Genomic DNA, 66,136 nt, shown 5'->3' with positions numbered 1-66,136 from the left:
AAGTCCGAGATGCAATTCAGTACTCCAGCGACCAGTGTCACAGGACCTTCATCCAAGCATCTGGCGTTCTTCATCATTGGGAAGACCCAGTAAGCCTCGACTGGCCTTTTGAGATGTTAGAGAGAAGTTTAGAAAAGGTGCGGCCACAAGACTTACGTGCAAAGGAATACAGCGAGAATAACGAATGTAACGCCAATTGCAATGTTGTACGTGAAAGCTGCCCAGAGGACGTACTTGAAGATACTGTACCCGGTGTCTTTCATGAGGCGGAAGTAGAAACAGATGAGCGAAGCACGCGCGAAAGAGCCGGCGAGTGTGAACAGTAGCTTCGAGGCGAGTGCTACAATAGATGCGGATTGGAACATTGTGAATTCGACATCCCACAGATGGCGGTTCCATTGATAGCGGACATTGGCGAGGATAACGACAATGCCGAGGGCCATACCAAAAACCTGCGTCTATGTGTCAGCCAGTTTCCAAGAACGTTAGACTGGATCAGCGATACATATGCGATTGCCATGTTGAAGTCGTCCCAGCCCAATCGTCCTTTGTTTGTGTATCGCCCGTAGAGACGTAGTGGCACGGCCAGGCTTATAAGTGCCATGAAGATGACATTGACGATGACAAGAGGTAGCCCTTGAGTTGGAGGGTTTTCATAGTTCGGGGTTGGCCAGTTAGCCAACACTCTAGCTGGCGGCAACTGCATATTTGCGTCTCGCGAGACTACACTTCTCGGATGTCTGTTATAGCTTCTCGGCGGCGTAAGGAAGAGAGCAGGGAAAGAAAAATCAAAATCGAAGAACAGGATACAACAAGAGACAGAAATCTACAGGATGAGGCGGCCTTACATCTTAAAGCTGGGAACTACGACAACGTCCAGTGGAAGGTCAATGCCGTGCTGAGGTTTTTGGTTAAGGTTATCGCACAGGCCTGTAACACCGGCTAGGGACGATCCCACCGTGGGGGTCGAGATGAGAACGGCTATATGCAAGGTCATAGCACACAAACTTCGCTTGTCTGAGTAAATGATTGGTGTTTGAGTAAGTAGCGCGAATACTCAGCAGTCCGACATGACCGGGCCCTATGAGGCAAGGGCGTGCTGAGTGGCGCCTCTGGGGGATCTGCTCGTTACACCAGGTATTGGTTTACCAACTGCAGAGCATGGCGCGGGACTGGAGAACGCTCCAGCCAGGGGTGACGCCCAAAAAAGAAGTTCCGACGTCCCTTGTAGTCAATTAAGAGTAAACAAGGTTTGGAAGCAAGCAATTTTTCACGAGAGTTCGTACGTTGAAGAGCTTGGTAAGAGTCAGTTTGCCGTTCTTGACGAACGTTGTTGGCCATGCTAACGGTGCACGTACATGGTCGTCGAGTCCTGCGACAGCAGTCATGGCTGGTGTGCTGCCAGCCTTGATGCTGCAAGCCGTCAGCACGTCCCAGCGGTGATCGGCATTGTCGACAGTCGCATGAACAGTGGCCTTGGTTGTTTCACAGAGCATGGCTCCATACTTCGATGTGATATGTCGATTGTGACATGAAGCGCAAGCAGTGGCACGTCGTTTTTGAAGTGGAGAAGATCAGATCTCTTCCCAATTGCTGGGACAGTGCCGAAGTCAAGATAAATTGAAGCCATGTGGCTGGAACTTCAAAAGAGGGGCCGGTTGCACCTGCTCATTCTACGGCGAAATCGTACAAGGCAAATTCTATACGTTTTCCACTGACAGCTTGAATAAGAGGCGTTCGTCTTCAATTTTGTCAACTGTCGCTGTTGTGAGTCAGAAAATGGTTCTCTTGTTGAGTGTTGGTAGGGACTTTTTCAGGGCCGAAGGGATCATGGCTGAGAACATAAGAATTGGGCGAATGATTCGTCAAGATTGGCTATGGTCCGCGGGACTGCCGGCGGTGGATAATCGACGCGGATCAAAGCGAGTCATGTCACAACCATCCATGAACCTTGGCCGCCATGTGATAACATCAACAACTACTGCATCTCGTATACCACATGATTTTTACGTTATCTTGAGCTAGAAGTTCAAGCGCATTGTGACTATGGAATCTGGCAGCGCTGCTGAGCTTGCATTCCGCTTCGCTCCGGCTGCAAAACATCGACTGGCATTTTCAAGCCGGCTTAGAGCGGACGAGCCCTGAGATACTCCTATGTGCCGCGCGTGGTTCAGCTCATCAATAGTCAGACTGGTACATTGAGAAGCTGATATCTTCTGGCTCTAGTGCAGTTGGTGCGATGTCTGGTGGATTGTTACAATGAATCGCGTGAAATGAAGCGGAGTTGAGACTTTGAAGCCACTGATTCAGCTCTGTAACCAGCATACGGCGCTTCGTAAGACGTACAATGGTCAGATGCCCTATGTTACATCCTAGCTGTATACAAGTGGTATGCGATGGGTCTCGAACTTCTCATGGTGCGAACCACTCCAATGTGACACCTCGACAGCTCCGTGGACAATTGTTTGAGACGTCGGCTTTACGAACTCGCGTGCGACAGGACATGTCGTGTAAGGGTCCACGAACTGAAGTGCCTTGATGGCACGCCCCATGTGGAATCGGGGATGATTCTGGGTAGGAGAACCAAGAGACCATCATCTTGCCCCTTTGCCACAATCTTACCATACGCTGAGAAGCCGTGAGCTGTGCACAGAGCTTCGGTAAGCATAGATTACCTTTCTTGCAAAAGATAGTTAGAACGCACTGCCAATATTGACCCGGCTTTCGCACTGGTTGATTCTCACCCTCACATCCATATGTCCGAAATGCTTCGCTGATCTGTCTAATATTAAGTGAACGCAGTCGATTTTGGCCTGAGAGCGCAAGGCAACAGGTCTTGTCGGTCCGCATTTGTCTGTATGTCATCCTGCATTGGGAAAGCAAACCAAATTCCAGGCACGATGCTTGCCAATAGGGAGTTGTCCAGTAGATCATCTGCAAGCTAGTGAGTTTTGACCTTCTATGGGAGTCTTCCTTCTGGGCATTCCCCTGATATATGGCTTTCAGCTCAATCTCATCCTCGCTAAAGACTCTAGAGAAGAGTCATAAGGATGCTTGCCATGTGCGGCACTGATTTTCATGGTGTTTCGAGAAACGATTCTTTGAGAATCTAGATGCTCCTTTCGTCAGTTGGTCAATCACGCCGAGACCAGCGTCCAACTCAATCGCAATTCAACATTCTAAAAATTGATGCAAAGTTAAGTCTCGAAACGCGTTTGATCAACGTGTTTCATGTGCTTGAAGTGGATATGGTCCATGCACTGAGCGTGCCAAGAACTTCGGCTTGGCTTTCCCTCTCTAAGGTAGACTTCATCTCTTATTCGCACCTTCCCTATACCAACCTCTGTCACGCTTTTGCAAGACTCAACTGTGGATGCAGATACAGTAGAATCTCGATGATACTGTCTGTCATAAAATGTGTATGACGCGTAAAGGCGCCAAAATCGCAACACCAGGTCCGAAGTCAGCTGTGTAGTGAATCAGTCTTATGATTACACGCTCGATGATGCCACAACTTCATTATTGTTCGGAGCAGGAGACGACATTGAAGTCGATTGCGAACTACGCCTTTGTGATCATTGTGGCTCGACGTGTGTGTACTTTGCAGCATAGTGAATCGCTCACAGTGAATAACATCACTTCTTGTCTTGCAGCAAAACCCGCTGACTGCTAGTCGAGTTGCATCGTCGTTTCCTCTTTTTCCCTCGACATGATGAAAAACCATTGTCACATATCTTTCACCTCACTACGATTTGCCTCTCACTCTCACAAGCAGTTTGACAATACTTCCAACATTCTTCTGTTACTAAACTCAATCCTCCCATTTCTATTCCCTTGTTCTCCCTTCTCTCTATTACACTAATCATACGTCAACAACATACATCGAGGTTACACGTCAACAACACACATCGAATACACATACAACATCACAAGTCGAATGCACTTCAACACACACGTCAACAACAGATCACGCTAAAAAAGAAATGATACTTCAACTCCCCAACGAACTTCTCTCGCGCATCGCCGACTTCTCGCAAGACGAAGATCTTCTATCATTGCGCGTCACCTGCAAACTTCTAGAGCAAAACACCCGCAGACGCTTCATATCTGCATTCATCACGGAGACTACCTTCCATGCCTCTCTCTTGGGCATTCGACGCCTCAAAATATTGCTCGTGAACCCAAAGTTCGGCCCGTATGTCGAGAGGTGCATGGCTCTGATTGATCGAGGTCCGTTCTTTGATAAAGACAAATGCGAGGCGCTCTTGACCGAGATCTTCTTACAACTATCACGCGATGGCCATGGCTTCAAATTCGGCATTGTCTACCGCCCTCATGCCGATGATTTAGATTTCGCCTCGTGCGAGCAACTTCTCAATCGAAGTCGAGATTTTGCGCGTCTGATGGTTGACGCTTACCCTTCCGAGTCACCTGTGCAAGACTTCATAGTCGACCAGCGAAACCTATCCTTCAACCATCGCTACACTGGAGTATATCTGAGGAGCTTGGCAAGGACATTGTCGCCGCCTTGCAATGGTCTTGCATTCAAGTACAGAGACGTGGAGGTGCGCATGAGAGATCGTGATGAGAACTTCAAAGGTTCTTCTATGTTTCGCCTCTCATTCTCGCAGAAGGCAAGCTGTGTCAAGTTAGATGGTGTGGAACGCACAAACTGCTTGCACCTCAACGTGATGGACACGACCCATATTAAGGAGGCTCATATCGTCAACTGCAAGATCTCGACACTTGCTCTGCGGAAATTGTTCTGCAGTATCTATAGCCCATCCTGGCGACTGGAGATCAAGAACTGCCAGTTCACATATCGTCACGGATGGACTGCGGACAACTCTCGCCGCTTCAGAAATGTCCTCTGTGCCAAAGCCAGCAAGCTCAGCTCTTGCTCGTTAAGCAATCTCACAAACTCAACATCGGGGCCGATCTTCACAGGAGACTTTGAGGCTACCGGCTCCTCTCAAATCCGCTACCGCATCAACGCGTTGAAATTCATTGAGCAAACCCCCGATAGAGCCGGCTCAGATGATTCAGACTAGGGAGACAGCGTGGACGTTCGTGATACTGAGGAATTGGAGAAAGGTGGAAATCAAACACTATACTCAAAGAAGCAGTCACCTTATAGTAAAAATTTGTGCTTAGGTCATAAGGGTTTTTCATTCGGAAAATGTGCTTCAGACGAGCATACAGAAACCCCCGAGTGTAAAAAAGAAAAACAGACATACAACAAAGACTCGATGCAAACATGATCCTTGAGCCAGTCAGACCATAAATTCTTGTTTCGGGGCTAACGAGCGCCGTTGCACTCGACCAGACGAAGTGGATGAAAACTGAACGATCTGACTTGAGTCCTTCGTGGTTGACCAGACCTTAAAATAACTCAACTCCAACAACATCACGCAATCTCATATGCACAGTAAGAATCAAACACAATCAAACAGTCCTGCTAGCACACACTTGGAATCAGAACGAATTCCAAAAAGATGAGACAAAACGTACAGCAGCAGGGATTCCCACGTGGTCACCCACCGTAGTACTAATCTGCCGTTCAACTGCTTATGTATGGCAGAGCGGACGGGATGCCCAGTTTTCAGCTGACTGTGGCCGTACGTGCATGAATTGCTTTCTCGAAAGTATATAACTCACAAACGCAAATCGATTGTTTCGCCGAGACGGACGACTAGCAATCTGATAAAAGCCCATGAGAGATTGAGGTGAGATCATCAGATGCTATCGCTCTACAGTCCAGTAAGTGCGAGTCTTGATCTGCGATCGGTGGTCATGTAATACCGGAACCGCAGCACAAAGAATGACCCATTGAGAATCAGATCTCAACTGCCACTAGATAATAGTACCTAGGATTCTCTGATAGCCTTCCAATGCCAGTGTTGTCACTGTTGGAGAGCATAACTTCTAGACATCTTAGGCATGGACTGAGCTTCCTGAGCTTCGAGCGAGCAATGTCTCAGGCTATGTGAGTTGGGACTGTCTGCCATATGTCTCGCCAAGTTTGTCTCTCCCAGTGTCTTTGCTATTCTCGGGGTCTGTCGCAGGCATCAAAATGTCCAGCATACAGATTCACAAGCAGTATCAGCATATATCACTCATAGAATGTAACAGCAATTGTCTGCATCATCTCAACAAGCAAAAGTCCATAACTCATTCGACGAAAGAATCATGAGTGTCACGCAACAGCAAGTCCCAGCATCTCGTACGCAAGCAGCGAAGAACGACGGCGATGTTCTTTCCTCAGCCACGAACTCGAGTCTCGTCAGCGACAACAATCCATCTCTTTCCTCGCGATGCATGACTTTCCAAACTCGTATCGACTCGGTAAGGATTTCCACTCTATACACTACATCCTTGGAAACTCTAACCTGACTGTTGTTTTGCAGTACACCATCGAACTTGACCGTCTGGAAGCAATGAATAAAGCCATCCACAAGAAATACGACAAGCGCAAGCAAGAGCAACAACGCGACCGTCTAATCGACAGCGCATCTCCAGAGCCAGATCGAGGAAGTGCGACTGTGCGCAAAGACAAACACAAGATGGTCTTGAAGAAGTTGAGACAAAGAAGAAGACGACTGACTCGAGGTCTTGCGGTGATGAAAGAGAAGATGGAGAAGTTGAAGACAGAGATCGAGAGTGTTTCTCAGGAAATGAATGTCGGTGATCTGTGAGGAGCCTGTTGCTTTGACACAAGAGAATGGGTGGGGATGGACAGGGGACTGAAGAAAGGCAAACAGAGGTTGAACGATCAAGTCGACAAGAGAAAGGAGGGAACACTCAATGATGAGACGATCGACAGATGAGATAAACAAGCAGAAGAACGAAAGGCTCAGGCGAGGCTTTATGGTGCAGGCAGACTTACAAATCCGGAACACAGCAGATAGTTGCAACCATGTCTTTACTTTAATCCGTTTGTTGGCGCTGTGGCGGTTATGAGGGAAGCAACGATGAACATCAGGGGAAGATCCAGATCGGACATGTCCAATAGGACGTTGTTCTTGAGAGACGTCGGGAGTGAGTTGAAACGAGTGTTTTCCGAAAAAGGTTGTTGTTCAGATCGTAGGGTTTGGATGTGAGCTCCAGTATGCGGAAGTGTGTTGTCAACGTGCCTGAGCAAAAACAAGTGCACAAGCAAGGAGTTGTCAGCTAGAACTGCGAGTGATCAGTAGCAGAGGTCACTGAAGACGGAATGCATCGAAGAGACGAAGTCATGAACGAAGCGGGACCAATTTTCTCATTTTCATTTCGAGAAGATAGTCTTTCTTTTTTTTTCCTTCATCCACCCTAGCAACGTGCAGCGTGCGGGTCAAAGCCGTCATGAATTTCTTGCAGTGTCTCCTTCGCTTGCAGGGTATTCGGAAAAAAAGGAACATGGTGTTGCCCATTGCACATAGCATTGCGTGCCCGTAAAAAAGTAAGAACTAACTCCTCATTTTGACTTTACAACCAGCGTTCACCCAGGTTGATAAGCTTAGTGACCAGCGCGACGGGACTCGGCGATGTAGTTGGTCATCTCGTCGACCTTTCTCTTGGCGCGGCCGAAGGTACCGAGCTGCGGTTTGCGTTAGCGAGGATGTTTCCAGGAGGAGGCTGTTTAGTCATGGCGTACTCTTCTCTTTGCGAGCTTGCGGGCACGCTTGTCCTTGGAGTTGCGGAGAAGTTCAACAACGCGGCGCTCGTAGGGGGCGAGACTTTGAGTATGTTAGTTTGATGTCGCTGAGGTCAGGTAGGACGAGGTCGAAGAGGTCTTCGAGCTCAATGGACGAGAAACGTACCCGGCAACCTCCTTGACAACGTCACGGACGAAAGCGGTGCGCTTGCTGAGGTGACCCTTGGTGCGCGAAACGCGGGCAGCGGGCTGGCGGGGGGTGACCTTCTGTAGAAAGGAAAGACATGTCAGTCAAGTGATTCTGCGGGACTGCTCATGTATCGAGGTAGGGTGTGCGTAAGTCTCTGATGCGAATGCGGTGTCGAATGCGTGTGGTTGCCCATCCCGTTCAGATTCTCCCAGCTCTTGTCGAGTGTGTCGTGCTTGTCGGTGCAGAAAATTCATCGTCCTCCTCTTGATCGCATTTCGCATCATCGACGGCGGCGGTGGGTGCAGTGTCTCCGGGACATGGTGGGTATAGGAATCAACGTACGTGGCCGGCGTTGATGCCGCGAGCGAGACCGCTCTTCTGCTTGACTTCCTTGGGCATTTTTGCTGTGGTGTTAGTCGACGACGTCCGCTGCAGGAAAGAGTGTCAAAATCGAGCCAAAGCGGCAGGCAAGCTTGCGAATTTCGAAAGTGCGGCAATCCCCGTGTGCGTGCCTTGGCGAAGAACTCGCTTTGCAAGCCCGCGCCTCGATTCTGGAACATCTGATCACAGCACGAAGCTCACATCACGGCTTGCTTTGCGACTGCCACTTTTGGCTCTTGCTGTTGTTGTTGCTCGTCGCTCTCTCAAAAGTGAAACTGTTGCTGCCGCTGACGTTCCTGTCGTCGGTCAAAACTTGATTGACTATACGCTTTCAAGTGAGAATGTCAAACGATGGCACGCTTTTCACATGCGTTTGTGCCTCTACATCCCAATGTTAATATGCTCGCATGACCTGCCTGACCAGTGACCACTCGAATCAATCCACCTCAGGCTCGTTTGGCTTCTTCTTCGTTCCTGTGCCTTGACAGCCACAACCGCCTCGCATTCAGCCTTCCGACGAACTACATCTCTACTGCTTCCTTAGACTGAAAACTCACATACAAATGCTTTTGTAGCATACGATCTTGACAGAATGTATCATCTCAACGTGCCGCTCTTCAGGCCGTGACTATTAGATCGCAATTTCCCCCCATGCGGACGACGGTTGATCTCTGAGCCGTGCTCCGAGGGAAGGCGGTACGCGCCTATGACGTTTTTACTGCTTTTCCAGTGTGGCTTTGCGACCTCTGACGCTGCCTTTTGCCCTTTTTCTACATCATCCAAGATCAGCCCTCTCATTTAACTTGAATCGTGCCCTCTCATCGCTACCGCTGACCTAGACGACGACTTTCTCCCTGTCACGACGACTGTCTCGCCATCCGCTTCCTATAGCACTTTCTGCTGTCAACTGTCACCTGTGCATCAATTTCACCGCACAACGGTCCCAGCCACGAACGAGCATTTCTTCATTAAACTTCGCGCGACAACTTCCAAACTTCTACGACCATACACCTACTTCAACCTGATTGAATAAAGATATAGAGACTCACAATCATGTTCAAAATCTTCTCATATTGGATGCTGCCAATCATCGCAGCATGTTGCTGGCTAGGTATGCTGGACGCCGCATCAGCTATTCGCAATCTCAGAGTCTGACTGGTCATTATAGGAACTCTCCTCGGCATGCTGGGTTGGTGGCTCGCAAGCGGTTCCCCTCATCTGCAGGGCATGGAGACTGGTCAGACAATCGCATACATCTCTGACATTGGCGCAACACACCTCCAGCCTCTCTTCATCGCTGGTTCTGCCGTTACTGTTATCGTCTTTGATGTGTGCTTCATCTCAGAACGCTATCTGCGCCACAAAGGTCGTCTTGCCCACAACACGTCGCTGACTCAGAAGGTCCTGTCGGTCCTGTCTTCCGTCTTCGCTATCATCGGTGCTATCGGTCTGATCCTCCTCACTTGTTTGAAGGATACAAAGTTTGGTACTGCCCACGACACCTGTCTTGTCATCTTCATGTAAGTTGGTTCAGTGCCTCATTGTCATCATTTCTGACAAGATCTTCAGTGTTGGCTATATCATCTCTGCCATTTTTGCATGCGCTGAATACCAACGTCTTGGAATTCACTTCCGCCAGTACCGCATCTTGCGTGCCTCATTCTGGATCAAACTGTTCTTCATCTTGACTGAGATTGCTCTTGCCATCGGTGAGTAGTCTGGACTTTCTTTGCGCGATACCTATGCTAATCCAATCTTAGCTTTTGCTGTTCTGGGTCGCCACAACAACACACGCAACACTGCTGCCGTCCTTGAATGGACTATCTCACTCATTTACATCATCTACGTTGGTCATTACTTCATGGATTTCCTGCCCGCTGTCCACAGCAAGGATCATCTCTTCCCTACTGTCGAAGAGATGATGGAGAACGGCAACGGTCCATCCTACTCCGGCGGTCCTACCTTCTCCGAGAGCGCATCGTATGCCAGCGAGAACCCTATGCGCGCCAACGGCCAGACCGTCGAGCCCAGCAGAAACTTCTAAGCTGTCTCCAAACGCAGAGACAACACAAATCACTACTACTAATAAACTAACCTTCATGTATTTTTATTGATATGACGACGACAACGATTTTTATAATGTCAAGGGAGAGGATTGCAGGGGGAGGATCCCAGGGATATGAATTGGTAAAAAGAGGGCAGAAACCAAGGATCATGGAGTTTCTTTCTCAGGCGTGGCTAGCGTTGCCATACGCATGTTTGCCCATATGCACTGTACTTTTATCAGCAACAAGGGTTGAATCAATAGATACGAGACAATCAGATGATATCCTGGTATGCAAAACAGCACGAAGATTTAATCCTTTTTTCGTCCCAAACTGCTCCCTATTGTGTACATTGACGCCGGTGTCTCTTGAGCTCTTACGGTCTGCTCAGCTCAGCAAAGGGGATTTTTTCATGACGGAAATCCAGCCTGTCAAGTTTCTTCCGCATTTCCGAAGATGCTCTTTTTGGGTTCTGATTTCTTTTCTTTTGTTTTTCTCCCTTTCCTTCACGAATACCTCAAGGCGAAGATTGAGCGCTTCTATTCCTTCCTTCTGACATCGAGAGAAAAACACCAAAAGTGACGTTTGCATAGGATATAAGTGTTCCAAAACGTTGAAGTGTGGCTATTGTCATTCGTCTCGTCATAATAAATAAAGGAAAAAAGAAAGAGCTTTGACTATAATAAAAACTCTTTGAGCAAACATCGAATCTCTCCTTTTTTTTTGGATTCCTCCCAGTTCCTGCAAAATGTACATTCCCTTTCTATATGCCAGTCGGTTGGTTTGTGTGTGTTGAGACGCGATCAAGCGGGAGCGTGGCCGATGTTCTATTTCTTTTTGTTTTCTGTTCTGCGGAGGTGTAGATCTCCTCTAGTGGTGGAACAGACGGATGTGCTGCTCGACAAAGGTGATGTTCAACTTCTCGGCGGTGGTGAAGACAGCCTGGTCGTTCTGGCTGCCGGTGGGGGCAGCAATGTACTTGACACCAGAGCGAGCAGCGCGGAAGACGTTGTCGATGAAGGGGAAGAAGGCGTCGGAGCTAACGGCGACCTCGGAGAGCTTGCTCAACCATGCCTGACGCTCCTCGGCGGAGAAGGGAGTGGGTACCTCCTCGAACATCTTCTCGTACTCGTGCTCCTCCTCGTCCGAGGCGGGCAGAACGCCACTGCAGAGCATGTCAATGGCATTGCTTTTGTCGGGACGCTTGGTGCCCTTCTTCCACTTGATGTTGAGAGCACGCTCGTGGAAGCGCATGAACCAGTTGTCGGCCTTGTCACCAGCAAGACGTGTGCAGTGAATGCGGCTCTGCTGACCAGCACCAAGACCAATGACCTGGCCGTTAAGAGCGTAGCAGACAGAGTTGGACTGGGTGTACTTGAGTGCGATAGTAGCAACAGTCAGATCGCGAAGAGCAGACTCGGGGAGGGCGGCAGAGTCCTTGGGGGTGATGACGGTACCGAAGCTCTCGGAGGGGGTGATGTGAGCGTCGTTGCGACCTTGGGTAAGGTTGATGCCGTAGACGGTACGGTACTCTTGGGCAGCGGGCTCGAACTCGGGGTCCATCTGGAGGACGAGGTAGCGACCGGCCTTCTTCTTGCTAAGGATCTCAAGAGCCTCCTTGGTGTATGAAGGAGCAATGACACCGTCAGAGACCTCACGCGAGATGATCTTAGCGGTAGGGATATCGACTTCGTGCGACAAGGCGATCATGTCACCGAAAGAGGACATGCGGTCAGCACCACGGGCTCTGGCGTAAGCCTGGGCAAGGCCGGAGCTTTCGATACCCTCAATGTCGTCAACCATGTAGACCTTGCGCTCGACCTCGTTGAGAGGAACACCAATGGCAGCACCAGCGGGCGAGACGTGCTTGAAGCTGGCGGCAGCGGGGAACTTGAGAGCAGCGCTGAGCTCCTTAACCAAAGGCCATGCGTTCAGGGCATCGAGCAAGTTGACGTAGCCGGGAGCGCCGCACAGAACCTTGAAGGGGAGCTTCTGGTCCTTCATGAAGGCAGCGGCAGACTTCTGGTGGGGGTTGGTACCGTAGCGGAGCGAGACGTGCTGGTTGCCGTTGCCAGCATACTTCTTGCGGAAGAACTCGGAGATGGCAGTGTCGTAGTCGGCAGTGTGCTCGAAGGCCTTGAGGGCGAACATCTGGCGGGTGGCGTCGGTGACATCGCCCTTCTCGAGCTCGGAGAGGAAGTCGTGGTAGTCGTTGGGGTCTGAGAGGATGGTGACACGCGAGTGGTTCTTTGCGGCGGCACGGATCAAGGTAACACCACCAATGTCAATCTCCTCGACGGCCTCGGGGATGGTGACATTGATCTTGGCGACAGTGTCCTTGAAGGGGTACAGGTTGCAGATGACATAGTCAACCTTGTTGATGTTCTGCTCGGCCAAGTCCTTCTCGTCCGAGGCGAGGTCGCGGGCAAGGATACCGGCGTGGACTGAAGGGTGAAGGGTCTTGACACGGCCACCGAGCATCTCGGGAGCCTTTGTGATGGCCGAAACATCTCTGCGCCTCGGTCAGTTCTGACGACTTGGATCGCTGGTCGCAGAAGACTCACTCGACGGGGAAGTTGGCCTCACGGATCATCTTGGCGGTACCGCCAGATGCGAGCAGACGGACATTGTTCTTGACGAGGCCCTTGGCCAGGTCGAGCAGGCCGGTCTTGTCGTAGACGGACAAGATGGCTGAGCATTGCGTGAGCGCGTGCCTCGCGGCCAGAGGGGTAGCTATCAATCCTGCTTCTTACCAATCTTTTGCGAGTTGTTGGCGGCCATTGTGAAGATGGGTAGACCAGAAATCTGTCTTGGACAAAGAACTGGCTGAGGAAAGAGCGCAGATGATGTGCGACGGGATTTTTCTTGTATCCATTGCGCTGCCCGCAATCGGCGGGGCAGCTCGCATCTCCCATCACCCTCCGTCATGCTCATTGGCTAGCGTCGCGGGGAATCTTTACTATGTTTGTCGTGACTTTTGGTCACCTCGCCGCTGGGTGCTGATATAAATGACTCGATGCTCTCAACCAATTGATCTCAGTTCTTGTATGCCCTCGAAGCCTGTCCTCGATGCTGAAACATCTGCTCTGTTGTTGACAAGTCAAATATCGAGTCGCTCTTGTATGCGGGACCAAAGCAGGCTAGGCACTGGAGCTCTGTCTGCTTTCCATATGTCGTTCCAATACAAAATGCACAATGTCTTTGCTACATGCCAGAGCATTGGTGGTTACCTCCACCATGGTTCGCTGGAAGAATAGCTGTAGTCCACAGGTAGTTGTGTACGAGTGGTTCTGTGTCTAGGTTACAATAACGTTGCATGGCTGCCGTGGCATCGACTGAACCGGACCTCAACGTGGGGAAGTCGCGGTTGAACAACCAGGTTCTTTAAACCTCGAAATCCTTGGATCGAACCCAGTGACTAGCCCCTACTCTGTATACTGTCCTCGTCAGACTTCTCACAGCACAGAGGTGTTTCTCAAGTCCACAGCGACCCGAGAAAACATATTCCAGTCAAGATCATCGAGTTGTCGATTTCCAAAACTTTGCTTGTGGAGCGACCCTGGTGGAACCAAGGGCAGAAACGGGTATGATTGTGGCACAGTATGCCCTGACCGATCCTAGTGAATACACGAGGCATGGTCGTAGCAGGCAGTCAATGGATCGCCTCAAGAGCGGTCTCTCTCTACTTGGTCAAAGTCATGCCATGTTCAATGCTGGTATGGAGCAGGAGAAAAGCGACAAAGTTCAGACGTCAGGGTCCCGGCAAACAGGACGAGGGTCGGGGCGGAGCGGTCCTCAGACCCTTCAACGGTCCTGGCGTTAATTTATCCAGGTTGGAGTCTGGCGGTCACCAGCCTCTTCTGCAATGACGAAGGGAAGAAGATGTTTGGTGTAATATTACATGTCAGGCACAGGTGCATGGATTGCGCTGGCGCGTCTAGAGTGACAAGGCCGCTTTGTTAGCCGCCGCAATTCTGCCCAACTCCAGTCTTGTCCCACAGGGTGGAGAGAGCTCATCAGGGTAGCTGCTGCCGCAATTCACACTCGCATCGCCCCTGCCTCTTGAGCTGCTGCAATTCAGCATGCCTTCCTCTCGCGAAGAAGAGCCTCGCCGGCGCAAAAAATCTTACGACCGCGACTCTCCCAAACCATCAACCAGAGATAAAGATACCAAGGAACGACATAGATCATCGGCCAGAAAGACAACCACTCGCCGACGCAGTGACGCAAGCAGGGAATATAGCCCTTCACGACCCGATAGATCCACCTTGTCAGAACGCTCGTCAAAGAAAGTCACCATGTCGATACCGGAGATGGAGCGTCGTTCGTCAATCGGCGACAAGCGGCCGCAGTCGTATCCGAACTTCTCCAAAGCACACAGCAGAGAAGCTGTCGCCCCAGGCTCGGAACCCGCCATCGATAGTCAACGACCTCGCACTCCAGCAGATATGCCACACAGCCCGAGCCCTCCCCTTGCCGCTGACGACGCAGACCTTCGACGAGCAAAAAGTGGGAACAATATGAGGAGTCACGCGGACAGAGTCAAGTCCGAGGCTGGTCTTAATTCTAGAAGAAGTATGGACAATGGCCTGCGTGTGAACATGACAGGCTCTGCAGCGAGTAGTCGCCGTCCTTCTCCCTCGAGCGTCTCCGAGACATCTGCGCCAAGCACTGGTTCGACCAAGTACAACAAGGCCCCTTCTCAGCCCACCTCAACTGTCAGCCAGACTACTATAGACTCCCAGGCAACATCCATTGCTCCTGAACGCAAACCACCAGCCAGACCTCCGCCGGTCTCTGTTGCACAACACTGTTCTCCTCAATCACGACCCGACTCATCACCACGTACCCCAACCCCACAAGATCCTGCTTTCCCTTCTTACGGTCAACAACCGAAGTCCACTCCCGGCATCGATGTCTTCCCTGGTGGCTACTCTCCTCGGTCCACTCATCCAGACTCCGTCGCTATGCCTCCCCCACCACCACCTCCGCCAATGGTCTTTTCTCAAGATAGCCCTCGTGTCGACTATTTGCTGCAAAATGGGGGATTGCCGTACCTCATCTCAAAATCTATCGTTCCACCTGCTCATGATCAACCTGTTCAATCCTACGCTCAGTATCAATCACCTCGCATACCTTCCGCAATCGATGCCCAGCACATCTTTGCTCCCGTGAGCGGACGACTCGAAGATATTGGCAAGGTTCTGTCAAAAAGTGGGTCACTGGCTGTTGCAACAGGGTATCGCTCAGTCGCTAGGAGACTGCTGGACCGTCTCGAGGCAGTATTTGCTCGCAGCATCTCGCACGAGCGGTGTAGATGCGTTTTGTGCCTGAGAACTGCTCAAACAACTCTGTCCGACGACGAGGATACTGGAATCAGTTGGGGCGAGATTTTGGAGTATGTTGCTGGCCGTAGAGAGCTTCCTCAGTGGCCCCCTTTCTCTCTGTCCCCTGACACGCCGGGGTTCAGCCTTTCGGGTGTCGAACCAATGCAAAAACTCGATCCCGATGTACCGGAAGAATATCGTGCTCACTACATCAAGCAAAATGCAAAGACTAAGCGATCTGTTCAAGACTGGCTTGGTCGACAACCAGATGCTCCATCTAGCCCTCCACAGGAGGTTGACGACGAGACTCTGACTTTTGCTATGCTCACACACATTGAACCTGAACGGAGACCGCTTTTCACAGCTCTTATGAAGGGTCTCTCGACTGTGCCTTCTTCCAGAGCGCCGACACCCGCTAATGAGCCCAAAAATGAAGTTTTGGCCAAGACTGCTACCGCTCTACAACGTCTATATCGTCTACCACACCTACCACGAGATCCAGAGTGCACCATTTACTTACTCAACAATCTTCATTTGCATAGTATGCTTGCCACGCTGGCCGCAGTGAGTGCTGGCGAGTGGGATATTCTGGTGTCTGGTCGATTCGATGGTTTCTTATGGAGCGGAGCAGAGACAGTACCACCTTCTGTGGCTTATGGGTCGACGATGGCGCCCATGTCTAGAACAACGACCCCTTTTAGCGGAGGCTTGCCATCTCGCAACACAACTCCCTTCTCACCACTGCGAAATGTCATGTCTCCGGACCACACAGCAAACATGTTTCCTTCTCGTGGCACGACGCCCGCTCCTGGTATGCCTGGCGGTGCTCCAGCGCCTGTTCAGATGGATGAAGAGACCGAGATTGCCGTTTTGGCCCAGATGGAGCGCGAGATCTACCGCGGCATGGAAGCATTGGAAGATCAATTTGAAGTTCTGCACAGGCAAGCCGAGACTGTCAGACAAAGACTACGCGAGCGGAGTGCTGGACTTGCAATGGCCGCCAAAGCACGCAGAGGCTCCATGGCGTCCGACATTGGTGTGAGAATTGGCACGCCTGGCGGGCCATGGGATGACGAGCAGCAGTCTATCTTTGATGACGGAAGATCGGAGTTAGCACCTGACGACTCTGCCAGCAACATTGACTTTGGAAGGAAGAGAAGGTCAAAGCGTCACGACCGTCGGACACCTGCTGTACCAGAGGAGAACGAGGACGTCGAGCGCGACTCTGGCAAGAGACGAAGATGAGATATGGGCACCTCGCTACCAGGGAAGGAATACGTGCACACACTCTTCACTGAGGCAAACCGCCAACCTTGACACAACAAAACGAACAACCTACAAGATGAGAACACCAAACGAATAGATATACCCACACCTGACGACCACTTGTATTTTTCGACGCGCGACACTGAAGAAGAGTCCAATAGCAAATCATCAGATACCGCCATGACATTCTTCACTGCAACCCGCGACTTTTGAATCGGAACGATTATTTTACATATTTTTCTCATATGCATAGCGGCAGTTGGAGCAAAAGGAGAGCATTTGTGATTTGGATATTGACATCTACCGTTCTAAGACTAGGTATCGCAGCAACTACAAGTTCTTGACGAAATTTGGATTCTCCTTGTTTACCAGATTCACACAATCCAGTGAATATTGTTTCTTCATGATCCCTCTAATGCTTCAAATCAGTTCTAGCTAGAAGGAAGATTATTGTTCGCCCATACAGAAACAAGATCATGCGGCGGTCGATTGTCTAGTAGTCTGAAGGAAACACCAGTCAACAAACAGGAGAGACCACAGTATAGCAAGACCTGAAAGGTCTAGTATCACACGTTCGACTTTTGGGTCAGGTTGGCATTAAAGGTCATTAATAGGCCTGTGGATTGGCGATTGTTCAGCGTTGAAGATTGTCTTTGATCCTTAACTAGCTTTTGTATAACAGAATTTTGTGCAGCAACATAAGCAACTGTTGGTTTTGCCGTTCATCTCGGTCTTGAATGTTCGATCATCTTTGCGATCCCACCGTACTCAACTCAACGGTATCATGCAGGGAATCTGTTGCTCCTCTCTTTATATCTTGCTGAATGCTTCAGTCAGTTCCTTGACTAGCGCATCCTTCATCTTGCGGATGAAGAAGTCAGATATGATCTTTCTGGCACGGATCTCAAACTCCTGGATGAAGTTAGGGTCTGCGCTCATGGCCTCATTGACAACAGAAAGAATGCCGTCGTCATATGGATCCCAGCTGTCGATGAAATCTGCAATGCGAGTGGAAGTTTCGTTCTTTTGAGCATCGAGCTGGTCGATCATGTGTGATGCGACGACACGGATACCGGAACGAAGAAGAAAGGGGTCTGTCTCTGGAGCAGGTCTGTCAGAATCGAGAACAGAGCCGGAGTCGGAAGACTCGGGAGTGATTCTGAAAAGTGAATCCGTCAGTTCATGCTAGCACAACCCCTAGGTACGACATACAGATTCTCAGAAGCGGGCTCAGCCTCTGCGATAGATGCCTTGAGGGCTTCGAACTCCTGTAGGACAGGATCGAGGTGCGCGCCCAGGCGGCTCTTCATGGCCTCAAGATTGTGCTTCATCATGAGCATCTCTTCGGAAGTGATCTTGTAGAAAGCCGGCTTGATCTCATCATGAGAATTATCTGAGGTGGAATCGTTCATCTGTTCTATCACTCAGTCGTGTGGATAAGTGATGAAAATCAAGTGGGTCATACCTTGATTCACTGCGTAGATAGAAGAGGTTGAAAAGACGAAGGAACAAGAACACGCGGGAGGCAGAGTGAAACTCGAGAGAAATCAGGCTCACTTCCAGCGGACCGTCACTCAAGCCGAAAATCGGCAGACCTCAAGTGTTGTTTGCACTGGACGATGGGTTTTCAGCGGCCTTCCTTGACTTTGGAAGATATATCGTGCCGAGCTTCAAGGATACGTCCCGAGAGAGCTGCATTTTGAGAGCTTATATCTATATCTCGGAGAGCTTTCGTGTCATCTTTCAGTTCTCAAATATCGAAAACTTATTTGAACCAGGCACAATGATAGCTAAGTGCCGAAATGCGTCGCGTCGAGAAGAATCCAAGTTCAAACGCGATGGGATAATCGACTCTGAGAGTTATCTGCCTCTGCGAGCTCATTGCAGTCGACGTGGCTGCTAACGCCATCACCGTCCATGACTTCATACAAACGCATTGCCTTCTCTCGTGATTACGAATCTGGATGTCGGCGTCACATGTCAACATAACAACAGGCAGTCGCGCCTCCCTCATTCAAACTGAAGAACACTATCAAGACAGCTGCCTTGCCGTCATCCATTTTTCGTCATTGCACATCACTCACTTTCGTCTGATCTCATCTGACCTGCCATCCACGGCTCACGTTGGCAATGCCTCCAGCCCCTAAATCTATCAGATTCAGATCCCAGCTCGTCGAACCATCTCCCAAACGCCAGAGGATGAGCAGCGACACATCCGAGTCCACGCTTGCTAGTGATGATCCCGTCGCCGCAGTCATTGATCCAGGTGCTTGTTGGGTTGCCTCGGATGATCTCTCCAGCATGGTATTCCAGACAGCCTACCTCCAGAGAATCATCAGCTCGTGGAACGGATACGTTCCCCTGGTCTACGGTGAGACTCTCATGAAGAGCTCTTTCAAGAAATGTCAAGACACGGTCAACAGCCTTCGCAACACACTTGAGAGTCTGGAAGTCAAGGCTGCCAAAGATGCTCAGTCTCCCATGAAAGACTTCATCGCTAGCTGGCACCGCAAGCTCGAAGACCAGCAAGTTAAAGACGAGAAAGAAGCTAAGTCAGTGTTGCCTGATATCATACGTGAAACCTAGGCACTGACATCCCGGTAGATCGGCAGCGACCATGGAGTTTCTCATCCTGTCCGGTATCGAGAAAATCGTCAATGCTGAATTCTCGCGCTTGTGCAATCTCGATGAGGTCTTCTTCGACATTACCTACAAGTCTTGGAATGAGGAAGAGGGTGAAAAAGGAACATTCAGACATGCTATCAAGAAAGCCCTGGATAAAGATCCGGATCCGCTTGCAGACTTCGAGACCAAGGTCAAAAGGCACTTCAAGCGCGAAATGCTCGACCGTGCTGCAAGTGACTTCAAGCGCGAATTGCAAAAGCAGTATGAAGAGTATGGTGGATGAAGCAGATTAATCTTTGCGAGAAGTGAAGTAAAATAGAGATTCGACGGAGGACAGTGGAATGCTTGATGGAGGCGACTAGCTGTGAAGTGGGACTAGCACCATTAGCTTGATCACAGAATCAGAGTTGAAAGAGCATAGTTACGCTGATCATGAATAAACTCAACACGACATACCCTCTGCAACACCTTTGTGCCGTTCCAACACGTTCTGCGCCACTAAGCTCGTCGAATGAAACTCCACCATGACCAACTCTCCTTCAACCTTTCATCCTCGCCCAATCGTCAACGAACCACCTCGCAAGCGCGCCAAAAGCGGTCACGACGGTTGCAGCTACCTCATCAGAGACACACTCCCGAAAGTCTCACTACCACCCGCTGTCATGGCGCAATCAACAGCCACCCTCAACACATACATCCCACACACCTCCCTCGAAACCATCTCGAACAAGATCAAAAAACTGCAAAGCGACCTCAGCGAAGCGGCAAACGGTCAATGCTTTGGACCAGGCAAACAAAAGGTTCTCGACTGTAAACATGATGTCGATGTCTTGGCAGGTATGGTGAAGGGACTAGATGTCCATAGTGCCGCGTGAGTCTACCTTGGTCTCCTCAGATTTTCAATTGGATGTGCTCAATGGCTGATAACTTCTCAGACGCAAGAAATCTCTCGACATGTTAGTGGAAGCAAGCATCGACCAGCTATTCGACAAACACGTCGGCAAAGCCAAGAAAGCAGTCGATGGAGACACCAAGCAACTCATCAGAGAGATGCTTTGTAGCACCGCTGATGAGAAGGTCGCCAAAGCTGCCATCAAGGAAGGCCTCAACAATGAATCCGACGTGCTTCTGAACTTCGAAGCCAAATTCAGGCAACACTTCAGGGAAGTCCTAGCTGACGCAGTAGCGAGCCTGATGGCAGAAAGACACAGACAGATCGTCTTGGAGCAACTCATGAAGACTTGAATGTTTGCAGTGTGTTAATGAGGAGAATGATGACGGAAGAGGACATGGGCAAAACCAAGAGGTATCATCTCAACAGGGGATGTTGCAAAGACAGCAAGATGACAAATATGGTGGTGCGAACATACCTAACAGCAGCACGCAGCCCTTCTTCTATTCAGGCCACAAGACAGAAATTACAATCGCACCAACAAGCAGCGCAGGCAACAAAGACAAATAGAAAGCAGGCTTGAATCAAGAAAAGTGTTCTCTTATTACTCTTGTCTCTTGTCGACTCAATTGCACATTCGCATTCGATCTTCTCATGTTTTTGGCAGAAGTCTGATCTCGCTCCAAGAAACCTCCATACATTCATTTCCTTCTTCGCTGCTCCATTTTGAGGGGTTGTAAATGCAAGAAAATGAAAGACCGACGCCATAATAATGGAACAAAAGAAATAACAAGAGTTGGGTGACGTGCGAGTATAACGTAGAAATAGTAATCTCCAAGGAAAGCCGTCGTGGTGAAAAAAGGAAAAGACAAGAAGTACTAGGGTGATGGAAGTGAAAAAAGAAAGGAAGTCTATAGACAGGGTTGCCGAAAAGAGGTTCCAGCATCCGGGATAAAAATGGTACTTTTGAAAAGTCCTGGTTCACAAGCAGCCAAACTTCAAGATACTAGTTGAAGTCCTGGTACAGCTCTTCCAGAGTCTGCTCCTGGGTTTTGCTGGCAGTGCCGCGCTTCTTACGCTCCTCCCTCTTCTTGCGCAGTTGTGCCCAACCTTCGTCGTCGTCCTCTTCGTCAGGTCTGGGTTGAGGCATTCTCGGTGAGCCTTTAGGCTTATCAATAACCTTGATGGTGTTTCGTGGTACGTTGTTGCCGTTGCTTGCAGGGATGTTGTTGGGGTTCAAGAATGAGCCAGTCGAAGCGTTCTTTTTAGCGAAATTCTGGATACCAGACTGTGAAGTCATGCTTGCTGTGCGGCTAGTGGAACCTTCCATAGTCACAGGGCGGTAGCGAGATGGCATACCGACGTTGCTACGCTCGCTAGGCGCGATGGAGGGAGTGTAGCCTCCGCGAGGTGCGCTAAGGCTATAGTCATACATTGATCCAGCATAGCCCGGAGGCTTCAAGTTGGTCATTGTGCTCGATCTCTGTTGTTGAGGGTGCATGGGACCCTGGGGCCCAAGCATACCAGGTTGCTGTCCATTAGGCCCACCCATAGACACAGGTCGTTGCATTCCGTTTGGCAACATATTGGGGAAGCCATTGTTCATCTGAGGCATTTGGGGCATTTGCTGCATTTGACCATTCTGCATCGCCATCATCTGCTGCATCATCTGGGTCTGTTGGAACATCAACTGCATCATTTGCTGCTGGTTTTGATCTGCGCCCATCATCGGAGGCATCTGGGGCATTTGAGGCATTGGTGGCATAAATCCACCCATACCCATTTGTGGTGCAGCCATACTCATCATCGAGTTTGATCGTGGCATCATCGGAGGCATGTTACTGTGCATGTTTCCAGGGAGAGGAAGTCCATTCGCGTTGAAGGCAGGACCGCCGTTGTGATTGACACGTCTAGCAGCGCGAGCACGCTCTTCACCAGCAATGACGCCAACGAGGCCACCTCCCGCTTGAGGCATGCCGGGCATTTGCGGTGGAGGCATCATCTGAGGCATCTGAGGCATCTGAGGCAGTTGGTGCATGGAAGGAGAGGCTCCACCATACACTGAGCCGCCAGAACCGAAAGCGAGTGGCTCGCGGTTGGCAGGGTTGACGAGACCAGCTCCGAAGTAGGGATCTGCAGGAAGATTGCGAGCAAAGACAGGAAGGTTACCACCTCCCATACCGCCATTAACAACCGATCCGGCACCCCCAGGAGTTGGAGGAGCGCTTGCAAGGCGAGTAGGGGGACGGTTCTTGTTAGGGAAACCGTGAGCCTGAAGGATACCTAGAGGGACTTCGTCGTCCTCGTCCTCTTGCTCTGCACCAAGACTGACATTGGAAAAGTCCCTAGTGAGACCAGGTGCGCTGTACGAGGCACGATCCAGGCTTGGGCGGCTGGTTTGCGATGGAAGCTCAGATGGATTTCCTCCTGCGACCTTCTTCATCTGCTGCCTGTAGACTGACATGTTAGCCTCCTGCTTGCGCCTCTGGCGAGCAAGCTCTGCTTGACGTTCAGCCTCATCATCGTCGTCGTAGCCTTCGTCCTCGGACACTTCGGAGTCTTCACTCTCTTCAGGACTAATGACTTTGCGTTGAGCCTCAAACTCCTTTCTTGTCATTCTCTTAGTAGGAGAGAACTGTGCAGACTGGCTTCTGGGAGCAACCGGAGCAGCTGCAGGGTGCACGGCTCTGCTAGTAGGTCCATTAGGAGAGTGGTCATACATGCCATCTGAAGTGTTGCTTGTGGGACGTAGATTGTTGGCCCGAGGAGTTGTGTGCTGAGATTCGCCTGTTGAGATGGAATTCGAGTCATCCCTACTGACTGTCGCGATCGTTGGGTTTCGGTTCGCTGGTGTGGCTTTCTGTGGGGAAGTCGTTGCTGTGTACGACTCAACTAGAGGCGATCTTGCTCTTGAAATAGGATGAGAAACATCATCGTCACTAGAATAGCTATTCCGTCTCTCGTGCTCGGGTTCGTTGGCGGGGGAGCCGTAGCGGTCAGGCACGGCTTGGTAACCAGGTCTGAAACGAGAAAAGGTCGAGGGAGGATTCAGAGGAGGAGACGAGATATCAGAGCCCATGGCTGGCGACATCAATCCGTCGTTTGAAGTTCGGCTGGCCCATGAATAACGGTTTGCTGATGCAGCAGACAGATTTGCCGGTCTGCGGCGAGTCTCAGGCTCGGCCTCAGATTCAGGTTCGGCCTCGGGTGATGGAGAAGGTTCAGGACGCGCGACAGGAGGGGTCGGTAGGGGCTGAGATGCCTGTTGAAATGAATGATGCTGGTAAGCGTTGTTGTAATTGTTGAAGCCTGGTGATTGTTGGCGACGTACCGATCTGCCGTAGGTTTCGTATGCAGGTTGCGGCGGTGCTACCTTCTTGGGCGAGTTCAATCCTTCGAACATGTTCATGCCAAAGTCGCTGCCAAAGTCTGACATGGAACCCAGGTTGGCATCGAGCCTCGGTGGTACGGCAGTGCTGGCATTGCTGCTCATTGTTGTTGCGCGATCACGAATCAGACTATTCTCAGGCAGGTCAGGCATGTGAGCTGTGGCAGCAGTCATGGTGCCGGGGCTAGCGCTTTGCTTGCTTCTCAAACCAAAGGACATAGCCCTGCCAGCGCGGGCTGTAAATGACGGTGGCTCTGGAAGTGCGTTGGATGCTGCTGAAGAACGATTGCTGCTTAGGTTGCTGTTGCCGTTGGCAGCTGTTTTTCGGGGGAAGAGGTCTTCGTTGTCTGCTTCGTGTTCTGCCTCAATTGACGAGGGAAGAGTGGACGAAGAGCTGTAGCGTGCAGAGGACGACGAGTTGTCAAAGTAGCCTGAAGAACCCGAAAGGGCTGTTCCGCCACTGCCCCTGCCCAGATTTAGCAACCCATCGACTGTGTGTGGTCGAGCGTGGCTCTTTTCAAGGACCGACCTGTTTGCGCTTGCGAGCAGATCCTCCTGCGACTTGTCTGATCTTCTGTTCAGGAGGATGCTCGATGCTGGCCGCCCGCCGCTTGTCCGTTTCACAGGACCTCCAGGGTATCCACCGTTACCCGCTGTAGCTGCCTTGTCGGGTCTCTCGAGGACACGGAAGCTAGACGAGGCGGGTGGGGGCGATGTGGACTCTGAAGGGAGGTCGAGAATGTTTCCAGACGATTTGCGACGGGCAAAGTTCTTGAGCGGATTCTTAGGCATATAGAAGGTTGTGCTGTGTAGTTTGCGAGGAGGTAAAGCAGGTGCCGTTGTCGTCTCCGACAATGCCTGCAAGGCAATGGATTGAGCGAAGGGAGTCGAGTTGGTTGAGCGAGTGAATTAAAGTCCTGTTGGTAGACTGTGGGAGATGCGAAAGAGCAGAGCTAAACGAGAGCGCCTCTGGAGCCGATATGTACGAGATAATGTAACACAGAATTATCTGGGTCGAGGTTAGCAACGAGGCTGGCTGGGCTCGGCGGTTCCTGGCAGCGAGAGAGTTGATCGAAGGTGATTCGTCAAGCAAAAAAGAGAGACGAAAGGCGTTCTCCAGGGGAACGAGATCAGCACCGTGCAACAACAAGTGCCAAGTGTCGCTGGGACTTTCTCAAAACCAACGACCAAAATCACCGTCTGACGTGCGCTGCGGCGATGTTGTGGAAGATGAACCTCCGGATCGCAGACAGACTCCCGCTGGACGTTTATTTTCGTTTCGCTGGGAGGAACGGTTGCGCCTCTCCTTGAATGCTGCTAAGAAAAGCGTCGGAACGTCACTGACCGATGATTGGGGCAGGCTGTGGCCTTGCAATAATGGTACTGCCGAAGAGTTGTATGAAATTAATTGAACCAACGAGGGAGAGGCGTATTGGCAGGAGCAGCGACAGAGAACGGGATTGCACTGGCGCAATTCACAATGTCAGAGAAAAAGAGAAAAGAAAGAGCTGGCCTGGTCTCTCGTATTTCGAGTAGGTGCAGGAGTACTAAGGTAACCCACGCTGGTCCAGCACGGAAACCACGCTAGTCTGGTAGCTCCCTCCCGCTCAACCTGATGTGGCTTTCAGCGAGATGAAAAGAATATGATGTCTTCCACTCAGCCTCCAACCATGCTGAACGCGTCAACCATGATCCATCGCTACTGCAACCGTTCCTTTACCTCTGAAGTTTACATTGACGTCTGGCGTTTTTGATATATTGATCTATCGGGCCCTCACCATGGATCGCTGATGCTCGTACTCGAATCTCAGCAAAGTCAACAACCACTCCAGAGGTCTCCACACTACGTGCATTTCATCTCCTCTTCTCCCAATTGACTCCCTTTCGAATTGCCAAGTCTTGTTCCAAAATAGCAACTCGAGAAAGGCCCGTCGTCCGTCAGCCAATAGCCTGCCCATGCTTTTTCTCAATCATTTGCTGTGCCTTTGTGGTCTTCGTTCTGCACGAGTCACTGTTTCTCTACTCCTTTGTGTCTACTCGCAGTATCATGATGCACTGTCAATAATGTCTACGACGCGCTTGCGATCCTTCTGACCCGGCTGTGGCGCCATCCTACTGCCCATTGATCACAATTCGGATCTGCCTCTGCATCTGTGACACGCTCCACCAGTCGAAGCATAGAGAAGCTTTCATTGAAGAAAATTTGCCGTTTGTCTGCCTGCCGCACGCGCCTCATTCTGTAACAATAGCCAGGGGGAGCACTGTCCTTTTTTTCTTTTCTTTTTATTTTTCTCCCCTTGCCTGTCGTTTGATACCCACTATTATTCTTTGGGCTTCATCTGGACACTGTCTCATCTCGTCAAGACGTTGCAGCGATCACCCGAGGAAGGTCTCACATTTCGGACTTTCCTGCTGCAGGGGACGAGCTGCGCGTGAGATGCATACTAGCTACTTGCCTTGAGTACATCTTACGACGCCTTCCCAGTAGAGAGTAATGCCGTGGATGCATTGCATTGAATCACACCTCAAAGGGTATGTCCACCGCACGTTCGCAGGTGGTTGGTGTGGCTGTGATGTGTTTATGCAGCCATCTCGAATACAAACCCCGGTCGCCCATCTCCCGTGCTGTGTTCTCCACTTCCAACCCGCGCACATCATGATGCTGGTGATGCTTTGCTTTGACGTCGAACGATCGCGACGACCTTGATTTTCTCAACCACTGCACCCGGTTGACAACTTTTACTTCTCGCTTACCGGTTTATCGCAATCAAACCCTGTGCTCGTTCTTTTGAAAGTCGTCTTCGGAGTATTCTTCTCTGGTACTGTACATACAGAAAAAGATCATCATGACGTCCATTCCCTCTGGCCGTCTCAACCCCTCAGCGCAGAACGGCTTCAGCAATGCCGCCCTGTATGACAAGCATCGCCCTTCGTTCCCCGCCCACAGCGTTTCTGTCCTGCTCGACGGCGTGCGCGTCAAAGACAGTCCTCAAGCCACAGTAGTGGATCTTGCGGCGGGCACCGGCAAGTTCACTGAGCTCTTGGCCGCCAGAGATGAGGGGTACAAGATCATCGCGATTGAGCCGCACGCCGACATGCGCAAGGTGTTAGAAGACAAGCACCTCAAAGGCGTCAGCGTCCAGGATGGTCTCTCTACCGATATGAAGTTCTTGAAGGATGAGAGTGTCGATGCTGTTATAGCTGCCCAGGTAGGACATTGCTCTTGCCCTTTCCGTCTGATTTCCGTATTTATCCAGCCTTGCATTTCCTCTTCCGGTACCCGATGTCAACCCCCACCGTCTCCATCAAGAAGAACCTTAAATGGTTTAGGTCAATGACATGCCTCAAACTTTCGTTCCCAGAGCAAAATCATGAGACGCTACTTTGATCAGGTAGGCTGACAGTGACATTCACCATCCGGTTAGGCATTCCACTGGTTCGCCAACATCGAATCTCTGGAAGAGATCAATCGTGTACTACAGCCTCACGGCGTCTTCGGCATGATTTGGAACATCGAAGATTGTAAGTGTGAAACCTTCCCAGCCTCCTCCACCATGCACATCATATTAGCCCTTCCATAAAGATGCACACCATCTTGCTTGCATGTGATCACTATTTGCCCGAAGAACCCTTGCTTCAAAGAAATCTGCAGTCAATTCCCCGACACAGAAGCCACATCCAAACTTCAAAGCATCAAAGACAAAACTCTAAAAGCTCTTATAGACAATGCACCAAAATCCCATGCCGCAACCACCACCTGGGAGCAAAAGCTCCAGGACATGATCCTTTCTTTCGACGACAACCAGCCTCGTTTCCGCCACGAAACTTGGCGTTCAGTCTTTGACTCCCAGTTGTCTTCTAACCCCCTGTCAATCACCTCATCTGCTGAGCCTCTTTTCGCGCTGCCTCTTGCTGAGAATACGGAGAAGTGGAGTGTTTGGTTGAGCGAGGAGGCGCTTTGGGATAGACTTAGTACATTGAGCCAGATTGCTGTGTTGGAGGGTGAGGAGAGGCAGAAGGTGAGGAAGGTACTTGAGGATGCACTGAAGGAAGATGATGTGCAGAGAAATGAGAAGGGGGAGGTAGAGTTGCACGGTATGACTGTCGCAGCATGGACGACCAAGATCCCGCAGAAGGGCGCCGAGAGTCTGTTGACTACAGTCAAGGATGCTCTGGCTGGCAGAACTTGATTGGTTCGGAGAGGTTACACTGAAGTTGTATTGATATTCGTGTCGTGGTGTGGATAAAAAGTACTAAGCGCAAGCCTCGTGAGTTCAATCTCAAGGGCATGGCTGTCTGTGAGTGTCTTTCTCTGACTGTTTCCTCCAGCCGTGTCCATTTCTTGAGCGCGGTATAAAAGTCAGCTGTCTCAGGATGGATCGTCACATCCTCAAGCTCCCATGATATCCCGTGATATTCCATCTCCATAGAGTATGTTACCACAATCTTGCTCCGAGCAATCTGTGCACTCTTTGGGCTTTAATGTTTGAACTGCGATTCGAGCTTCGGCGACTTCTATGAGTCGGCGGAGATGTACATGACTGCGATGTCACAAATATCAGTATCTCGATTCTCTGACAAGCAGGCGCAAGGCGGGCAAAGCGCATACCATTGTTTCCTCTCACGAAAGCATCTCCGTAATTCCTTCTGACCTTGCCGTCCACGATCTCATTTGTTTGTTCGAGCGCAATGTTCATGTAGCCGTCGACAGACTGCAGTTCACCTGTTCCATCACTTCCGCATCAGCAAATGTGTCCTCGGTGCCATTCCTCTCTCTTTCATCTCGGTCTCCCTGCGCAACATGCGCGAGCTAGGGCCGGTGTCACGCACCTCTGTAGACGACTCCAGAGTTCAACTTGACAGTGACGGGTGCGCCGATGATCTCGCTCAAGAATCCAGAAGGGTCGCGCGCTTCGTTGACTGATGTGGGAGCTGCTGCGCCATTCGAGCCGTTGTTGACGGGTGATGCGCTCATTGTGTATGTGTGATTCCTGCTCTTCCGTTGCTTCTTCTCAGAGCCCTGTCGTGGGTATGTTCGTCTGTGCAAAAGCGGTGCCGTTACTTGAATTGTTCGAATAATGCCGGATTGACGATGATGGCAGCGCAGCTTCCACTTGCACAAGTCGACCGATGTCAATTTCTTGGCAAGAGAGTGAAGCTTGAACAAAGTGCGCGGAGATCATCGGTTCGGTCCGTCTATCCGAACGAGGCGTTCCCACTTCCCGGACGTGACTAGCCCTCCAGCCTCTCACAAACCTTGCGTGTCTGACAATCCTCATCCCGCTTCTCGTGTTACAGATTCGATGGATGCCGCATGGACGCGTGTCGATTGTCTGACGCTGATCTTTTTCCGAGACGTCTCGTTGCTTTTGCTCTCTGACCTTGTCGTGTTCCTGGTCGCATCGCAAATCGTTATCTCGCAAGCTTGGGGGAGCCCTGCAAGCTCGAAGCTCCATGTGCTCCTTCACTGGCTCAAATCCGTGTGCTCCGACGTTCCTACCACCGCCACATGCACCATGCCCAAGTACCGGTCCTATGGATTGGGTACCCATGCTAGGGTCCTCGATTACCTCTCACCCAGTTATCGGGCACACATGCACAGCACATCAACCACTGTTGGAACTGCATCACCGTTGCAATCTTGAAACCGTCCGAGGTCATGAGTTCGTCAGCACGCTCATCCGTATCTGCTGTATCTAGGGTATCGGTAGTATAAACAATTAGGTGACCGCCGCCGTTGCTTTATCAGCCATCCTTCTACGCCCTTTTCCCAACTTTTTGAATTGTTCCAACTGCTGTGCGCAAACGCTCCTGCTTCCGCCAGTATACCAGTTTACAAGGCGTTGTACTCGCTGGCATCCTGGTACAAGTCGATCAGGCAACTAGCAGACCAAGCTTGAGTGGGGCACTGTAATCCATGTTAGTCTTCCTGGTATTTGATACATCATTTGAACAATCACTTACCGAATCATGGCACATGGATCCCTTCTCGTTGGTGAGCTCAGTAAGTCCAGCCCAAGGAGAGTCGTGAATCATGTGTCTGCAGCCTGCAAGCCTGGTAGTGACCTGTTGGAAAGCCTCGACCTTGGCCTCCTTTGTCTCGCGGCGCATCAAGTCGAACTTGAGCAGTGCGCGCAAGAAGAAACCGCGAGGCCAGACCCATTCGGGTCCTTGGTGGTAGTTGCGTCCTCTGGCAGTGTGGAAATCGTTCGAGTCGTCGCTGTTGATGTAGTTGGGACGGTACTCCATGTCCGAAGGGTCCAGGGTAGCCATGCCAGTAGGGCCAAGGAGAGCCTCATCAGCGACGATCAAAGCTCCAAGTGCGTGCTTAGGGTCAAAGAGATCAGGTGCAACTGTCATTGCGATGGGGAAGTTAGGACGGAGTTGGTAGTCGCGGTACTCCTTGTTGCACTTGTAGACGTCCTTGTAGATGCCACGGCGGTTGACAATCTTGCTGTCGACATCATATTTGGAGTCCTCGGCAGGATCGGCAGGAACATAGTAGCAGTGCTCGAAGTTGTCGCGAATCTTTTGTGCCCACTCCTTGAAGGTAATGACCTTGTCGCCCTTGGTGCTGACGCCCGAGTATTTGAATTGGCTGTTCTTGTTGAGACCGTCAACCCACTTGAGACAGCTGTAAAGAAGGCCAGTGATCTCGACAGGAGCACCATCACGGGAAGTACCAGGGACACCCTTGTTGCCAGCGTGGTCGCTAGAGCCCATCTTGTCCATCCAAGTACCGCAGTTCCACTCGTTTCCACCGAAGATGATACCAGTGTTCCAGTCGGTCTCGATGTCAATGTTGAAACCAGCATCCTTCATCTGGTCGTCAATGCTAGGACCAGCGTTGGCTTCACGGAAGTGCATGCCAGTAGCGTGGCGCTGAAGACACTCCTGGACAACGTCCTCAATCGTCGAGGTCTGGGAGTAGGCACGAGAGTCTTCCCACGAGAACCAGGTGTCGTCGTAAGGCAAGAAGCGTCTGGCAACCTTTTCCTTGAGGATGTCGTGGCCATTGGGGACCATGTTGCAGTAGTCTTGAATGTTTTGCAAGAAGAACCACACAGAGTCACGAGAGTTGTATCTAGGGATCTTGCCAGAGCCGAGCAGGTTGGGAATCATACCGTGCTTGACAACGCTGGCAAATGCCTTGATGTGCTCCTTGGCATCCTCGAAACGACCAGTGGCGAGCAAAAGACCACGAAGAGAGATGAAGACGTCACGTCCCCAGCATCTTGCCCAGTCTTGGGCAAAGTGAGGCAGACCGGCTGCCAGGGAAGGAACGAGCTTGTCAGGCCAAAGAGAAGCGTTCTTCATGAATCCTTCGCACTGAACACTGACAAGAGCCAAACTCTTGAGGAAACGTTGTCCTTGGCGGATGTTGGTGCTCATCTGCTCGATGGCGCGCTCTGTGGATGCCTTGTATGCAGTCTGGATAACAAGTGCAAAGTAACGAGGCAAAAGGAAGCTGGGAAGTTTGCGAATAGCATCGAAGCGGTCCTTGAGCCATCCGGCAGGGGCAGCAAGGCGAGTGTAGCCGTCACGAGAGACAAGCTTCTCCAGACGGTTGACAATGAAGTCGAGAGCCCACTGACCCTGTCTGAGGTGGTCACAAATGGGGTGGCCAAGGTTGTTGTCCTTGATGACATCTCTCAAGATACTCCACCAACCTTGAAGACCGCAGTAGACAAGCGGGCTAAGGTTAGGGATATTGTAGACGCCATCAGAGCCGTTTGAAGTAGCCTTCTCCTCAGCGTCGGCGCGGTAAAGAATAGCGTTCAGGTCGTTGAGGTCACATTCTCTGAATGCATCTCTGGCCCCGGAAGTGACGTACTTGTCGAGACCTTCTGAGTGCTCTGCGCTGGGGATCCAGGTCTCAAAGACTGCGATACTGCCAGGAGGAAACTTCTCTGGAATAGTGATGACGGCAGTGTCGCCGTGGTTGTCGACCTTCACACCGCGGATGTCCTTGGTGTTTGCCTTCAAGCCTCTCAACACCTTGTCGTTGATGGCAGCATGCTTAGCCTCTTGGCTCTGGTCGACTTCGAGGTTCCAAGCGCCCAACAGGGAGGCCTTGGATCCGGTCAGACGTACAGGCTGGAAGCCAGCGTTGCCATTGCCATAACCAGGGAAAGCAGTGTGGGCGATCAAGTAGTATCCCTTACGCGACTTGGGGTGCATGCGGTGAACAGTGATGTACTCGCCCTCGTGATGAATGTGAGTTTCATCATAGTGGTCCTTGCCCATAATGGTGTGAAGCTGGTTCAACAGGCGCTTGACGTGTCCAATACCAGGACCCTCTCCAACCTTGAGGTTCGACATGGTAGAGTAGGGTGAGTTGTATGGACGCTTCTCGTGCACAAGCTCAATAAGTTGAGGGTAGACCTCGTCGTATCCGAAGACACTGCCGATGGATGCGGCGCACATGGCGACCAAAGCAGAGTTGGAAAGAGTGTCTCTGGCGTCTCTGCGCTGCGCAGGCAACTCGTTGTCGTGAGTGCAGTCCATAAGCAGGGCATGAACGGTAGCAGGGCGAATCTTGTGAACAACCTCCTTGACAGAAGGAGCCGGCTCGGTGCCAGAGTTGCGCTTCTGGGCATCTGAGATCTCGTCGAGCTCGAAACTGCCAATTGGACGACCGCAGTTCTCGTGAACAAGTTTGCTGACCTCTGCAGTGCTCCAGCATTGCATGGCCTCACGGATCAAGCAGGACAATCCAAGACGTTCAACGTAGACGTAGTCCATCTTCTCGTCGCCAGAGAAAAGCTCGGCCATGACCACGAGATTAGGTCGAACACTTCTTGCAGCGTCAAGCATGTACTCGGCAAGGTGAAGGGGAGTGGAGTGGCAGTTGTCGATGCGGAAACCGTGGAAGTGCTTGGCCATCAGACGGGTGTATTCGGCCATGAAGTCCCACAGGAAAGGACTGTCCTCGGGCTTAGCACCGTAGCGCAGCTTCACGCAATCACCCCAAGGAATGAGCTCTCTACGAAGGTAAGCCTTCGAATCGGGACCGGCGTTGTCGATGAGCACGTTGGCGGCCCAAACCCATCCGTTGTTGGCCAAGGCCAGCTCGCCCGCCTCGTGCTTCTTTGTCGTCTCGTTGGCAGGAAGTCTTGTGAAGTATGACTCAACCAATGGGTAGTCCTTGTTGATGGGCTTGCCCACCATGGGACCGCCTTCGATGCGCATGTACTTTGTGCGGCCATAGACCTGTTCCAAGATGGCCTTGGTGTCTTTGTTGAATTCTTCGTAGAAGATTGCGTTGATCTCTTCGAGGAAGTGAGTCATGGCGCCCATGGCGCTGCGCTCGTCTCTTGTACTGCCAGTCTTGGTGTCGTACTTGCCGAACAGTGATTGGAGGAAGGCGGCAGCATGTTGAGGGATGATCTTGCGACGGAATCTCTCACCAAGGTGGTCAGTGCCGGACAGAGCATACTGTTGGAGCCAATCGGTCTTTTGTTTTGAGGACCAGCTATCGACACCAACGAGATCGGGAGTCTTCTCAGGGAAATCGACCTGGCTCTCCATCCATGCTGAAACAGCAGCCTGGGCATCACGCTTGACATCAATGACGTAAAACTCCCAAAGCTTGATGGCGTTGACGACTTCGGTTTTGAGGGGTTCCGTGATGCGAACGAGGTCTTGTTCGTTGTTGATCTGAGTAGGAAGGCCACGCTGCTCAAGCTCGGAGCCAAACTTGAGAAGCTGGGTATCCAGTTCAAAGGCGGCCTGTAACCAAGGAGCAGTCTTCATGTTGTAACCAGCTTCGGGGTGCTCTTCCAACCACTTGCTGTTGTTGGCCGTGTGGTTCCAGACGACATCAGTCAGAGACAGAAGACCGTAGTTCTTCTCCATCTTGGTGGTCAATCCCTCAATGTCCTTCTCTCCATTAGCAAAGATCTGCTTGTCGAACTTGAGCTGATCGTAGATGCTGTAAGGAGAATTTGAATCACCACGCATCATAAGCGGAGTAAAGTGGACCATGTTGTAACCTCTCTCGCTCATGCCGTGCAAGTGCTTGTCCCAATCGCTGGAGAGGTCACCCATAAACTTGGACAGACATGAGATGATGGATAGACTCTTGAGCGGCAAAGTCGAATCCTGTACGGACAAGCGCGGGCTAACATCAAGGTACCAGACCTTTGTCTTTGTAGCCTCAGGGACATTGCTCTTGCCAGTTGTGAGCTTGGGTAGAGGGGTGTAGGTGATGTAGTAGGAGAACGGGCCGGCGTGGGGGATCTCGATGTCAATCTCAATGTTGCGGTTGAAGTCGGGAGTCAATCTGTAGGAGAAGGTCAGTGATAGTCATGATCAAGAGTGTAAATGGAGACTTACTTGTACTCAGTGTAGTTCTTGCGCACAAACTTCTCGCCCTTGGGTGGGATGTTCACCCAGAGGCTGCCTTCCCGGCAGATGGAGCTGGTGCCCTCAATGACAAAGCGGATCTTGTAGGCAGGATCGCTGGGTGGTGGCAGGTAGATGTACTCGCCGGCTACGTCCGGTGAGCCGTCATCTCTGAGAGGTAGAAGGTAGATGGCCTGCGTCTGCTGTAGAGTTGGAGCCATTGTCGCGGGAAATTAGAAGGTGATGAGCGAATAATAGTGGCTGCGTAGTCTTCGACTGAATGCTAGATGATAGGAGGAGGTAGATAATGCAAGTGAATAGCCGAGGGGATGAATGTGATGATGGAGACGAGCTGATGAGCGTCGAGACTCGAGCAAAGCAGCGAAAGTGGTGGTGAGGATATGAATTAGGGCTAAGTGACAGCAAGAGCAAGCCAATTGTTGACTGTCTCGAGTCTAGCAATGAAGAGGCAGGAGCAACGAGGGGCCGGTATGGACGCAAAGGAAGAAAGTGCAGGCGTGTGGTAGAAGTTTGCTGCAGCTGCTACTCGGTACCTGTTGATCTCGGCGATCGACCATCGACCTCTTCCTCTTGCCTACTTTTGCATGCGGGACTCGATAGCTAAAAGCCGCCAACGTCATTGACCTATCCCGCATCCAAGCTAACGCTATTTTGACACTTGCATTTCTCAACCAACACCTGTGCTTTTCAGCGGCTCACCAAAACATCAAGATATTTCGCTTGCCCGTCCGCTCTCTGGTTAGCGGGTGCGTTTATATTGCTCTCTGCCCTTGTGCAATACTCCTGCAGAGGCCGTGCTACAATGAGCTTTGCAGAACGACTCAAAGACAAGGCTTCGCTTGACAGGCTCTCTCCACGCTCTCCGCGGCCAACACCCTCAGACTTCAAATCGAGCCGGGCGGCTAGTTGCCGACACTGCGCGCTGTCGCTTTCCGAACACATGGAGGGCCGAAGAAACGCCAGTTATGTGCTGTGGAGAGCGAGGAGATCGAGAAAATGGAGGCGGAGACGACCGGATCGCATCCAACAACATACTGGCTTGAAAACTTGACGTCGTAGCCGTTTAACAGCCATCGTCTATCTAATCCATTAAAACCGGTTGCCAGCATTGACAAACTTGTTGGAGTACAGCACAACACGGACTTCACCAGAATACCTATCCTCTGCTCGATTTCATGACTACCCTCAAAAGGTCAACTTGTTGAGCATGCCCTCCATGCGTGAGGAGCCTGGTCAATGAACAAACTGTGCCTTCTGATGACTTTACGTTTTAATATATATCGAGCGACGAAACGATCAACAGCTCTGGTCAAATCACACATGAACACTGGGCGCTTCACACATAATAGACACAGAAAGTTTCAGCAGTAAGTGTATTTTGAGTCGACTTAAAGTCGACCAGGAAGCTTTTTCATTGTATTCGATGATAGAAAGTGATTGGTAAAAAGCCAGGTGCTGGAAGGTTTCTGAATGGTCGTTGAAGGGGTCAAATGGCCGTCAATGAGGGGGTTCTGTCCTTGTCGCCTGTCAGGCCCTCCATCCTTTCCTCAGCGGGAAGTCCAGGCGCGAAGAGGGTTGCCCAGACCTTCCTCAAGCTTGTCGTTGATCTTGGTCATGATGGCCTCAGTGATGCGGTTCTTGATGTCGCGGGTGTTGCTAAGGATGCCTTCGCCCTGAGCAGCAACTCTGTCTCTGATCTCGGATGTGATCTCATCGCGAATGGTCTGACCGCCGGCACCAAAATCTTCCTCGACAACGCTCTGCCAGATCGTAGCTGCGACGCCGTGAGCGCGCTCGTGGGCGGTGTTGAAGACCTCATCGATGAGGTTGTCGATGCGAGCCTTAGCAATGGAGGAGATCATTGTGCTGCGCAGGTCTGTGAGCAAGGAGACATCAGAGGATACTTAATAAACAGCAGACCTACTTTGGTGTTGAATGGTTGTGATCGACAGTTTCTTGTTGATGTGGATGTAGATAGGGGGTGTGGTGGTTGGTTCGTTGTTTAGGAGAGGAGAGGAAAGGAAGGCAGTCCCTCTGAATAAGTCCACAGCCCCTTATATACCCAGGAGTACGGATAATTCACGTCGACTTCGGCTGTGCCTGCTTTCACTCTCATCTGAAACCTGGAGATGAGGTCGTCAGGTCACCAGTCGACTGTCACTCAGGTTCGTTCGTTGTACATGAGAGACAGCAGACCACTGGCTCCTTGTCTTTCTCTCCTCGTTTCTACATCACCACCCTACGCGAGCACCACAACAACAAGATGTGGCACCAAATCAAGATGCTGTTCTGCTCTTGCTTCGGCGAGCGCGAGACCATCGAGCAGCCTGCTCGCCCTCGAAACCCAACCAGACCTGCTCTTCGTCGCTCCTCCTTCTCCTGATGCCGCTCCTTCACTCCACCCTGGCGTAGGGATAGGCAACTGTAGTAAACCAGTAAGCAGCACTGGTCCTGACACCTTCCAAGGAGAGCGTGGCACAACAGGCGCGGCGAAGGCTCTCACAGTGGATATCGACGGCACGATCTGATCTCGTGTGGTTCCACAGAAGCAATTGCACACAGTACGAGAGACGAGAAGAACCATGTTCATCATATTCCAAGTTCAAACGAAGGTCAGTACACAACTATAGAAATGCAAAGAGTAGTCGACTAAATCCAACTAGGCCACAGAGAGAGACTCAACTAGTCCATGCAGTCCATACTGCTGCGAAGCAGAGCATTGATGACGCTCAGGTCGACATAACTTTCTCTTCCTTTTAGTCCCTCAGGATCAAAATTACTTGCCTTCTGCTCGAACCAATTCATTTTCTCTTTCTGCTCCTTAGTCGGGTTTGCAGCTCTATAAGCATTCTTCAACTCCTCCCAGCCAGGCATGCTTCCAGCGTCCTCAGCAATACCATGACCATTTCCATCAGTGCACTTGAAAGTGTCATCAACGTTACCACGTCCAATGATTTCAATCTCGTGACCCCAGTTATCGCCGAAATCGTACATGTATTCCCACTCTGCGTTCTTCCACTCCTTTTTGCTGAATTGCTCGCCGACGTAGACTTTGTCCGCCTTCTTCTCAGGAGTTTGAGAATGCTTGCGGTCGCATGAGTGCAGCGAATCAATCATTTTGTTGTCGTTTGGATTGACGATGCGTATAAAGTTCTGGCGAGGTCCAAAGTCCCTCTGTTCGCCATTGTCTTGAGCCATGCGACGCTGTATCAGAGCCTTGATGTCCTCGACAGAGCGCTCTTCGGCAGTGGGATCACGGGCAACAAAGTCATAGCTGTGTGCTGCTGCCCAGCCGAAAGCGACCTGGATGGCGTAATGCAACTCCTGGAAGGTTGCGCCATCAGGGCAGACCAGGGTGCGCCAGATCTGAGGATCTCTAGAGTCAGGAATGGTGATCTTGAGGATCCATGAGGGTTGTTTCTTGGGCTGGCATGAGTGCTTGTGGGTGGACCAGTCCTTTCTTTGACAAGCAACACCTGGAGTTGGGTCAGCTTGGCCATCTGGCAACGTGGTAATTCGGGGATGCCTACCGCAGTACTTGCGATTGCCGCAGCGACCGCAAGTGACGAGCTTGGGTTTCTCCTCGAGGCAAACTTCACACTTTCCGGCACTCATGGTTGTGGTTGAGGAATTAGTCGTCAGGAAGATGGAAATGGAAAATTTTTCTTCGTAACTTGAGATTAGGAAAAGCGGGGTCAAGCGGACGCTGCTGCTCGAGCGTGTGCTTTGAGCGTGTGCTTGAACAGTGATCAAGTGTGTGCTCGAGCAGAAAAAGATGGAGTAGTGCTTGAGACTCGAGATTCGAGAACTTGGGGCAATGATAATCAGTCTCTGTCAGGGAACGAGGATTGGTGAATGGAAAGACGGGCCAGGCAAAATTTTTGTGTCCAAGCAAGTGATAAACAGGGTTCAAGCATAGTTCTATCATGCTGGTATCAAGGTCCAAACATGGTTTGAACAGTGTTTAAACAGTGTTCAAATAGACCTTGAGTAGATGAGGAATGGCTGTACAAAGTTCTCAACCTACTGAGAATAGGTCTCCTTACCTCCTGAGATAATGTGAAGACGAGTTTCGCGAGGGATTGAGAGGAATGGTATATCATGGTATACCACCTGGTGTAATTTGGGTCAAAGCTTTGCTAAAGTGCTACACGTGGAGGCGCAATGTTCGTGGTTGCTACCTAGAGCATTGCATCGCGCCTTGTCTCCTCCCGAGCGACTTTACTTATTCAAATTTTCACAGCTTACGATGAGATGCCTCCAAAGCGTAAAAACGTCTTTCTTGTGCCGTTCATAGCTTTTGCTGATGGAGAATTACAGGCCGAACTGGTGATGAGAACGCGTGGGTCGGAAGACAACTCCGACTTCTCCCCAGCACCCTCAAAGCGCGCCCGTGTCAGCGAGAAAGGTGACTATTACATGCCTAATTACACCAGCAAAGCGCAGCAACGAAGTATCGCAAGCACCGAAAGAGGCAAAGCGTCCTCGCCGCATACAGTCTGAGCAAGTCGAGAGCTTCAACCTTGAGGCGGCCAAATGGACGCGAAGTTAGGAGTGAATGAAACGAAGGCCTCGTTTCTCTTCAGAGGCAAGCAACCACTATAGCAAGATAATGCAGCAAACTATCAACACTCTTAACAATATCTCGTGGCTGCTCGACGTTTGTATTCATCTCGAGATCTTTGCCAAGGCCGCTTATGACTTGTCCCGGATCTCGTTCTTATGAGTATAGAAAGAATTGCAGTCTTTCTCTTCTTGGGCCATATGACAAAGGTCGTCCTCACAGTGATGGCTAGGAGCAAAAGAGAAATGCAAAACATACAGCAGCAGGGATTCCCACGTGGTCACCCACCGTAGTACTAATCTGCCGTTCAACTGCTTATGTATGGCAGAGCGGACGGGATGCCCAGTTTTCAGCTGACTGTGGCCGTATGTATCCGGACTCAAATCTTTTTTGTATATATCCTATCAAACAGACAGGCTAGCCATCGTCTTGCCGTCTTGTACGCCCAGGTCATCTTGTGATGTCCTTAAGCAACGCCATCACACGTACGTATACCACGCTTCGATCAGCGCAAGCCACCATACTATCAGGTGGCCGAGAAACTGTTGTCACATCATACACAACAGAACACCCTGAGAGTCAGGTAACCTCTCGAAATGTGACTCATGACAAGAAAGTATTCCCGCCTGGTCGCAGTCTTCGGACGTATACCTCGAGCTTGGAGACAATCGGTTGTTCGGCGATCAGACTCTCCAACATGACATCACATCTGAATCCTTTCGTATTGCTGCCTGGTATTGCTAATGTTACAAAGACTCATGATGTCGCTCGCGAAGCTGAAAAATGACTTCAATCCTGACACTAGACAACGAAAATGAGCGACCCCAAACAACAAGCGACATCTGAACCACAGCCGGGAACGGAAGCCACGAGTGTTTCTTCCAGACAACAAACACATGTAAAACCACCACCTACTTTAGCATGGATTCAAAGTCGCGTACACGACATATACTCTGCTGCGAAACATCTTCCGCCAGATAGCAAGTCTGTGACTATCTCTAAGAGCGCCTACACCGAACTTTACACTGCAATTTTTGACTATCTCGTTTTTGATAAACAGAGCTCAGCACACCTGAAAGGCGAAGACCTCTACCGCGGCTTAGAGCGAGAGATACGAATCTATTGCTCAGATATCCGCCACGTATTTTCTTCGAAGGAGACTCAAGAAAATGATAAGGATGAAAATGCTGCCGAGAGGTTGTTGACGGCGTATGTGGTTCAGTATGAGAGATTTTTGAGCCTGACCAACCTCGTCAGGAACATTCTTGGGTTCGTGAAAAGACATTGGATCAAGAGAGAGCTTGACGAGAAGAGGAAAGATGTTTACACTATTGAAGATCTGCATAGGAAGCTTTGGAAAGAGGAGACTCTTCAGATCCAAAAAGATGAGCCATTATCGCAGGAGCTGCAGGCTCTCACAGCTGCTGCGACGGTACTTCGTGGGAAAGCTGGAGGGAAGACTGCGGAAGAGAAGGATCAAGTCGAAGGTGTCGTCAAGTCTCTTTCGTCCCTCGGCCTTAGTATTGATGGTCATCTTGAAGCGACATAACAAGCGATGCTAACGCGAACATCACATATAAACAACGTCCAATAATCATTTAGAGAAATCATTTTCGCAATTGTAGGTTTTGAGTCTACTTGAGCTCCTTGTAGACATTCTGACTAAAGCTATGCAGTCCGTCGCTGATTCTCAATACGCGCAAACCACGTTCGATTTAAAAGTTGCATTCGGCAGCATCCTCTCTCAGCTTGAATTCGATGCAAGTGCTCAGATCAGGGATCAACACATCGTACATGCTCGTGTTCGATGGTCTCTGTGTCGATCCACCTGGGAAGCGGAGGTGATACCTGAGAATAATGTTGCTGACAATCATCTTCATGGAGTGGTCGGCGAAGAACCTGCCAGGACAAACAATCTTGCCGTGGCCGAAGTGCAGGTTGTTCTCGCTCGTGGTGGTGAACTCTGTTCATCGATGTTAGCATATAGTAAGAGATTGGACATATCTATATCTTCATACGATGCCAGTTGCTCTCGCCGGGGCGCTTCCTGTTATTGTACTGTCGCAGCCCATCGAATTTCTCGGGGTCTTCAACTCGCTCGGGATCTGTGCCGATTGCATATGTTGCCATCTGGATGTGGGCGCCATCGGGTAGGACAGTGCCGTCGTGAAGTGTGAGAGGTTGACGCACGATGGCATTGAATCCCACTGGTGGTTTGGTCAGCATCATCAACTGCGGCTCATGAGAAGACGACTATACGTACGAAGGATAGGTGGACTGAGTCTCTGAGACTCGCGCATGAAGCTGTCCATCTGTTACATATCGGCTAAAGCTTGCTTGGTGTAGCCCTTCTCGCGAAGTACGCTCAAGGCTTCTTGTCTCAGTGGCTCAACATATTCCGGGTGGGCACAGAGATCGAACAAGACTTGAGCTACAGCAATCACGGTCGATGGGCCGGCGCCAAGGTATGTGACCATCAAACGCTGTACTGTAGTCTCTGGGCTGTCGTTGAGCTCGACACCGCCATCCATCAGATTTTGCAAGAAATCTTCAGGTTTCTCATACTTTCGGTCGTCTTGTTCGCGCCTTCTGCGCTCGGCGATGATCGGGATGATCATACGTCTTGCTCTTTTGAGTGCTCTGTCCACACCCCAGCTTGTAGGAAGGAACCAGGCAACGAAAGGCTTGGCCAAATCAGGAAATACGCGCAACATGAAGTTGTGCAGGAATCCATTCTCCGAGTAATCAATGGCAGTCTTCAGATAGGCCTCGTCTTCTGCCAGGTCAATGACAAACTGGGTAGCCACACCTCTGTGGACCATGCGGCGGGCGAGGTTCAATGCATTCATGCTTGTCCATCTGGTCTCTGTTGCTGGCAGCTCGGTTGGCAGGTATTTGCGGAACTGCTCTTGAACAAAGGGAACATGCACTCCGAGTTTCGGTGTAAGACGTGACACGATCATGCGTGTCTGCAGACTGTGATCAGTGATTACAGCGGTAATTGAATGAAGACGCTGGAAAGCATCAACAATCGCAGTGTTGAGACTGAGTTTCTCCGGAGGCATGCTTGCAAGCTCGGGCAAGTATTTGTTGGGAACTATGAGGAGATCGTTGCCCGAAACCTTGAAAAAGTTATCTTTGTACTTCGCGTATCCCTCACGAATAAGTGCTGGACCGTTTCGAAAGAATTGCCATCTGCCCAGTAACATGTTGGTGGAACCGACGGTAGTCGTAGTTGCCGTAAATGTAGGGTCGACTCTTTCTGCCGAGAGTGACTAGATACCAGTATAGAGCAATGGCACCAACAAACACAGTGAGGGCAGAAGTAGACGATGGCAGAAGAAAATATGAGAAGGGCATAGAAGGGCCAGAGAGGTGAGAGGTAGTGAAGCCCTCAAGGGCTTCTGTCGCGTTGAAAGTTGTTGCTTCCATGATTGCACCACAGACAAATTCAAGTAGTGTCAGCTGGATTGTTCGAGAGAGCTTATGACGAAGGGTTGCTCGATTTATATACCAGTACCTCCTTGGAAAGTGGAGGATTCATCAAGCGAGCATAAAGTGAATCGGCAACCATTATCACATGAAGCTAAGGTTGTCAAACTCTGGCTGCCTGGACTTGTGATAAGCCAGGCACAGCGCAGGGATAGCGAGCATGCATGGGACCAACCAAGACCCATGCCATCAAATCCTCTAGGTGGATCGAAGTTGGAGACTTATGCTGCATCCACTCCATAGAGACAATGGTGTCGACTCTTGCCGCGTTGCAAAGACAATCACGATGTCACAATAGGCTGTTTCTCTCACGGCGGAACTTGCAAGATGCACAATCTACTAGAATGGTAAATGAAGACATCTCCTCAAAAGATATTCTCTCCTTGGATTTTACTCGCTTCCAGAAGATACAGTCCATTCTATAGATACCTCGTGACATTCTGCAGCTCGCAGGAAAGATCGGCAGTGCCCATAGATGTATTTCGTCGGATCTTGTTTCCTGACGGTCTGCCTGCCTCGTGTCAATTAATGCACCTACCAGGGTCGAACACGGCCAAAAATTGCAATAGAGTGCTCATCTAAAAGCGTAGGGACTTCTCGGACTTCTCATTGGGCTTCATGGGCGAGCAAGCCTCGCTTCAGTGCTGCGATTGATATACAAAGCGGCTTGACTTCTCGAAGCATAAGGCAGGCCGTCAGATACCGGGGACTTCGGGGACGTCGGGGATGTGGATCGCTCTTTCTTTCATATTCTACAACCGCACGACGTGTGTAAGCCACCACTTTCCTGTGAAAGCCTGAACAGGCTGTTGTCAAATGGAGCTCGCTCGCGTGCGTCAGCATACCTGGCTGAAGCTCTTGAGGTCCATTGGATAGCGATGACCTTATGCGTCGATGGTCCCACGATGGTAGAGTGAGTTCGGGTTGGCGAAGCAGTCTCGAAACCATACACTGCCCAACGCATGCCTTGACAGCCTTGTCTTGACAAGGGAAATGGTTGAAAGCTCGGGCGTTCATAACGAGGTGATCGTGTGAATCCACTTTTACCGGTGAGATATTTCCTCTCAATGATGATTGGCCTTGCTTTATTTCCACCTTGAAGGGAACAGAGTTGGTTCAGCTGCTCTGTCCATACTGTGAATCAATTCAGTTAATCAGTCGTTGGGCGCGAAGGAGCGGCTCCACTAAGGTGCAGAGATGCGAAGAGTCGAGAGTCTCGTAATATGAAAGACCTGGTGCCACGAAGGATTCTTTATATTGCTCGAAGGATTGATGGTATTGAAGAAGGCCACGCACGCAAGATGGAAGGTCACAAGCATGGACCAGGGCTCCCCAAACCCACCCCACTTTCCAATTCGGGGAACCAAAGCGCCTGCAGATTAGCCGTACACGCGCCGAACCATAGGATCGTGGCTGAACATGTTTGTGTATTGTTGGCAACTAACTAGATATCTGTGCTTATGTCTAGTCAAGTTACAGAGTCCGGTGAGATGCAATGTTTATATCTATGCATCTGGTACTGCTCTCGACAGTGCCACTCTTTCTGCATGATTAGAAATGATATACGAATTTGGTTATTGTTTGCTTGCGCTGATCCTGTTCACATATACAGCAGAGTACCTGCTCGGGCTAACAGACAATGTACAAGAGCCGCCTCGACTGAGATCCAACATGCCACTTATCGGCCACATCGTTGGGATACTCCGTTATGGACCATCGTATCATAGTCAATTGAGGTAAGACGAGTCTGAGCCCAAAGATTGTTGGGTCTATGGTGGCCGCTGATCATCAAGATAGGGTTGCCTCCAGTTCAGAGATATTCACTCTAGGTATTCTCAATTTCAAGCTCTACACAAGCGTTTCGACCAGACTCTTGCCCGCCATACAAAGACAGTCCAAGACCCTATCTTTCCGGCCAATGATGCAGCACGTTGCACGTCGATGGGGCGATGCGAGTGACGAGACCAACAGAGCCTTCGGTGGACCCTTGTTAGAAGATTTCAGCCATGCTATGAGGATGAGTCTTGCACCAGGACCTCTCCTTGATGAACAAAACAAGAGGATGGCCGAAAGAGCACTCTCGGATATCGATGCTTTGGCCAGCTCCTCGAAGACAGAGGGGAGCAAGATCATGCTGTTGGCCTGGGCCCGCCATGTTGTTACGCAAGCATCGAGCTGTGGAGTGTACGGAAACGAGCATCCTTTGATAGATCCAGAAGTCGAGCAAGCATTCTGGTATCTATACTAGCCTTTTAGTGCAATTGAGCGATATTTGCTGACGATAGAGCACACAGGACTTGGCATAGTCATCTTTCTGCACATATCTCAGGCTTGGGTTTTGACATCTTCCGAAGAGGCTACGCAGCACGACAGAAAGTCTTCGACGCACATGCCAGATACTGCAGTGACATTCCTTCGGACGCATCTCTACTGTTCACAGAACGCTGGCGCGTCTTGTTGGAAGCCGGTATATCCGAGGCGGATTGCATTAAGCAGCAAGCAACACTGCCAATAGGAATGTTGAGCAACACGGTCCCAACTCTTCATTGGACCATCTGCGAACTGTACTCCAGACAAGATCTTCTGGCTGAGGTTCGGGAAGAGTTGGAAGCTCATGCGATCGTCGAGAAAGAAGACGGCTTCGCGCTCGACGTTGCTGCTTTGAAGACCGACTGCTCACTTCTTCTATCCGTGTTCCAAGAAACCCAAAGGACTCGCCACATCCATGCTGCTATCCGTAAAGTCATGAGCGATACGCTGCTGGATGGCAAGTATATACTCAAGAAGGGGAACTATCTTCAGATGCCTGGAAGTTCAATCCATTCGAACATTGAATTATGGGGTCCTTCAGCGACAGAGTTTGACCCCTACAGATTTTGCAACCAGGATTCGCACGCTAGCGGGTCCAAGCAAAGAGGTCGGGACTTTCTTGCATGGGGCGCACCACCGCATCTGTGTCCAGCACGACAATTCGCAGCTAAGGAGATCCTAATCTTGGTTGCACTCCTAGTGATGCGCGTAGATCTTCGACCTGTCAGAGGAATTTGGGAGAAGAGCCCAGCTCTCGATTTAAATGATCCAGCCACGGTCCTCAACCCAAAGACAGATGTCCAGGTACACGTTAGTGAAAGGGAGAAATGGGCTGGCAAATGGAGGTTGCACATGTTGCCCAGTACATGTCGGGTGCCTCTTGAATCAGGCTAGGCATACAGATATGCTCGTGAACGATGTTTATCTCACAATCGTGCTGTTCAGCAGGTGGTCCGTTTGATTCTCAGGCAACGCTGGTAAGTTCAAAGCGTTGAACACAGCATCCCAGTGTGGTCGGAAACCAGACTCACCAGGTGCCATACCAAACCATAGAATACTCTTGACGTGGCTGAAGACTTCGTCCCATGTACGCATCTGCATTGAGGCAGCAGTAGTTCTTGCTTTTCCTGATAGCCAAGGATAATGACTCGTGCCGATTGAAGCCACCATACCAATCGCAAGAAGCCATACTCGCAATGCATCTTGCGTGTATAATACTAGCTCGCTTTGTTCGTAATGTTTTACAAACTGTGCAAGGGCCTGGTTGAGTATAAGAGTGTGTGGGTAGTAGGTCGTTCCGTGGATGATGAGCATGTAAAGTACCAAAGCATAGCGCATGACTTCCGTGGTGGATGATAGCGTGGAGCATGAGAAATCCGAGTCTGTTGGCAGAAGCCTGTGTACCACAAAGCATGCGAGATCATGAAGTTTTGTGGTTGAGAGGGGTAGTTGTTGTGCTGTAAGTGACAAATGGCGAAGACGGTGAAGGATGTTCGCGACCGGTTCATCCACGTTGAGGTCTCCAGTGTCACTAGGCTCAGAGAGAGGTTGGATCAGACGCCATTCGTAAATAGGAGATATGCCGTCTCCAACACCAAAATCATCTTGAGTATCAAACTGCGCATAGCCTGTGAGAATCATTGAGACCCTTCACAACCCGTAAGTAGCGTGCTGGCAAGAAGGTTGTGTTGACTCACCAGCTAACCATGCGTGCAGTAAGAGGACTTGTCCGTTTTACTTCTTTGATGCCACCCCTCGCATGTACTATCCTCCTCACCCCTTGTATATGCATCTGGCTAACTTCAATATTTCCTTTACCGAACTAATGAGACTGAGTCAGTGATGAGACCAGATTAGGCTTAGACGCAGCTGAGCTCGGTTTCGACACGTACTTCGATGGCTGCTAGAGTGATGACAGAATTCATAGTGCTGTCTTGGACTGCCAAATCTTGGTCTTGAACTTTGCGTCGTAGCAAAGCCACTGAGTCTGCCATGAGAAGCTCCGATGTCTGGAAGCCTCTCTGTGCTAGGAGTTCCTCATCGAGGCATGCCGTTTGGAGCGAGACGTGGAAAAGGGCTGGGTCACTTAAAGCCAATGGCCACCATGAGACAATGAACGGGTTAGAGCACTCTTTTAAATCTAGAGGATAGTATTGGAAAGCAATCTTGGTTAGGACTGAATTGATTAGTTGGGATCCAATGACATTTTCGATCAATAGACGTACAGCTGTGTATAAGGCGTTGAACATGTTGACGACCAAGCCTTGTCTGTGGATACGAATCAAAGGGGTCCAGAGAGTTGAACCTGCTTATGTCTGCAGGAAGGAGCACAATTGACGACGGAGCAGCGTCTGACCTCGGGGTCGTCGGCGGAGCAGTCAAAGGCTCATTTGCATATTCACATTGTATGCGGCGTTTGATACAACGTGAGCAGGTTGGAGTGCGAAGATCGCAGCTGTACTTGGATCTGGCACAGGCTGCGCAAGAGCGGCGAAGCGTCCTTCGCATTATGTGGGAGATAAATTACAAGTGATTTGGCTTGCACAAGTCTCGTGTCTTGGTTCAACGTCGGGCGGTTCAGAACGCGTCAAGCGCAGCAACTCATATCGATGGTGTAACAGGGAAGTCAACATTCCCAAGGCGACCAAAGAAGAGGAAGTGCACATACACAAGCGCCCCAATGGCATGGTGCAAGCGAATGAAGTGGAGATACGGGCATGCGACGAGGCTCCTGGTGATGAACCCTTAGCACTAGATCAAAAAGGGACTAGACTCCGAATCGGAGTCTAGTCCCGATAGGGGAATTTCGCATCAATGCTGGTAGGTTTGGTACATCTTGTAGAGACCAGAATGATGAGTTCATGCTATTTCGCACTGAAATCGGCCCATGCCATGCATTCTGAAGAGATTCATGAGGGGGACTGCAACGGAATGATTGAGCCGGCTGCTTGGTCAGGGCGAAAATGACCGAGATGAGAAAGCGCGAGGTACCCACGCGTGGCAGTCTTGAACTTCTTCAAATGAAGGACATGCGCAGGTCTTGCTTTCTGCTCTTGTCCTTACGCATCTGCCAAAACAAACATCTCCATCTTGGGGTCCAGTATCCAGAATCGCTGCATCGATGGATAACAGCTCTTCAACCATGTCCAGTTGGAACACTGGCATGGTCAATGGCTCGACTTTGCAGCCTACTCTGCCAAAGAGCATTCTGCCTGCTGTCATTCTTGGATGGTCTATGTGGCAGTACCTTTTGAGTTTTCTTCTCGGAGTCATAGTCTACGACCAAGGTAAGCAGCAATGCCCGTCTGGATCTGCTCCATTGACCTAGCTGATATGCAACTCGCAGTCATGTACATCAAACGCAAAGGATCAATCGCCGGACCTGCCTTCAAGATTCCTCTCATGGGACCATTCCTCCAGGCTCTTGATCCAAAATTTGATGGGTATCTTGCACAATGGGCAAGTGGTCCTTTGAGCTGTGTGTCGGTCTTCCACAAGTATGTGTTTCTACTTCTCCCAACCTGCACCTTCCAAGCAGAATCACTCGTGGAGATGTCCAAAGCGCTCTTGGTAATCTCCATGATCTCCCTGACCAGAGGAGCAAGAAAAAGTTCAAGAACAAAAAGGCTTTCCCAGATCGGATGACTAACAATCCTCTTTGCAGATTCGTCGTTCTTGCTTCAGACCGTGACCTGGCGCACAAAGTCTTCAAATCGCCTGCATATGCAGAACCATGCATAGTTCCAGTCGCAAAGGACATCATCGGACATAAGGCTTGGGTCTTCCTCCAGGGTCGAGACCATGCAGAATACCGACGGGGATTGACTCCTTTATTCACCAACAAGGCCATGGCCACATATCTTCCTGTCCAGGAAAAGGTGCTGGCCGATTACTTTGACAAATTCGTGGCCACCAGCGAGGCAAATCAGAACAAGCCCATGCCTTTCATGACCATGTTCCGCGAGATCAACTGTGCTCTTTCATGTCGCACCTTCTTCGGCGATTACATCTCTCAGGACGCTGTCAAGAAAATCGCTGACGACTACTACCTTGCCACCGCTGCTCTTGAGCTTGTCAACGTACCACTCTCAATGTACATTCCTGGAACAAAAGTGTGGCGAGGTAAGCGTGTCGCTGATGCTGTTCATGTTGAATTTGCGAAGTGTGCAGCCGCGTGCAAAGCAAACATGGCGAGTGGTGCTGCTCCCACATGCACTGTTGACCATTGGGTGCTCCACATGATGCAGTCCAACCGTTATCGCGAGAGGATTGCAGCTGGAGAGGCCGACGTCGAGAAGCCGATCAACCTGATCCGCGAGTTCACTAACGAAGAGATCGGTGAGACGCTCTTCACCTTCCTCTTTGCCTCGCAGGATGCATCCAGCAGTGCCACGACCTGGCTGTTCCAAATTCTTGCACAGCGCCCCGACGTACTCGATCGCCTCAGACAGGAAAACCTTGACGCTCGCGGTGGAGACAAGAACAAGCCTTTCGATCAGCCCATGTTGGAGTCTCTGACCTACACCAACGCTGTCGTCAAGGAGCTTCTTCGCCACAGGCCGCCTGTCATCTTCGTCCCTTACCTTGCCACCAAGGACTTCCCGGTCACGCCGAATTACACTGTACCAAAAGGCTCCATGATCATCCCCTCCTGCTACCCAGCCTTGCACGATCCCCAAGTATACCCCGAGCCAGACGTCTTTGACCCTGACAGATGGATCACTGGTGATGCTGAGTCCAAGACCAAGAACTGGCTTGTCTTTGGTGCAGGTCCACATGATTGTCTTGCAAGAAGGTATGTGCCGCTATCCATGGCTGGCATGATCGGTAAGGCTGCTATGGAGCTCGACTGGAAGCACTACGAGACCGAGTTATCTGAAGAGATCAAGGTCTTCGCTACTCTGTTCCCCATGGTAAGCCAAATCTTGCCCAATTGTATGCCAGCCTTGGCTAACTCTTACATAGGATGGATGTCCTCTCGTCTTCTCTAAGCGCCGTTGATACAGTCTTCGATTGAAATCAGACGAGTCATTCATACATGACTTAGCCGCATAACAGGGCTTCTGAATGTAGAAATCTGCTCAATAAACAACAAAAGTAATACTTGTACCGATGTCCTACTTACAACCGTCGAAATAAAGCCACGCATAATAGATAGACCGCACTACGTGCAAACTCCGCTAAGAAACTGCCACTACAATCTAACTCCTTGAGTCCGAGTCGACCATACAAGTATGCCAGTCATCTCGAGATCCATAGCGACGATCATGAGGCCTGCGGCTCTGACTTGACGACTTCTATTGAGAACTCGGGCTTTTAAAAGTTTTGCGTCGTCCATGACATCTGCAGTCTCGCTTGAAATAAATAGCTGATTCTGCTTGACGGCATTAGTGGGTAGCAAAAAGAGCAAAGGCAAAACATACAGCAGCAGGGATTCCCACGTGGTCACCCACCGTAGTACTAATCTGCCGTTCAACTGCTTATGTATGGCAGAGCGGACGGGATGCCCAGTTTTCAGCTGACTGTGGCCGTATGTGCTGGATGCTTGATTTTGTTGGTCTATAATAAGAGCGTCAGACGACAGAGCAAAGACGCATGAGTTGATGACGCCAGAAATCAATTCTGTTCAAGGCATGGAAAGGTTGGAGCGATCACTCGGAAAGGCGCATTTAGAATGCAACACTTTAGGAACGAACCATAGCACTTGTGCGAGGGCACTGGCCACACCACGAAGCATGAGCGAATGAGCGCATGAGCGTATGAGGGTGACAAAGCCGAAGCAAGCTCTTAAGCAGCTTCTAGCGGCGAGAACCGCAAACGGATGTCTATTCCGGTGTAGTCGATATATGAACATTGAACAGAAAACGGAGTCTATCAAAATCTAGACAAGAACATAAAGAGGTCGTGGTAGTTCAGTGAACGCCGGGGCAGCCTTATGCTTGAGACCTATGTAGGCCTCGCGGCGAGCTGGGCTGCCCTTGGTGACTGACCACGTCTCTAGGCCATAATATGTCGCAATAGAATGTACGAGCCAGCGACTAACGGCTGTTAGCGAGCGGTTACTTTAAGAAGAGCAGAAGCATATACATACCCGAATGCAGCGCTACGATCATCGGCGAGACTCTCAAGGATCATCCGTTCCTTTGCTAGATCGTCACTGCTGATGCTCGTACTGCTGTCGTCACTGACGACGCTCTTTGAACGCTTGCGATCATCGCTCATCGCACCATTACGGCCAACAAAGACGATCTCCTCGTCCTCGCTGTCGCCATCGACCAAACCATCTTCAGCTAATTGGCGCTCCTTGGCGGACCACTGTTGTACGAAGCTTCTAACCTCCTCTTCTAGGTCCTGGAGCATGTTCTTTGCACCACGACTCTTCTTAAGCTTCTCGCGAAGCTCGCGCGGAACTCTAGCTGCAGCCTGCTCGTCCTTGGATCCGTGTGCGCGAGTATCGCCGACATTGTTTGCACGACGTGTGGGCACCTTAGCCTGTGCCTTGGCCTTGTACTCGGCATCCCAAAGCGGTGCCAGGAAGTATGGGACCTCGTGAATAGGATATGTAGGACGGACTTCCCAATCGCTGGGTAGAGGAGGTTGAGCGTAGGGGTTGTTGAGCAGGCGATCGTTCTCCCATCGCTGTCTGCGACGACTTCCCTCTTTGCCCTTGAGCAAGGCTTCGCGACGTTTCAGACTATCGCGGCGGACGGGCTCTCTCCTCTTGTAAACGGTATGGACTTCTTGCTTTGAGCGTGGCTTCGCGGTAGCCATGGCATTCGCGGCGGCGAGAGCATTCTCATCTAGCGGGATCTCAATTGTGACGTTGGCGCGGGGTCTAGGAGGGGTCGGCGTCGAGATGGTCGTTGCCTGTAGCGCCTCGGCTGCCTGTTCGACTGTCCAGGCCTCGACGTCGATGCCAGTTGGCGCTGCGGTGATAGGATCGTGCGAGATAGCCATGATGAGAGTGCGCCAATGAACCAAAGGAACTCGAAAGCAGTGTGCGAGAGTGAGGTGGGTGAAGGACGACGAGGGGCAGGAGACAAGGAGAAGCAATCATCATCAGCATCATTGATGGTCCTTATCGCCACTGACCAATCGAATTGCCCCGCACCCGCACACGCCTTAGTGCCGATGATCGACAGTCTTTATCTCGTTTTCTCTTTCCGATCCGCCTTCCGCCCTGCTTTCGCCGAAAGCATAAATCTTGCATAACATGACTTGTTCGCACCTCATGCAATCAGCATAATTTGATGAACACCATCGCGACAAAGCAGAGCTTCAAAGAATGAGGTGCCGCTAGACTTGGTGGATTCCTATGCAGGAGTCGGGCTAATTTCATTCTCTCCAAACGCTTTTACTAGGCTCTACAGACTCCGACTCAAAGCTCGTACCGCGAGTAAGGGGAGAGCTGGCAGGCAGAAGAAAACGACATCCTGTAGAGCAGCACCCATGCCTAGCCGAATCTCATGGCCACCGGTTTCTCCTTGGTCTGTTCTCTAAACAAGCAGGGAGTTGTAATCCCTGTCTTCGGGGCATGCGTATGTAGCACAAGACAGCAGATATGTTTGTTGTTGCTGATTGCAACCCGCGGTTGCAGCCTGGTCATCTTGAATACTTGTTGATGATCATCCGGGAAACCAAATCGGCCCTTGTGTTGTCATTCACCCCAATGTTCGAGAGTGGACTGTTCCTAGGGCTGGTTGGGCTGAGAGCGGGATGTCGAAATTGAGGTGCATCTGAAACAACAACTGTGTTGACGTGCGTTTGGTAGCAGACGTGATGCACTCCACGGGAGGTTTGAGCAATGGTTGTTTGCGCTTGGAGCTTGGCGGTTGACACAGTCTTGCAAAATCCTGATGTGTGCTACACAGGCATACTCATACTCAAGGAAGAAGAATCTATTGCTTGATCAGACAAAATTTCGCAGCGTCAACGAGTGACGTACGCTGTGACAGTAGACAGTGGCCTTTGTGTAGGTTGTATGCGCTTTCGGCGCGACATGCACCAAAAGTCGCACACTCTTATCACCACCACACAAAACACTCTTGTGGGTCTTCAGTCTAATCTCCTTATATACGGATACTCGGAGTCCGAATGGCACTGCCCTAGTAGGGTATGGGCATCAGGCGGGCAGATGTGCTAGCCGCTGAGTGTTTCCTCTCCACATGCAGATGTGTGTCAGAAACGTAACTGTGAAAATGATTGTCTCCCAGCCAGAGGCGTGTCCAGGAGATCATTACACCTGGCTGTGCCTCTGTGAAGCAAGCCTTGTCTGCTCGCGACCGTAATAGCAAACGAAGTCTTCGTTCTATGTCGTATGATACTATCTCTACCTCGACATGGTTCTGAAAGCCCGGCAATGGCGAACAGCTTCGCGGCTCCTGAAACGCTTCTGCATCTCATGCAGTCTTCTATATCTGATACAACAGGTGCGGGTCCTCCCGGTCGCTGTCTGCTGCACCAGTTCTGGAGCCTCCATCCCTCTCTCACTTCCGGACCAACCAGTTTGCGAGTAACGGCAGCGCAATCAAACTCGGGAGCATGGCATTTTTCACGTGTGAAGACTAGGTGTGGTCGCCTCCTTGGATTCTCTGTAGACTTCTTATATAGGCCCTTGTAGGTGTGCATCCCTTCCCTTGCTTTTGTACCTCTGTTCTCTTGGTCAGTCTGCCTTATACAGTCTTTCTTTTGGCGTTTTCGCCTTTCCATTCATTCAGTCGCTCCTTTGACATACCCTTTCACTGCTTTGATAGTAGTGTGCCACTCCTTTTGCTTCGTTCCCTTCACACAAATCGACATTTCAAGCGCTTGCGCCTTCCAAAACAACCACTTTTGTTGATTCAACTTTATCGTTCGCATTGAGCCATTCAACCACAAAGATGTTTTCCAAATTCTGGACTGCTTTGGCACTTGTTGCAATCAATATCCACCTGGTCGCCGCCAAGTCTGTTGTTGCGCATTTCATGCTCGACAACTCCTATGCCTACACCGTGGGACAGTGGGAGACTGACATGAAGGCTGCTCAGCAGGCCGGCATCGATGGCTTCTCTCTCAACTGGGTCCCTCCGGACTGCACCTCACCCAGCCGCAAGTGGCAGATCAGCCGTATCGATGATGCTTTCGAAGCTGCTGAGAACACCGGTTTCAAACTCATGTTCTCTTTCGACATGAGCTACACGACTTGCAACACTTTCTGGAACACGACTTTCATGACTGACATGATCACTAAGCATGCTGGCAGCTCTGCCGCTATGCGCTGGAACACCAACATTCTTGTCTCGACCTATGCTGGCGACAACAACGATGCGTATGGAAACCAATTCTTCCAGAACCTCAAGAACTCTTGCAAGGCCGCAGGCAACCCGATCTCCCTGGCTCCTGCTCTTGTCTCGTACGCACAAGCTGCTCAGACCAATGCTCAGCAGTCTGCCGCCAAGATGGTCAGCGACTACCCTTCTATCGATGGCTACTTCAACTGTAAGTAACTTCACAGAACTGTCTGTCGACTTTGACTAACAACTTTCAAGGGCAAGCATGGCCTCTGATGGACGCCAACATGACTTGCACCGCCGACGAAGCGTTCAAGGCTGCACTCACCCAGAACGGAAAGACTGGACCTTACATCATGGCCGTCTCTCCCTGGCAATACAAGGATCTCAACAACGGTATCGCTTCCGACTCTTGGGTCGCCTACTCAGACACCCTCTTCGCCCAGCGTCTGCACACTATTGCCAACAACCAGTTCTCTCCCGATATCATTGAAGTGCTGACTTGGAACGACTTCTGCGAATCACACTACCTACGCGATCTTCCTAGCATGACTAACACTAGCGCCACAGACTATGTTACCTACAGCAACGGCATGCAGAACTATGTCGAGGGTATGAACCACGCTCCCTGGCGTGTCATGGCCAAGTACTACCTCAACTGGTGGAAGAACGGCCAGGCCCCTGTCATCACCATGGACCAAGTCGTCTACTGGTACCGCGTGCACCCCAAGGCCGCTGCATGCTACGGCGGCTCCTCCAGCAAGATCAAGAACCAGAACTATCCCATTGATGCAGTGTTCGCATGGGCTCTGGTCAAGGACACTGCCACCATCTCCATCAGTGTGGGCGCCAATGAGTACTGGGAGTTCGAGGCCAACTCTTCTGGTCCTGCTCTTTCCATGGTACCTTTCCCTGAGGATCTTGGTTCCAGTGGAACTACCCCTCAGGTCAGCATCAACAGGAACAACAAGGTTGTTCAGTACTCACAGGGTAGCATGCCCATCACAGCTTCTTGCGTAAGTGATCTGTCTTTGTTCTGTCAATACTTTTACTGACGATTCGTTTTCTACAGAGCTGGAGCAACTTCAACGCCCACGTCGAGCTCTGCGGCGAGGGCATCAACAAAGGCCCCTCTACCTCCTGATATTGATTCGTCTACGAGAAAAACACCACGCTTCACATTCACACATACAGTACGAGAAAAAGACAAAACGAGACTTTGCTGGGACAGAGCTCGACATTACAACGAAATAGAAGGGAACATGACGGACACTTTCGATTCTTGGTTGGGGAAGACTTTATGATTGGGGTAAGGTTGGGATACGGGTGGTCAGGAGGTAAATGAGGGATGGATGGGTCATAACGAGATTACTCTTCTTTTCATAAAATGGACGATGGCTTTTAGATGATGAAGTCGACTTTTTTGCACATTCTCAATGGTCAGAAAAGTTTTGTTCTTTCAACAAATTTTGCATCCGCTCGCGGCTTCCTTTCTGATTATGTGTTTGCTGCTCATACCTTTGTGGCCATGCTCGGAAGTGACGAACTTGGGCACATGTGTACTTTCCTAAGTTGGCTGCTCTATTCCCAAGTATAGAAAACAGACTCGATGCCAAAGCGATCAGGATGGCGTGAATACACTTGACTTGGTATCATGTCTGTGACCTGTAAATTTTGTATACAATTGTAGATGTGATACTCGAGATTATGCAGACTTTTAGTCCCTCTTGCCTCCAGCGGAACCCAATGCATAGCTACTAGTGCCTACGGCATATCCATATCCGCCTAATCTGCCACTCTCCATACCACCGGTCATCCTGTCTTTGCCGTGGTTCCTGAGCCTTCTCGGAAGCTCGACGCCACGGAAGTAGACGATACAGATGGCAGCTGCGGCACCAGCACTCAAAAGACAGTATATCAGAGTGCTGGCGTAGATGTGGCCGCCAACGCCGGACCAGCCAGAAGGCAATTGCTGGCCAGAGTACCAGCGGATGGAGAAGGTGAAGGGCAGAGCGTCACCAATGACAATGCGCGTCGGCGGGCGAGTGGAGATTGAGTATGCGGTAGCGGCATCAATAACGCCAGGCGACACAGATTTGGGAGCAGCATGTAGCAGCATGTTGAGGTGTGATGAGACGTGTAGGTGTGAGAGTTGAAGTGTGCCTGTCAAGGCAATGATCAAGGGGATGTATTCATCGTCGAGACTGCCTTGGCCCTCAATCGAGGGGTCTTCTTTGGGAGCTTTGTAAGATGCGGGAAAGGGGCGAGTAGGGATGCGACAGGTCATGGGAGCGTCGTTGTGGACGTAGAACTCGAGGAGGTGGAACATGGGGTCCGAGATGAAGTCGATGGTGCAATTGATGTCCTTCTCGACACCAAAGTAGATCTCTAGCGGCCGACCAGTCTCATTGCATACCGGGAAGGGCACATATTGAAGCTGCCCTGAGGCATCTGTGACCTGTCACGCTGTCAGTCGGCTGTATCATTCACACCATGCTGTACCGCTTACATGCTCGCCAGTATCAGACGTCCTGTTGACTTGGCCATGTTAGTAGAAGCACATGTTGCAATAAATAAAAAGACATACGACACGTCACGGGGATGGCATCCCCTGCGCGATAGATAGGCTTCTCATCGACGAGCGGCTCCTGGGTCGCAGCTCTCGCCAAGGCAGTGAAGAAGACGAGACACAGCTGGACCAGCAATGAGATACGACTCGTCATTTTGGCCATGAGAAAGAGTCGACTTGGATTCTTCGAGTCCACTCGAGTCGTTGGCGGCTGCTGCTGCTGCTGCTACTTCTCCTTGAAGCCACGCGAGCAAGATCAAATCCCTTCCCCACAATTTCGACTCTGACGCTCTTGCCAGTTTCTGAAACACTCCCTCTGCGAAACATCACAGAGACCAAGCCGGCACCATGTATATTGCTCTCACATCTCCGAATACAGTCGATGGATAATCCTCCAACGAGCCTTCACTGGTACCGCTTAGATCGGAAATCATGCATCGGCAGGGACGCTCTTCACGAACCAGAGACATAACGAGGGCTGTAGGATTGCTTCGTCTACCTTCGGAATGGTCCCCTTTCAGATGAACCTTCTTCGCGGTCCTCGCTGCATTCGTCCCTTCCGCCTATCTTTTGACCCTGACTGTTGGTTGTCATGGCCATTTTGGTCTTGTAAAGTCTGCCAGCTTCATTCCAAAAAACGGAGCGAAACAAGTTAAGTTTACCACAATGCACCCGGGTAATAGCAATCACGAACCATGCCCCTTCATCGCCAGACCTACTCCAAGATCTGGTTCTCTTTCGGGAAAACCTTTGGGGCACGTCCGTCTTCTCGGCGACTGAAAGCTCTCGGAAGAACTCCAGCCTAAATTATGCACCAATAGCGGCAAAGGTTCATACAAAGCCGCTTGCTGGAGCCCCGGACCCGACCCCACTAGTGGGGGCGCTCTGACGCTCCATGAGAGGTTGCTCATCAGACAAAACCTGTCCCATTTCCCACTGTTAGGCATCGTGTGCTCTCTCCTGATTCTTCTCCCTGTTCTACTACTATCTTTCTGTACTCTTCATATCATACACCATGGTTACAATCACAAAGGCCACGACGAGGGATGTCAGATTCCCTGTGAGTAAACATGTTCATACTCTCGACTCGGCAACAATTGACCCGGGTGAATGTAGACGTCTCTTGACAAGACTGGCTCCGATGCCATGAACGCTGCTGGTGACTACTCGGCCGCTTATTGCATCTTGCACACCGACTCCGAGTTCTCTGGCCACGGCATGGTAAGTAATACTACACTTCCCCAGGTTCCATTCCCTATGTGTAAGTGCTGATCTCTCTGACAGACTTTCACAATTGGTCGCGGCAACGAGATCGTTTGCCAGGCTATCTCCCTTCTTGCTGCCCGTGTCGAGGGAAAGAAGCTCGAGGATCTCGTCTCCAACTGGGGTCAGACCTGGAGATACCTCGTCTCGGACAGTCAGCTTAGATGGATCGGCCCCGAGAAGGGTGTCATCCACCTTGCTCTTGGTGCCGTCGTCAACGCTATCTGGGACTTGTGGGCAAAGACACTAAACAAGCCCGTTTGGAGAATCGTTGCTGAGATGTCTCCCGAAGAGTTCGTCTCGTGTATTGACTTCAGATACATCACCGATGCCATCACCAAAGAGGAGGCCATTGAGATGCTGAAGAAGGAGGAGCCTGGCAAGGCTGAGCGTATCAAGCACGCCGAGGCCAACAGAGCGGTACCTGCCTACACAACCAGTGCTGGCTGGTTAGGTTATGGCAAGGACAAGATGAAGGGTCTGCTGCAGGAGACCCTCAACGCCGGCTACAAGCACTTTAAGCTGAAGGTCGGAACTAGCGTCGCCGAGGACAAGGAGAGACTGAGCATCGCCAGAGAGGTCATCGGCTACGACAGAGGCAACTTCCTCATGGTCGATGCCAACCAGGTTTGGTCAGTACCAGAAGCCATCGAGTACATGAAGCAACTTGCCGAGTTCAAGCCCTGGTTCATTGAGGAGCCTACCAGCCCCGATGATGTCTTTGGTCACAAAGCCATCCGCGAAGCCCTCAAGCCTTACAACATTGGTGTTGCTACTGGTGAGATGTGCCAAAACCGTGTCATCTTCAAGCAACTTCTACAACAGGGTGCCATCGATGTCTGCCAGATTGATGCTTGCCGCATGGGAGGTGTCAATGAGGTTCTTGCGGTCCTCCTCATCGCAAAGAAGTTCGGCGTGCCGATTGTCCCTCACTCTGGTGGTGTTGGTCTTCCCGAGTACACTCAGCACCTGAGTACCATCGACTATGTTGTTGTCAGTGGTAAGCTCAGTGTGCTTGAGTATGTCGACCATTTGCACGAGCACTTCTTCCACCCCAGTGTCATCAAGGATGGCTACTACACTACTCCTACCGAGGCTGGATACAGTGTGGAGATGAAGCCTGAGAGTATGGACAAGTTCGAGTACCCTGGCAAGGATGGTGTCAGTTGGTGGAAGAGCGAGGAGGCTAGACCTATCCTTGAGGGTGAGAGGATATAAATCTGCATTTTTCTTGAGTAAAGATATCCTGTTAATGACATGTAATGGCAATTCTGAACAAATGTCTCGAGTCACTGGGGTCCGACTTCTTCGTATGACTACAAAAGTATCAAATGTATAGCTATAAAAATGCACAATACTACCAGGATGCATTGGAGCAACCGCTGGAAAGCAGCAATTCATCGGTTCCCTATGGATACGCCTCTATTTCAAAGATACTTCTACCTTCTCGTAGTCTAAAGTTCACCATTTACTATAGTCTAGACAGGACTGAAGTTACACTGAAATTGCAGAGGGGACTAATTAAATTCAATGAGGCGAGAGCCTCGGCTATATAGCAGTCTTAGCGGTACTTGCCGTGAGATCTATAAAATAACATTCTCCCCTACTAAGACTTAAACCTCTAGTTTAAGAACTACTCTTGCTATCCTATTAATTTATAGTCTTTCTTCGAGGGATAACTCTTTAGGAATTTCTTAAAGAAGCTCGAGGGACGGCTTATAGAGCGGTTATCTAATAGTCTCTTAAGGCTTCTTATTAATACCTCCTAAAGTTAGGGATAGGCATAGTAGTACTTATGCCTACTATCGCTAACTCCTTATTATTAACGCTCTACCCTAGGGCACTAAGAGGTTCCTAACCCTCTAGTTAATGTCTCCTAAAAGTCGGAGCGTAAGTAAGTACTAATCTCTTAAGCCCTTACCTCTTATAAGGCCTCTTACTAGCTCGTTACTACCTTAATCGGTTAGTATAAGTATTTTCCATCTTTTCTTTCTAACCTCTTCCTCTTCCTTAATATTAGTAGGCTCTTATTTCTTTAGTAATAGCTTCTATTAGTCTTGCTTCTTCTTTTCTTATTAGCCTTCCTTATCTTATATTACTAGTATCTATCCTTCTACTTCTTGCACTTTAATTGCTTAAGCAATTTCTTATATAAGAAGTAGTAAGCTTTAGTAGTTCCTTACTTGCTATAGCTCTAAATCGCTCTTAGCATATTCGTACGGAATTTTAAGTTATATTACTTTGCTACGAGCTCTTATTATTTTACGCGCTTATAATAATAACTTACTTCGCTTCTTAGCACTACTACTTCTTCTTTATACCGGCGTTTCTTTACTTAATTAATAACATTACGCGCGCTTCTATAATAGCTACTCTTACTCCTTACTTCGCTATTACTAACTTCTCGCTAGGTAGCACCTTCTCTAGCCGCGGTAGTAGTAGTAGTAGTAGTAAGAGACCTTTAAATAATAATACTAGTCTTCTTAGTTACTATAATATAGACCCTAGCATAGATCTCTATGTCGCTAGTTTATTATTCCTAACTCTTTAGCTATAGTTTTACTACTTACTACGCTTCTTATAGGATACGATGCTAAGTAGATCGATCTTACCTAGCTCTACTCCTTCTACTATAGTTATATCGCTTAAGGTAAGCTAGTTCCTAGATTCGTTAGCACTTATAGCGCCATCTTCGCTAATTAGACTAACCCTCGCCTATACCTTAATAACGAATTGTCTTAGACTTATAAAGAGGTTAGCTAGTTCCATTTTCTAGCTTACTCGTACTATCCTAGAGCCGTTACTTAGTAGGCCGCTACTAGTTTAGTTTACTATTATAGTAAGAACGCTTACCGTCGCTACTATAAGAACGCCTACTTAACCTTCTTAACTTACTATACCTTAGATACTAGCTCTTATCTAGTTTACTAGGGAGCTTATAGTAACTACGCTATATCTAGTTATCCTAAGCTCTACGAGTTCTTTTATAAGGGTATGTTAAGGTTCCATTAGTTTATTAGTAACTTATCTAACATTAAGATAGATCTTTAGAATATTAACTACGTTAATAATACTCGTAACGTTACTAAGAAGAAGTCTATTACTACCCTTAAGGCTCGTAAGGGTTCGAACTCTTTACTTCCTAGCTCCCCTTCTCCTACTAAAGGTAGTAGCTATTAGTAGCCTTATCTTAACACTCCTTCTTACCGTCGTCCTACTACTAGTCCTTCTTCTCCTCTCCTTAGCTTTAGTAGCAACTCTTCGTCGCCTATTATCTTAGACGGTGCTACTACTACTCCTTCTACTTATGTTAAAAGAGAGTCTTCTATTATTATTAAGGTTAAGGGTTCTAGTAGTTCTAGTAAGAAGTCTTCGGCCGCTAAGGACGACGACGTTATCGTTATCTATATTAGTAAGGCTACTCCTATCGCTAGCCCTTTTACTACCTAGCTTAAGAAGAAGGATAATAATAAGAGTAGAAAGAATAAGGGTAAGGAACGTAAGAAGTAGTTACTTAGACATAAGGATTTAGCGTTCTTCTAGAGAGTCTTAGGCTTTCTTTTTAAGTAGTTTTTTATAGGCGTTTCGGCCTTCTTTTATAGGGAAATAGACTTACTAGATACTTATTAATAAAATGATAATAACTTTCTCTTTAGCCATCTATTAGTATTTAACCCTAGTAACTTTTTAATTATTTTTATAGCGAGATTGCTCGATAGGATTAGTAACGAGTTATTGCCTAGCTACCCTAGCTACTCTATTAGCTAAATCGAATAGTTTCTTTAGTAGAGTCCTTCTTAAAACTAGATTAAGGATTAATGGCTCCTCTAGATATAGCACATTAACCCTTTAAGCTCTATCCTCCCTATCTTATTATCTAGATAAGAGTAAGGCCTTTCTTCTTCTAGCCTACTCTATCTACTTTATAATATTATAGTCCTTAAGAGATTCCTCCTCTACTAAGAACGAGCGTGCTCTTATACCTATTTCTTATAGAGTCTTCTATTAAGTTTCTATTAATATAGACTTTAACTATATATCCAGAGTCGGCTTATTAATATCTAGAATCTTAAGGATCTCTAGTATCGGCTTTCTTACATCGAGCCTATTAGTAAGATCGTTAACTATCTTATTCTAAAACGTCGTTACTAAATTATATCTAGCCTTAATTAATCTATTACTATAGACTAGATGCTAAAGAATCCTCGTTAAATTAAGGTACTATAAAGCGTAGGTGCTAAACTAACTTGCCTTTATAATCTTATATAGTCCCGTCTATTTAGGTACTAACTTCTTAGGATTTAGATTCTCTATTAAGACCTACTCTCCTTCTTAGAATGCTAGGCCTTCTCTTGCTTCTAGCTTATTAGATAATATTAAGTTAGCCTTAATTACCTTATTAATAAGCTTCTTGTTAGCTAATTGCCTAGTATGTTTAACTATTAAGAGGCGCTTCTTAGGATTAGTAACTACTATCTCTAAGGGACAGATGTTATTCTTATCTTTAATAATTCTTAGACGTACCCTATATAGTAGGTAGAACGGCGAATACCTGCTATTAGTATAAATTCTAGTTCTTATGTAGTATAAAGCTTCTAGTAGGAAGCTATCCTATAAGACTATCTTATTTCTAAGAACCATCTTTATTAGCATACTACCTAATGTTCTATTAAGGTTCTTAACCTTACTATTTACTCTTAGATAGTATAGCGTTATTAGTTTATGCTCGGTCTTTAACTTATTATTAAGATAGTAGATAATTCTTACTAGGAAATTTGCTCTATTATCTAATAATAATTCCTTAGGAGCACTATATATATAGTAGATCTCTTTATAGAGAAATACTACTATAGCTTTATCGTCTGCTCTTATAATAGCTTTAGCAATAGGCTAGCCTATTACATAATTAATAGCTATAATAACCTGTCGGTTTCTATAGATAGATAAAGGAAAAGGGCTAATAACATCTATTACCTATCTCTTAAACGGTTAGAGCTCTACATCGACTTAAGAGAACCTTACCTCCCTATCTAAATCTAGCTTTCCTTTTTACATGATCTAACACGTCGGATAGGTACTAATAAACTTCCTTACATTAGTTTTTATGCTTAGCTACTAAGCTCTAGACTCTATATGTCCTATAAGGCCTAGGAGGCTAAAATAACTATAGTTCCGATAAATGTATTATATAAAGTCTACTCTTAGCCATTCCTTAAGGAAGGGAGTAAGGGATCTATTATCTAGTTTCTTATATAGCTTATTAATGCTATCGACTTCTTTTAAGGTAAACTCCTTTTGTTGTTTAAGTACTATAGTCTTAAGCCGTTCGTCTTTAGGTAATTAGTTAAGCATTAGATAGATGCCTATAGCATCTACGAATTCTTGTTTTTCGTCTAGTTTTAATCTTAAGGCATTAAGATGTTATACCGACCTAGCTTAGTAGGCTAGCGTTAATAATATAAAGTTAGGCCTTCTTAATATAGCATTAGGAATAATGGCCTTAGATCCCTTACGGTATCTAATCTTAATATTATACTTATAGAATTCCTTAAACTAGCGAGCTACTCTCTTACTAGGAGTCTTTATAGTCTAGAGGTACTTTAGGCTCTTATAATCCGTAAGAATAATAGTCTTATAGCCATTTTAGATGTAACTAGCCTACGTTCTTAAGGCTTCCTTAATAGCTAGCCCTTCCTTCTTATAGATTAGATAGTTAAGCTCTATAGCTTATATCTTCCTACCTCTAAAAGCTACTAGGTAGGGGTTTCCTTTAGGATTATCTTAGTATAGTACTAATCCGATGGCCTATTTAGATGCATCTATTTTAATGATATATAGCTTCGATAGATTAGGACTCTTTAAGATAGGGGCTTCTCCTAATCGTTTCTTAAGAGTCTCGAAGGCTATCTAGCATTAAGCATTCTAGAGGATAAGTCGTTATTTTATTGCTCTTATACTTACGTCTTCCTCTTTTAACAAATTAGAGAGAGGAGCAGCTAATTTAGCAAACCCTTAGATATATCGACAATAGAAACTAGTAAGACTAAGGAACTAATAAACATCGGTAGCTATCTATAGATAGGGCTAGTTCTTAATAACTTCTATCTTATTAGTAAGAGGTTAAGTCTTACTAGGCTAGATACGATGGCTATAGAAGGTAACTTCTTAAACACCGATCTTATACTTCTTAGCTAAGGCGAGAAGTTACGTCTTCTTAAGAGTCTTAAAGATAAGCTTAAGATATTAAGCGTATTCTTCCTTACTTCTTAAGAAGATAAGGATATTATCTAAGTATATAATAACGAATTTCTATAAGTATTTAGAGAGAATACTGTTTATTAAGGTCTAGAAAGAAGCTAGGGCATTAGCTAGTCTAAAGAGCATTACTAAGAACTTATACTTACTAGATCGTATGTTAAAGGCAGTCTTTTTAATAGAATTAGGAGTTATTAGGAGCTACTAGAAGCCTAATACTAAGTCGAGCTTCGTAAACTATATAGTAGTAGATACGACATTAAGGTAGTCCTAGATCCTAGGTAAGGGATAATTATTCCTCTTAGTAATAGCGTTAAGGCTACAGAAATTAACACATATGCGCCATTTACTTCTAGGCTTTAGCACGAATAGTACTAGACTTCCCTAGGCACTCGAGGACTTCCTAATAAGGCCTCTTTTTAATAGATCTTTAATCTACTTATCTTGCTTAGCTAGCTATTACAGGTTTAACTAGTAGGCTTATTAATTAATAGGGGAAGCATCTCCTATGTTAATGTAGTAGTTAGCCTCTTAGCTCTTAGGTAGTCTTACTAGTAAGGAACTAGAGAAGAGACGCTTAAAGCATTTAACTACTTATTAGAATAGCGTTTCCTTAGGCATTAATAGTTCTAGGGGCTTCTCCTTAATGTCTTAGAGAGTGGCTATTAACTAATACGACTTAGGTGCTCTAGTAGTCGGAGAGGGGCGTCTAGCAATTAGTTAACCTCGGGCCTCCTCTTCTTAGTTAAGCTAGAAGATTAGGGAAGGAGACTTTAACTAGTACTAACCGTTATGTATATCTATTATTACTATAGTACCGGTCTACTAATAAATTATTAGGTTATAGGTTATAAACTACTTAAGACTAAGGATAATATTATATCCTTCGATGTTAAGGATTCGTGCCTCTAGATAGTTACTCTATAAGCTAATCTAATAGGGAATAAAAAGGGCCCTAGTACTCTTAAGTACGTCTCTATTTAGTAGTACAATTCGTTTCTTATAAACTTCTTAGAGATAGCTCTTATAGTAGCGTTTAGCTATAGCTATTAATACATATATATTAGAGGTAGCCGAGTTAAGCGTAAATTAGACCTTCTTAATACGTTCTAGAGGACCGATAGTACTATTAAGTGTTAGGAGGTAATTATCTATTACGTTTAGGCGATATAACGTAGTGTCGATCCCTAGGTACTATTAGAGTAAGAAGTTTATTACTTATTAGGCTTATTCTTAGGAGCAATAATTAGCCTTATTATTGCTTCTTAGTAGTTTTTTATAATAGGGTAATTATAGGAGAAGTGCCCTAGTTTCTTATAGTTCTAGCACTCTATCGTCTTACTACTAGGCGTAAAGGACTAATTCTTTAACCTCTAAAAGAGAGTCCTCTTACTAGGAGGGCCTAACCTTCTTACTAGTTATAAGGAGGTCGGCATAGTAGCTATACGATTATCTCGTTGCTTATTAGTTTCTCCTTAAAGAGCTATAACTACTTAAGAAGGTTAAGTAGCTATAACATCGTAGCGATGTTAGGCGCGGTATAATTTCTTATTATAGTTACGTAAGATAGTAATATATTAGTTAAGGGAGACATTACTAGGGTTTATAGGTTTTAGATCCATATAATTATAGATAGCTAGCTTAAGGCCGTTACGGTATCGACGGGTAATAGCCTTCTTAGTAGGAGTCTCGTCTAATAGACGACTTAGGGTAATAAGTTTAAAAGCGAAGTTACTAGTAGAGCCTACTTACTTTATAGTTTCCTACTCGTAGAGCTTATGTTCGTAGTAACTAGCTTTAATGTATTAATGACGCATCTTAATAAGGGCTTTTTTAAAGAGTTGTTTAACGTTAACGTTAGTATAGTAGAGAAGGACCTTCTCTTACTACTAGTTAAATGGTTTACTAGTAAGGAACTAGGAGAACATAAGGATCTTATCTTTTCTAGTTAGAGAGTGTCTAAATTAGTACTTAGAGATAAGCGTAAGATAGTTATTTATCTTACCGAGCTAATGTAGAATTTAGTTATTCTTAGCTCCTTTAGGGAGAGTAGAAAGTTTCTTTAGAAAAACCTTAATAGAGGGTTCGTAAGGAATATCGTTATTATTACTAGTAAGGAAGTTATTAGCGCGGTATTCCTTAAAGCGCTACTTAAGGCGAGCACGCTCTTACTCGAACATCTATTAGAAATAGGTAAAGGCCTTAGATTTAGAATGTTAGTTAGAGGACATCTTAATTATTTCTTAATAGATTAATAAAGAAGGAGAAGCTAATATAGTTATTCTTCTCTTCTTAAGTA

At 48.9% G+C, this 66,136-nt stretch overlaps 27 protein-coding genes across 27 annotated transcripts in view; 14 read left to right on the top strand and 13 right to left on the bottom strand.

The window, feature by feature from the left end:
* Positions 1-706, bottom strand: part of M437DRAFT_11798 (uncharacterized protein) — a gene marked incomplete at both ends in the record, with an annotated part of 956 nt that extends 250 nt beyond the window's left edge. Inside the window, 3 exons of the mRNA XM_041018630.1 lie at positions 1-105; positions 157-452; positions 506-706. The exon at positions 1-105 is cut by the window's left edge and continues 250 nt beyond it. Coding sequence (XP_040877883.1) covers positions 1-105; positions 157-452; positions 506-706 — 602 coding nt within the window. The remainder of the gene's footprint in view (positions 106-156; positions 453-505) is intronic.
* A 3,277-nt stretch (positions 707-3,983) lies between these two features.
* M437DRAFT_53243 (uncharacterized protein) lies at positions 3,984-4,163 on the top strand (the record flags this gene model as incomplete). Its single annotated transcript, XM_041022494.1, has 1 exon — positions 3,984-4,163. A coding segment is annotated over one exon (180 nt), but the record flags the coding sequence as incomplete, so codon positions are not given.
* A 1,576-nt stretch (positions 4,164-5,739) lies between these two features.
* M437DRAFT_67646 (uncharacterized protein) lies at positions 5,740-6,695 on the top strand (the record flags this gene model as incomplete). Its single annotated transcript, XM_041024975.1, has 4 exons — positions 5,740-5,760; positions 5,939-5,986; positions 6,133-6,345; positions 6,408-6,695. The coding sequence occupies 4 exons, from the start codon at positions 5,740-5,742 to the stop codon at positions 6,693-6,695; spliced, it is 570 nt and encodes a 189-aa protein (XP_040877881.1).
* Positions 6,696-7,495: 800 nt separating this feature from the next.
* M437DRAFT_76830 (ribosomal protein L36e) lies at positions 7,496-8,222 on the bottom strand (the record flags this gene model as incomplete). The annotated part of the gene is made up of 4 exons (XM_041026690.1): positions 7,496-7,576; positions 7,634-7,715; positions 7,800-7,900; positions 8,166-8,222. The coding sequence occupies 4 exons, from the start codon at positions 8,220-8,222 to the stop codon at positions 7,496-7,498; spliced, it is 321 nt and encodes a 106-aa protein (XP_040877880.1).
* A 1,035-nt stretch (positions 8,223-9,257) lies between these two features.
* M437DRAFT_53228 (uncharacterized protein) lies at positions 9,258-10,248 on the top strand (the record flags this gene model as incomplete). The annotated part of the gene is made up of 4 exons (XM_041022490.1): positions 9,258-9,315; positions 9,373-9,724; positions 9,774-9,913; positions 9,965-10,248. 4 exons carry the CDS (start codon positions 9,258-9,260, stop codon positions 10,246-10,248), a joined length of 834 nt encoding a protein of 277 aa, XP_040877879.1.
* An 871-nt stretch (positions 10,249-11,119) lies between these two features.
* On the bottom strand, positions 11,120-13,030 carry M437DRAFT_76828 (AICARFT/IMPCHase bienzyme; the record flags this gene model as incomplete). Its single annotated transcript, XM_041026689.1, has 3 exons — positions 11,120-12,761; positions 12,814-12,940; positions 13,003-13,030. 3 exons carry the CDS (start codon positions 13,028-13,030, stop codon positions 11,120-11,122), a joined length of 1,797 nt encoding a protein of 598 aa, XP_040877878.1.
* A 427-nt stretch (positions 13,031-13,457) lies between these two features.
* On the top strand, positions 13,458-14,072 carry M437DRAFT_67642 (uncharacterized protein; the record flags this gene model as incomplete). Its single annotated transcript, XM_041024974.1, has 2 exons — positions 13,458-13,519; positions 13,700-14,072. The coding sequence occupies 2 exons, from the start codon at positions 13,458-13,460 to the stop codon at positions 14,070-14,072; spliced, it is 435 nt and encodes a 144-aa protein (XP_040877877.1).
* Positions 14,073-14,364: 292 nt separating this feature from the next.
* M437DRAFT_10345 (uncharacterized protein) lies at positions 14,365-16,821 on the top strand (the record flags this gene model as incomplete). The annotated part of the gene is made up of 1 exon (XM_041018558.1): positions 14,365-16,821. A coding segment is annotated over one exon (2,457 nt), but the record flags the coding sequence as incomplete, so codon positions are not given.
* Positions 16,822-17,652: 831 nt separating this feature from the next.
* On the bottom strand, positions 17,653-18,254 carry M437DRAFT_86161 (uncharacterized protein; the record flags this gene model as incomplete). Its single annotated transcript, XM_041028412.1, has 2 exons — positions 17,653-18,001; positions 18,055-18,254. 2 exons carry the CDS (start codon positions 18,252-18,254, stop codon positions 17,653-17,655), a joined length of 549 nt encoding a protein of 182 aa, XP_040877875.1.
* A 718-nt stretch (positions 18,255-18,972) lies between these two features.
* M437DRAFT_53183 (uncharacterized protein) lies at positions 18,973-19,750 on the top strand (the record flags this gene model as incomplete). Its single annotated transcript, XM_041022485.1, has 2 exons — positions 18,973-19,394; positions 19,447-19,750. 2 exons carry the CDS (start codon positions 18,973-18,975, stop codon positions 19,748-19,750), a joined length of 726 nt encoding a protein of 241 aa, XP_040877874.1.
* Positions 19,751-19,991: 241 nt separating this feature from the next.
* Positions 19,992-20,712, top strand: M437DRAFT_86159 (uncharacterized protein; the record flags this gene model as incomplete). Its single annotated transcript, XM_041028411.1, has 2 exons — positions 19,992-20,338; positions 20,403-20,712. The coding sequence occupies 2 exons, from the start codon at positions 19,992-19,994 to the stop codon at positions 20,710-20,712; spliced, it is 657 nt and encodes a 218-aa protein (XP_040877873.1).
* A 653-nt stretch (positions 20,713-21,365) lies between these two features.
* On the bottom strand, positions 21,366-24,539 carry M437DRAFT_86158 (uncharacterized protein; the record flags this gene model as incomplete). Its single annotated transcript, XM_041028410.1, has 1 exon — positions 21,366-24,539. One exon carries the CDS (start codon positions 24,537-24,539, stop codon positions 21,366-21,368), a length of 3,174 nt encoding a protein of 1,057 aa, XP_040877872.1.
* Positions 24,540-26,593: 2,054 nt separating this feature from the next.
* M437DRAFT_86157 (putative 2-heptaprenyl-1,4-naphthoquinone methyltransferase) lies at positions 26,594-27,937 on the top strand (the record flags this gene model as incomplete). The annotated part of the gene is made up of 3 exons (XM_041028409.1): positions 26,594-26,956; positions 27,173-27,269; positions 27,471-27,937. The coding sequence occupies 3 exons, from the start codon at positions 26,594-26,596 to the stop codon at positions 27,935-27,937; spliced, it is 927 nt and encodes a 308-aa protein (XP_040877871.1).
* A 325-nt stretch (positions 27,938-28,262) lies between these two features.
* M437DRAFT_86156 (U6 snRNA-associated Sm-like protein LSm6) lies at positions 28,263-28,722 on the bottom strand (the record flags this gene model as incomplete). Its single annotated transcript, XM_041028408.1, has 3 exons — positions 28,263-28,288; positions 28,357-28,470; positions 28,578-28,722. 3 exons carry the CDS (start codon positions 28,720-28,722, stop codon positions 28,263-28,265), a joined length of 285 nt encoding a protein of 94 aa, XP_040877870.1.
* Positions 28,723-29,580: 858 nt separating this feature from the next.
* On the bottom strand, positions 29,581-34,315 carry M437DRAFT_53129 (uncharacterized protein; the record flags this gene model as incomplete). Its single annotated transcript, XM_041022479.1, has 3 exons — positions 29,581-29,655; positions 29,712-34,032; positions 34,086-34,315. The coding sequence occupies 3 exons, from the start codon at positions 34,313-34,315 to the stop codon at positions 29,581-29,583; spliced, it is 4,626 nt and encodes a 1,541-aa protein (XP_040877869.1).
* Positions 34,316-36,797: 2,482 nt separating this feature from the next.
* Positions 36,798-37,730, bottom strand: M437DRAFT_53342 (uncharacterized protein; the record flags this gene model as incomplete). Its single annotated transcript, XM_041022512.1, has 2 exons — positions 36,798-37,591; positions 37,646-37,730. The coding sequence occupies 2 exons, from the start codon at positions 37,728-37,730 to the stop codon at positions 36,798-36,800; spliced, it is 879 nt and encodes a 292-aa protein (XP_040877868.1).
* Positions 37,731-39,493: 1,763 nt separating this feature from the next.
* Positions 39,494-40,228, top strand: M437DRAFT_86153 (uncharacterized protein; the record flags this gene model as incomplete). Its single annotated transcript, XM_041028407.1, has 1 exon — positions 39,494-40,228. The coding sequence occupies one exon, from the start codon at positions 39,494-39,496 to the stop codon at positions 40,226-40,228; it is 735 nt and encodes a 244-aa protein (XP_040877867.1).
* Positions 40,229-40,394: 166 nt separating this feature from the next.
* Positions 40,395-42,111, bottom strand: M437DRAFT_76820 (phoma betae P450 monooxygenase No.2; the record flags this gene model as incomplete). The annotated part of the gene is made up of 5 exons (XM_041026688.1): positions 40,395-40,642; positions 40,698-40,886; positions 40,943-40,962; positions 40,999-41,848; positions 41,904-42,111. 5 exons carry the CDS (start codon positions 42,109-42,111, stop codon positions 40,395-40,397), a joined length of 1,515 nt encoding a protein of 504 aa, XP_040877866.1.
* A 1,617-nt stretch (positions 42,112-43,728) lies between these two features.
* M437DRAFT_52917 (cytochrome P450) lies at positions 43,729-45,375 on the top strand (the record flags this gene model as incomplete). Its single annotated transcript, XM_041022439.1, has 3 exons — positions 43,729-43,907; positions 43,969-44,406; positions 44,466-45,375. 3 exons carry the CDS (start codon positions 43,729-43,731, stop codon positions 45,373-45,375), a joined length of 1,527 nt encoding a protein of 508 aa, XP_040877865.1.
* Positions 45,376-45,402: 27 nt separating this feature from the next.
* On the bottom strand, positions 45,403-46,989 carry M437DRAFT_53348 (uncharacterized protein; the record flags this gene model as incomplete). Its single annotated transcript, XM_041022513.1, has 4 exons — positions 45,403-46,129; positions 46,179-46,303; positions 46,374-46,657; positions 46,707-46,989. The coding sequence occupies 4 exons, from the start codon at positions 46,987-46,989 to the stop codon at positions 45,403-45,405; spliced, it is 1,419 nt and encodes a 472-aa protein (XP_040877864.1).
* A 634-nt stretch (positions 46,990-47,623) lies between these two features.
* On the top strand, positions 47,624-49,482 carry M437DRAFT_86149 (cytochrome P450; the record flags this gene model as incomplete). The annotated part of the gene is made up of 4 exons (XM_041028406.1): positions 47,624-47,768; positions 47,828-47,978; positions 48,146-49,394; positions 49,447-49,482. 4 exons carry the CDS (start codon positions 47,624-47,626, stop codon positions 49,480-49,482), a joined length of 1,581 nt encoding a protein of 526 aa, XP_040877863.1.
* A 193-nt stretch (positions 49,483-49,675) lies between these two features.
* Positions 49,676-50,029, bottom strand: M437DRAFT_52870 (uncharacterized protein; the record flags this gene model as incomplete). The annotated part of the gene is made up of 1 exon (XM_041022432.1): positions 49,676-50,029. A coding segment is annotated over one exon (354 nt), but the record flags the coding sequence as incomplete, so codon positions are not given.
* Positions 50,030-50,362: 333 nt separating this feature from the next.
* M437DRAFT_67628 (uncharacterized protein) lies at positions 50,363-51,438 on the bottom strand (the record flags this gene model as incomplete). Its single annotated transcript, XM_041024973.1, has 2 exons — positions 50,363-50,519; positions 50,573-51,438. The coding sequence occupies 2 exons, from the start codon at positions 51,436-51,438 to the stop codon at positions 50,363-50,365; spliced, it is 1,023 nt and encodes a 340-aa protein (XP_040877861.1).
* Positions 51,439-53,360: 1,922 nt separating this feature from the next.
* On the top strand, positions 53,361-54,805 carry M437DRAFT_53362 (glycoside hydrolase; the record flags this gene model as incomplete). Its single annotated transcript, XM_041022518.1, has 2 exons — positions 53,361-53,958; positions 54,009-54,805. The coding sequence occupies 2 exons, from the start codon at positions 53,361-53,363 to the stop codon at positions 54,803-54,805; spliced, it is 1,395 nt and encodes a 464-aa protein (XP_040877860.1).
* Positions 54,806-55,467: 662 nt separating this feature from the next.
* On the bottom strand, positions 55,468-56,473 carry M437DRAFT_67626 (uncharacterized protein; the record flags this gene model as incomplete). Its single annotated transcript, XM_041024972.1, has 3 exons — positions 55,468-56,208; positions 56,260-56,288; positions 56,338-56,473. 3 exons carry the CDS (start codon positions 56,471-56,473, stop codon positions 55,468-55,470), a joined length of 906 nt encoding a protein of 301 aa, XP_040877859.1.
* An 861-nt stretch (positions 56,474-57,334) lies between these two features.
* On the top strand, positions 57,335-58,800 carry M437DRAFT_86145 (enolase C-terminal domain-like protein; the record flags this gene model as incomplete). The annotated part of the gene is made up of 3 exons (XM_041028405.1): positions 57,335-57,379; positions 57,436-57,540; positions 57,604-58,800. The coding sequence occupies 3 exons, from the start codon at positions 57,335-57,337 to the stop codon at positions 58,798-58,800; spliced, it is 1,347 nt and encodes a 448-aa protein (XP_040877858.1).
* Positions 58,801-59,451: 651 nt separating this feature from the next.
* On the top strand, positions 59,452-61,032 carry M437DRAFT_67624 (uncharacterized protein; the record flags this gene model as incomplete). Its single annotated transcript, XM_041024971.1, has 7 exons — positions 59,452-59,472; positions 59,994-60,032; positions 60,167-60,232; positions 60,359-60,389; positions 60,543-60,574; positions 60,634-60,700; positions 60,863-61,032. 7 exons carry the CDS (start codon positions 59,452-59,454, stop codon positions 61,030-61,032), a joined length of 426 nt encoding a protein of 141 aa, XP_040877857.1.
* Positions 61,033-66,136: the final 5,104 nt, after the last annotated feature.

This window comes from Aureobasidium melanogenum (assembly GCF_000721775.1).
Source record: "Aureobasidium melanogenum CBS 110374 unplaced genomic scaffold scaffold_17, whole genome shotgun sequence".
NCBI lineage: Eukaryota > Fungi > Ascomycota > Dothideomycetes > Dothideales > Saccotheciaceae > Aureobasidium > Aureobasidium melanogenum.
Note: the sequence above shows the minus strand (reverse complement) of the source record. Positions and strands in the feature narration are given on the sequence as shown.